Source organism: Crinia signifera, chromosome 6 (assembly GCF_055691185.1).
Source record: "Crinia signifera chromosome 6, ASM5569118v1, whole genome shotgun sequence".
NCBI classification, from domain to species: Eukaryota; Metazoa; Chordata; class Amphibia; order Anura; family Myobatrachidae; genus Crinia; species Crinia signifera.
This window is the reverse complement of record NC_139222.1, coordinates 158,802,785-158,874,873: the sequence shown is the minus strand read 5'-3', so window position 1 is coordinate 158,874,873 and position 72,089 is coordinate 158,802,785. Positions and strand designations below refer to the sequence as shown.

At 44.2% G+C, this 72,089-nt stretch overlaps 1 protein-coding gene across 3 annotated transcripts; it reads right to left on the bottom strand.

Moving 5' to 3' along the window:
• Positions 1 to 18,263: 18,263 nt before the first annotated feature.
• Positions 18,264 to 57,094, bottom strand: SRC (SRC proto-oncogene, non-receptor tyrosine kinase). 3 transcript variants are annotated; one of them, XM_083147790.1, is made up of 13 exons: positions 56,598 to 57,094; positions 36,946 to 37,183; positions 35,785 to 35,884; positions 33,621 to 33,635; positions 33,389 to 33,487; positions 33,050 to 33,153; positions 31,066 to 31,215; positions 24,916 to 25,071; positions 24,589 to 24,768; positions 24,372 to 24,448; positions 24,144 to 24,297; positions 20,837 to 20,968; positions 18,264 to 20,750 (listed from the first exon to the last, which is right to left on the bottom strand). In XM_083147790.1, exons 2-13 carry the CDS (start codon positions 37,181 to 37,183, stop codon positions 20,542 to 20,544), a joined length of 1,614 nt encoding a protein of 537 aa, XP_083003916.1. In that variant the 5' UTR covers positions 56,598 to 57,094; the 3' UTR covers positions 18,264 to 20,541. The 3 variants fall into 3 exon arrangements, with proteins under 3 accessions (XP_083003916.1, XP_083003918.1, XP_083003919.1); XM_083147792.1 differs by lacking the exon at positions 56,598 to 57,094 and adding an exon at positions 37,325 to 37,456; XM_083147793.1 differs by lacking the exon at positions 33,621 to 33,635 and having other exon boundaries at positions 56,598 to 57,092.
• Positions 57,095 to 72,089: the final 14,995 nt, after the last annotated feature.

The window sequence follows — 72,089 nt, the reverse complement described above, 5'->3', positions numbered from 1 at the left end:
CCGGCTGGTGAGTGTCCCCATAGACAGGGGTGCGGGATAGGGAGGAGCGGGTGACATAGATACACAGTGTCTCTATGTGACGCCCGGAGCTGCTGCTGCTGCTGGTGGGGACACGGCGCCTCCCGGCCTTACACGTGTGCTGCTGTGGGGCTGAGGCTGAGGGGGGACATCATAACTATATATCCCAATACAGCGACCGGGGCCCTGTCCCACCCTCAGCCATAGGCTTGTTACCAGCAGTGTGTGGCCCCTGTGGCACAGTATTATTCCTCTAATATAGCAGTTATTATGGTGTAGATGGGCATCAGCACTGGGCTCTATACTGATAAATATGAGTATATATCAGCCTTGTATATAATTGGTGATGTGTACTACACCAGTGTGAGAATATAAGAGGGATATACCCACAGTACATATTGCTGTATACAGTGTATGTGCTACATAATATACCCGGGGTATAGAAATTAGAAATCCATTATCTAAAATCTGTGGCAGGGCATGCTGGGACGTGTAGATTTTGTTGTATGTAGGGGGGCCCCAAGCTGACCTTTCGCACCAGGGCCCATGAACCCTTAGCTACGCCCCTGCTCTCAAGATATTATGACCCTAGGTTTTAAGATATCAGAATCTGCTACTGCAGCCAAAAGCACTCTTTGGCTCCATTCTTGGCAAGCGGAAATTAAAACGCTTACACAGGGGATGCTCTTTTTGGGGGTTTGGATTGTTTTATCGACCATAGGTCAACAGTCATTAGGTCCACAGGTGGGAAGGTTGACAGGGTTCTAGGTCGACATTGGTCAAGGTTGACATGGGGTTAGGACGAGATATGCGTTATGTTGACAGGTCGTTAGGTCGACAGTTCGTTAAGTCAACATTGGTTTTTTCACTGTTTTTTTACCCGAATGTCGACACAGTCGACATGGACACAGTTGGAATTCAACTGCAGCCCCTCGCTTCGCTCGCAATGCTTCGGGCACGGTGCCACAAACCTATTAGATGGTTGAAGGTTTTGAATATAGGACTGGATGGTATTGATGATGGATGCCAGCGTTTGGGGTTGGAGTGCTGTTGTCTTGGATTGACAATTCCAAGGTTGCTGGTTGAGACAAGAGACCACGCTCTCAATCAACATCCTTGAACTCCGGCGATACATCTGCTTCTGGGGCAGGATGACCATCTCCTGCGAGGGCATGCCATCAAAATTCAGTCATACAATGCCACAACTGTGACATAAACCATCAAGAAGAGACTCACAGTCATGGAGAGATGTGAGAGGTCCATCAGATCTTACACTGGTTGGAGTGCTATGCAACAGGACTGTCCGCATTCTTGATTCATGGCATGGAAAATTGGGAGACAGATTACCTCAGCTGTCAGGATCTCCACACAGGAGAATGGCCTCACCCTTACATCTTTCAACAACTAACTCAGATATGGGGTTTTTCTGAATCACAAACTTCTGAAATACTGTTCTCGTATGAAGGACCTGGCTGCAGAGGATGCCCTGTCAATTCCTTTTAATTACAGTTTAATCTACCTTTTTCCACCCTTTCCACTCATTCCAGGGCTACTCAAAAGGATCAAAAGAGAGTCAGCTTCCATCATTCTAGTGGCTCGGTACTGGCCACGCAGGGCATGGTACTTGGACCAGCATCTCTTTCTGATGGACAACAGGATCCATTCGCTTACCTCGACTTACAGTGTCTTATTTTGATAATGTGGCTGTTGAATCCACATTGCTGATTACACCAGGTGTCCTGACAACCATCATCCCTACCATGCTTAGGGCAAGGAAGGCTGTTACTTCAGCCTATTACCATAGAATCTGGAAACCCTATGTCTCCTATGGCTGTGGTTAGTATGTCTTAATGCTTTCTTCAAGCTGGATTTTCAGCAGGGCTTAGGGTTGATTCTCTTAAGGTCCAGGTTTTGGCCCTGTTATTGTTCTTTCACTGACATCTGGGTATACCTCCTGAAGTCCAAAGGTTTCTGAACTTCAGCCACCGTTTATGGCTCCTACGAAACCATGGGATTTGTCCTTGGTCCTATCCTTCGCTCAGTTAGATACGTTTCAGCCATTTGTCGGTTCATTTGTGCTTGTTAACTTGGTCCTGTACGGTCTTCTCCTGAGGGGTGGCTGCTAGAAGGGAGGTTTAGGGGGAAGGCAAAGGTAAGTATACTTACCTGCCTCCTGTAGGGGATTCCCTCCATCAGAGGGGTATACCCCCTCTCAACAATGCTTTCTGTTCTTCTAATTATAACTATCTACTCTGGCCGAGATGTACTAAGCCTTGAAAAGTGCTAAAATGAACAGTGATAAACCACCAATAAGCTCCTACCTGTAATCCATTTTATCACTTTTCAAGCTTAGTACATCTGGGCCATAGTAACAATTTCAGTTTGCCTTGATTCTCCTAAAGTCCTGTCTGCACTGTTCTTGTTATACCTGCCATCCACATTGTTTTTCATTTTTTTATTCTGTTTTTATTGAGTAAAAATCAAATAAATGTTACAACATATTTATACAGTTAAGAACATAGTAATAGTAGATTTCCAGTCTAGTTCTGAAGAAGCTACCAGTAGTCTCAGAACCCTGGATACTTGCATAGACTTTTACTGTATATTTAAATGAACTTCAATTTATAAAACTAAGACGGAAAGGGGGTAAAGAGAAGGGGTATGAAAGTAAAGGGTAGATGGGGTATAAGAGGGGATGAGTATAGGAGTGGCCGTCGATCGAGAGCAGAATTGCTATGAGTTAAGTGGCTTTCCTTTATGGTGTTACTGCTACAACTCCAGGGTCTGAAAATATAAATTTTTGTAAGCCTTGGAAGATTTATACTCTAACCAAGGGAGCCAGACCATCGCGAAGTCTGCCATTTTGTCTTTTGAGGTGAGGAGTGCATCTTCCATATTTTGGTAGTGATCGATTTTAGAGAACCACAATTTCCTCATGGGTGGGTTAGTGGACTTCCACAATAAAGGAATCACTGCCCGGGCAGCGTTAGCTAGATGACGTATCAACAAGGTCTTGTAAGTCAACAGTGTCATAGCCGAGTGGTTGATCAGCCAAAAGGCTGGGTCAGCGGGTACAGGGGCTTTTAGAATCTCGTGTGGGTGCTATAATGTCTGTCCATTATGATTTAAGTGCAGGACAATCCCACCAAACATGGAGCATTGTGCCAGTAGCACCTCTGCATCTCCAACAAGAGGGGGATATAGAGGGTGAGATGGCATGTAGTACAGAGGGGCACATGTACCACCTCATTAACACTTTATATTGTGTCTCCCTTACTTGTATTCATATAGAGCCGTTATGTGATTTAAGGAAGATGGTCTCCCAATTTTTGGGAGTTAGTGATATACTTAAGTCTCTCTCCCATTTTTGGGTGAAAGGAGGAAGGTTTTTGCTTTCTGGGAGTTGTAGTAATTTGTATAGAAATGATACTGTGTGCTCGGGATCTAAAGGGGCCACACACATCTTTTCAAACGGTGTAAGTTCTCTAGAAGCTAGTTTGGCTCGGTTATTAGTATTTAACCCCTTCCTGACACAGCCAGTTTTTGCCTTCCTGACAGAGCCCTTTTTTTCAAATCTGACATGTATCACTTAAGTGGGGATAACTTTTTTTGCTTTTACTTATCCCAGTGATTTTGAGATTGTTTTCTCGTGACACATTGTACTTCAAATTAGTGGTAAATTTGGGTCGATACAGTCTGTGTTTTTTTGTGAAAAATACCAAAATGTTGTAAAAAAATGGAAAATTTAGCAATTTGCAAAATGTTAAATTTTCTGCTTGTGAGACAAATAATCATACCACTCAAAATAGTTAATAACTAACATAGACCATATGTCTACTTTATGTTTCCATCATTATTTCAACTTCCTTTTAATTTTTTTGGACACTAGGAGGCTTACAATATGAATAGCAAATTCTCAAATTTTCAAGAAAATTTCAAACACTGATTTTTTTAGGGACCAGTTCAGTTCTGATGTGACTTTGAGGGACTTGTATGTGAGACACCCCCATAAATGATGCCATTTCAAAAACTGCACCCCTCACAGTATTCAAAACAGCATTTTGGAAGTTTGTTAACCCTTTAGGTGTTTCACAGGAATTAAAACAAAGTGTAGGTGAAATTTCAAAATTTCATATTTTTTTTGCAGATTTTCAATTTTAATACATTTTTCTAAGGAACACAGTAAATTTTACTAGAGACATGTGACTAAAAATTGATTCCCCCAATTCTTTTGTTTTCATAAATATCCTATATGTGGCCCTAGTGTGCACGTTGACCAAACCACAGGCTTCATAATAGAAGGAGCACCTACTTGATTTTGGAGCCTCCTTTTTATGAGATTATTTTTTAGGCACCATGTAGGTTTCTAGGCACCATAAGATGCTAAAACTTAGGAACCCCCCCACAAGTGACCCCATTTTGCAAACTACACCCCTCAGGGAATTCATCTAGGGGTATAGTGTACATTTCAAACCCCCAGGGGTTTCACCAATTGTGGTACAACTGGGCAGTGAAAATGAAAAATTAATTTTTTTTACACAAAAATGCAGTTCTGGCTCAAAATTTTTCATTTTCACAAGGAATGAAGGAGACAAAGCACCCCAAAATCTGTGCCCCAATTTCTCCCGAGTACGGCAATGCCTCACATGTGACCAAAAAATACCATTTGGGTGCATGGCAGGACTCAGAAGGGAAGGAGTGATTTTTGGATTTTGCAGCTCAGATTCTGGTGGAATGTTGGTGGGTGCTATGTTGCATTAGCAAGACCCCCGAAGCACCAATACAGTGGAACCCCCCCACAAGTGACCCCATTTAGCAAACTACACCCCTCAGGGAATTCATCTAGGGGTATAGTGTACATTTCAAACCCCCAGGGGTTTCACCAATTGTGGTACAACTGGGCAGTGAAAATGAAAAATTATTTTTTTTTACACAAAAATGCAGTTCTGGCTCAAAATTTTTCATTTTCACAAGGAATGAAGGAGACAAAGCCCCCCAAAATCTGTGCCCCAATTTCTCCCGAGTACGGCAATGCCTCACATGTGACCAAAAAATACCATTTGGGTGCATGGCAGGACTCAGAAGGGAAGGAGTGATTTTTGGATTTTGCAGCTCAGATTCTGGTGGAATGTTGGTGGGTGCTATGTTGCATTAGCAAGACCCCCGAAGCACCAATACAGTGGAACACCCCCACAAGTGACCCCATTTTGCAAACTACACCCCTCAGGGAATTCATCTAGGGGTATAGTGTACATTTCAAACCCCCAGGGGTTTCACCAATTGTGGTACAACTGGGCAGTGAAAATGAAAAATTAAATTTTTTACACAAAAATGCAGTTCTGGCTCAAAATTTTTCATTTTCATAAGGTATGAAGGAGAAAAAGCACCCCAAAATCTGTGCCCCAATTTCTCCCGAGTATGGCAATGCCTCACATGTGACCAAAAAATACCAGTTGGGTGCATGGCAGGACTCAGAAGGGAAGGAGTGATTTTTGGATTTTGCAGCTCAGATTCTGGTGGAATTTTGGTGGGTGCTATGTCGCATTAGCAAGACCCCCGAAGCACCAATACAGTAGAAGCCCCCCACAAGTGACCCCATTTTGCAAACTACACCCCTCTGGGAATTCATCTAGGGGTATAATGTACATTTCAAACCCCCAGGGGTTTCACCAATTGTGGTACAACTGGGCAGTGAAAATGAAAAATTAAATTTTTTACACAAAAATGCAGTTCTGGCTCAAAATTTTTCATTTTCACAAGGAATGAAGGAGACAAAGCACCCCAAAATCTGTGCCCCAATTTCTCCCGAGTACGGCAATGCTTCATGTGTGACCAAAAAATGGCAGGACTCAGAAGGGAAGGAGTGATATTTGGATTTTGCAGCACAGATTCTGGTGGAATGTTGGTGGGTGCTATGTCGCATTAGCAAGACCCCCAAAGCACCAATACAGTGGAACCCCCCCACAAGTGACCCCATTTTGCAAACTACACCCCTCAGGGAATTCATCTAGGGGTATAGTGTACATTTCAAACCCCCAGGGGTTTCACCAATTTAGATACAACTGGGCAGTGAAAATGAAAAATTACATTTTTTTACACAAAAATGCAGTTCTGGCTCAAAATATTTCATTTTCAGAAGGTATGAAGGAGAAAAAGCACCCCAAAATCTGTGCCCCAATTTCTCCCGAGTACGGCAATGCCTCACATGTGACCAAAAAATACCATTTGGGTGCATGGCAGGACTCAGAAGGGAAGGAGTGATTTTTGGATTTTGCAGCTCAGATTCTGGTGGAATGTTGGTGGGTGCTATGTTGCATTAGCAAGACCCCCGAAGCACCAATACAGTGGAACACCCCCACAAGTGACCCCATTTTGCAAACTACACCCCTCAGGGAATTCATCTAGGGGTATAGTGTACATTTCAAACCCCCAGGGGTTTCACCAATTGTGGTACAACTGGGCAGTGAAAATGAAAAATTAAATTTTTTACACAAAAATGCAGTTCTGGCTCAAAATTTTTCATTTTCATAAGGTATGAAGGAGAAAAAGCACCCCAAAATCTGTGCCCCAATTTCTCCCGAGTTTGGCAATGCCTCACATGTGACCAAAAAATACCAGTTGGGTGCATGGCAGGACTCAGAAGGGAAGGAGTGATTTTTGGATTTTGCAGCTCAGATTCTGGTGGAATTTTGGTGGGTGCTATGTCGCATTAGCAAGACCCCCGAAGCACCAATACAGTGGAAGCCCCCCACAAGTGACCCCATTTTGCAAACTACACCCCTCTGGGAATTCATCTAGGGGTATAATGTACATTTCAAACCCCCAGGGGTTTCACCAATTGTGGTACAACTGGGCAGTGAAAATGAAAAATTAAATTTTTTACACAAAAATGCAGTTCTGGCTCAAAATTTTTCATTTTCACAAGGAATGAAGGAGACAAAGCACCCCAAAATCTGTGCCCCAATTTCTCCCGAGTACGGCAATGCTTCATGTGTGACCAAAAAATGGCAGGACTCAGAAGGGAAGGAGTGATATTTGGATTTTGCAGCACAGATTCTGGTGGAATGTTGGTGGGTGCTATGTCGCATTAGCAAGACCCCCAAAGCACCAATACAGTGGAACCCCCCCACAAGTGACCCCATTTTGCAAACTACACCCCTCAGGGAATTCATCTAGGGGTATAGTGTACATTTCAAACCCCCAGGGGTTTCACCAATTTAGATACAACTGGGCAGTGAAAATGAAAAATTACATTTTTTTACACAAAAATGCAGTTCTGGCTCAAAATATTTCATTTTCAGAAGGTATGAAGGAGAAAAAGCACCCCAAAATCTGTGCCCCAATTTCTCCCGAGTACGGCAATGCCTCACATGTGACCAAAAAATACCAGTTGGGTGCATGGCAGGACTCAGAAGGGAAGGAGTGATTTTTGGATTTTGCGGCTCAGATTCTGGTGGAATGAATGGTGGGTGCTATGTGGCATTAGCAAGACCCCCGAAGCACGGTGAAATTATGAACCTAATAATCCATAGATGTGTGGTATATTTTAAAACACTCCTTTATACATAGGCCGGGTTTGTCGGGGCAAGTGTCACACTGGAAAATAGTTTGCTTTCTTATTCCCTTTTTATAGCAAACTTTGCGCCTTTTTTGTGTCCTGCCCTTTTTTCCAGTGGAGGGGATTTCATCAGGAAAATGCTGCCCTGGTACAATACGGGGGCCAGTACTAGAAGTACTGGGGCCCTCTGCCTGCTGGTTCCCAAATATTAGGCCCTTTATGACTTCCTCTTGAAAGTGCATAAATGTCCCCCTCTGGCTGGTAGAACGGAATAGCACGTAAGCGTTATACAGTGCCATCTGGATGATATACACGGCCAGCTTCTTGTACCAGATTTTTGTTTTCCGCAGGGCACTGTACGGCTTCAGTACCTGATCTGAAAGATCCACTCCGCCCATGTACCTATTGTAATCCAGGATACAATTAGGTTTTGAGGTGTGGGTACTGGTACCTCGTACAGGGACGGAGGTGGTACTGTCTCCGTGAATTGTTGTCAGTATAAGGACATCCCTCTTGTCCTTATATTTGACCAACAACATATTTTCGGTGCATATTCCCCTGCTTTCACCCCTTTTCATTACTTGGGCAATGTGCGTTTTTGGGAGACCTCTTTGGTTCTTGCGCACAGTACCGCAAGCTGCTGTACCTCTTGAACCAAGGGCCTTAAACAGGGGGATGCTGGTGTAAAAGTTATCCACATAGAGGTGATAACCTTTATCCAGGAAGGGGTGCACTAAATCCCAGACAATTTTCCACTAACACCTACGAGGGAGGGGGGGGCATTCTGGCGGTTCAATTCTTGAATCCTTCCCTTCATATACCCTAAACCTGTGAGTGTACCCTGAGGTGCTTTCACACAGCTTATACATTTTTATGCCATACCTTGCCCTCTTACTGGGAAGGTACTGGCGGAATTTAACCCTTCCTTTAAAATGTATAAGGGACTCGTCTATGCAAATGAATTTATCTGGGATGTACATCTCTTCAAATTTGGCACTGAAGTGATCAATGACCGGCCTGACTTTGAATAGCCGGTCAAAGGTGGGATCATCTCTGGGTGGGCACTGTGCATTATCGTTGTAATGCAAAAATTTAAGGATTAACTCAAAACGAGTCCGGGTCATGGCCATACGGTAAAGTGGGGTGCTGTACAGAACATCTGTACTCCAATATTGCCTAATTTCTGGCTTTTTTACTATGCCCATATGAAACACCAGACCCCAAAATGTCATCATCTCTACTGCATCTACAGGGGTCCACCTAGCAAATGATGATGTGGGGTTTTGAGCAATAAACTGCTGGGCATATAAATTAGTTTGGTCCACCATTAAATTTATAAAATCATCAGAGAAAAATAATTTGAAAAAGTCAATTTCTCTGAGACCTGTGGAATCAAATTGGATTCCTGGGATGGCCAAAAACTCAGGAACCTGGGGCTCAAAATTGTCTGGTGGTGGGGTCCATACGAGATCAATTATTGGGGGGGGGGTCTCAGCTGCTCTACGGGGGCGTCTTTGAGGGGGTCCCTCATCACTAGAGGAGGAAGAGGAGCTTAAGATGAATCCTTCAAATTCCCCGCTTGCCTCACTGGCTGAGGCAAGCATGGCATATGCCTCCTCCGCTGAATACATTCTTCTGGATGACTGGGATGACATTTGAGATGACATTTGGGATGACATTTGGGATGCCATTTTTATTTTTGTGTTTCTGGTAGTGAAATGTTTCAACAAGTGTATAGTGTAGGGGGGGTACAAACTTTATTTCAATGTAGTATGTAGTGTGTAGTGTGTATGTAGTGCAAAAAAAAAAAAAAAAAGGTCCTGCGCCAAAAATTGAGCACAGATGTTGGTCAGTAACGTCCGTCACTGAACAGCGCTCAAAGGCAACAGGAATTTGATCAAAAAAATTTGATCAAAAAAAAAATAAAAATTTAAAAAAAGACCCCACAGCACCCTCAAAAAAAAAAAAAAAAGGTGATCAGTGATGCGACACTGATTACCAGTGAGGGGCAGCAGGTGCACAACCTTTGGTGCAACTGACAGTGCAACTGGCAGGTATATATTAAAAAAAAAACTCTGCACCCCCAAAAAGTTGCTGATCACCTCAGATATAGTGATCAGCACAAAAGGGGGGGGCAGCAGACACAAAATATAGCACTCTCTATCACTCTCTGTCACTATCTCTCTCTATCTCTCTCTATCTCTCTCTATCTATCACTCTATGACACTGCAGCAGCAGCACTGACAGTTATATATATAAAAAATAACCCCTGCACCCCCAAAAAGTTGCTGGGGGTGCACAAAAGGGGGGCAGCAGACACAAAATATAGCACTCTCTATCACTCTCTGTCACTATCTCTCTCTATCTCTCTCTATCTCTCTCTATCTATCACTCTATGACACTGCAGCAGCAGCACTGACAGTTATATATATAAAAAATAACCCCTGCACCCCCAAAAAGTTGCTGGGGGTGCACAAAAGGGGGGCAGCAGACACAAAATATAGCACTTTCTATCACTATCTCTCTCTATCTCTCTATCTCTCACTATATATCACTCTATGACACTGCAGCAGCAGCACTGACAGGTATATATAAAAAAAAAAAACCTGCGCCCCCAAAAAGTTGCTGATCAGTTAATTTATACTGATCAGCACAAAAGGGGGGGGGGGGGGGCAGCAGTCAGTTGCACACGCAGTACAGCTGTATATATATAAAAATTATATAGCACAATCTGTCACTATCTCTCTATCTCTCTCTATCTCTCTCTATCTTTCTATCTATAACTCTATCACACTGCAGCAGCACAAAATATAGCACTCTCTGTCACTAGCCCTCTCTATCTCTCTCTATCTCTCTATCTATAACTCGAACACACTGCAGCAGCACAACACAGCACAGCACAACACAGGAAGTCACAAGAAGTAACAAGATCCAGGAACGCTACAAGCAGTGATCAGGTAAGTGTTTGCAAGGATCAGGTCAGTATATCGCGGCAGATAGGCACGGTGACTGCACTGCACGCAATTCCAGACCGGAATGGCGTCTGCAGTGCAGTCACCGTTAGTTTAAATCACCCTCCATGGCTGTGATTGGTTCGTCGGTCCGACGAACCAATCACGGCCTTTGGGGGTGGGTGAAGTGAGGTGGGGTGACACCAGTGTCACCCTTACACCCCGTGGTGATTGGTGCTGTACTTTACAGCACCAATCACCACCGATCCCTGTGTCATTGGCGAACGTTATTCGCCGGTGACACAGAAAACGCTGTACTTGGCTGTTCACACTGAACAGCCAATCACAGCGATCGCCGACGGGGGGGGCGGCATCGCAGCCCCCCCTGGGCATGCAGGGACATGTCTGCTGTCAGGGACAGCAGACATGTTTAAACTGTCACCGCGTCTATAGACGCGGTGACAGTTAAATGGCATGACGTACATTTATGCCATGTGTCGGGAAGTACATCCCGGCCATGACGTAAATGTACGTCAAATGTCAGGAAGGGGTTAAGAAATGTCGCACATGGAGATATTTCCAGAAGTCACTGGAAGGAATGTTCCACTTTTAGCGGATGTCTGAAAATTGTTTGACACCTGAGGTTTGGACTAATTGACCTACCCTGAAAAGACCGTCCAGTGCCCATTGTCTATAGCAGGGATCGGTAACTGGCGGACCGCGGTCCATCTCCGGACCACAAGGGATATAAAAGCGGACCGTCTAAACTTGACCTGCCTGTGAGTCTCTTCAGCCCGCCCGTGGATGACTGGCATGACTGACACTCTGCCGCGGCACCCCCTTGGAGGGGCAGTGTCATAATGATGTTCCCTCCTCCTGAGCCGCGTGATGGCGTGCCTCATTTTCCCACTAAGGCGCCGGGCGAGGAGAGGTCCCAGCAGCACAGCACTGCACAACCTGCCGAGTGCGCACACCGCACCCAGGAGCAGCTCGACTGAGTGAGTGACACTGGCACAGTCTGAGTCTGTCACTGTCCAGTAAGTGACTGCTCGGGCTCTACCGAATCGTAATTTAAAGTAATAGGTAATGTAGACTAGTAGTAATACAATTATAGTTAGCCAAGGAGAATATGTGGGCAGTGGGCGACATACATTATGTAATTAGGATTCATACGCAGACCAATCCCCTGGTTCGGTTGTCTTATTGCTTTTTTTAATATTTTCACCCACATTATCTCCTTGGCTAACTATAATTGTATTACTAGGTTAATATGTGTAGGGGCAGCACACAAGATGGCTGATGTTAATAAGGGGAAGGAGGATGACTTCTGGGTGAGTGCTCTTTTTTTCAAATATTATATATATATATATAATTAGGTGATTCATCGCGCCCTACGGGCGCTCTTCACACCGTCATGAGGGGCTCCGCCCCCTTAGCCTGTGAATGCCTTTATTGCATGAAATATGGTTTGTATTATATGGAGGATTCCCTGCTGTGGGTGGGTGGTGGAGGGATGGGTGCATGGGTACTGCAGGTGTTGATGGGCGGGTGCAGTGTTGTTTTTGCTGGGTGCAGGGGTACCACGTGCGTTGAGGAGGTGGGGGTGCATGGGTGTATCAGTACCACAGGGGGGGGGGGAGTGGCATTTGCAGGGTTGCCGCAGCAGAGTGTGTATGGAGGTGCTGGAGGTGGGAGGTGGGTGTGGGGGTGGGAGGGCACGTGCGGGTGTGCTGTGGGTAGTGGAGTTGCAGATGCAGGGGTGGCGTATGTAAGGGGTGTGGGTGTTGGAGGGGCAGACAAAGGGTTTGGCATGGGTGAGGGATGGGGTCTGGACATGCTGTGGATGGGGAAGAAGCTGGTGTGGGTGCACTGCTGGTGGTGTTTACGAAAGTGGATGCGGGTTGCTGTCCTCTCTCACCGTGTGGCCTGCGCTCTATCACACTGACACGCTCACTCATCGTGTGGCCTACGCTCTATCACACTGATGCCCTCCCTCACCCTGTGGCTTCCGCTCTATCTCTATGACACTGCTATCACACTGATTCCCTCCCTCATCATGCAGCCTGCGCTCTATCACACTGACACGCTTCCTCATCGTCCATCGTCCTGATGTACTTCCAAAGCCCCCCTGCAGCCTAATCCTAACCCTGGTACTCTGTGGCTGAACCCTTACCCCCTCCCCCTCAAACTAACCCACCTCACATATTATATTTTACACACTTGACTCTTACCTTCAAAATAACAGTGAAGTCAGGCTGGGTGACCCAGGAAATGCAGTTTATCATCTCTCCTCTCGGAATCATATTTAGCCCTGCCCCCGCCAAGTTCATGGAAGCACAGCAGTCATGTAGCCCAGCTGGGCATCTGAAGGGTAAGAGCAGCTATATGAGGTACTGAGCGGTGAGGGGGGCTGCTTTGGGTGGTTCAGATTGATCCCCTTAGCCCCACCGCCCGCCATGTAGTAGTTACTTGTTCACCCTGCTGGGTGTCCGAAGGTGGAGGGCAGCTAGCTGAGGTACTGAGCGGCAAGGAGGCTGTCTTGGGCACCTCAGATTGATACACCCTGCCAGCAGCTGACTCGGCTCCATCACTATGGGGGTTATTCTAGTCCATTCTTTCTGACAAAATCCTTCTTAGATGGACAAAACCATGTGCACTGCGGGTGGGGCAGATGTAACTTGTGCAGAGAGAATTAGATTTGGGTGGGGTTTTTCTTCAAAGTGAGATCTATATTGAAGTGTAAAATCATGCAGTCAGTATTTTCCCTGCACAGAAACAAAATAACTCACCCAAATCTAATTCTCTCTGCACATGTTACATCTGCCCCCCTGCAGTGCACATGGTTTTGTCCATCTAAGAAGGATTTTGTCAGAAAGAATGAACTAGAATAAACCCCTATGTACTGTCTGCTCTGCCCCCTATATGGGTAGAGTTATCTGTCAATCATTGTGTGTATAAAGCTGGGAGGAGGGCGGAGGGTGAAACCCCGCCCAGCATTATACACACAGTGATTGACAGATCTGGCTAAATATATAGGAGATATATAATTTTTTTCTGGACCTCGAGCAAAAAAAAAAATAATATATATATATATATATATACACACAAATTACTTGCCTACTTCTGGTCTATAGTGTGCGAGGACCATTCCTGGGAGGAAGTCAGGGTTGCCGAGGAATAAGGTCATGGGGCTAAAAGTCGAAGAGATGTTTGCATTGCATCTTATCTTCTTCCAGCACGAGAGTGTGGGGGGAGATAGCCGGATGTTTAATAGGAGGTCTATCTAGTATGGGGAGCCAGGGAAAGATCTCAGGGTATTGTTTCATGCATTCCCCTTCTAATTCTACCCACTGTTTACAATCTCTGTTTCTGGTCCTGTCCAGAATCCTATTAAGCAATATTGCATTATAATAGTTTTTTTAGGATAGGTACTTGGAAACCGCCATTACGCACAGAGCGGGCCATGATAAACGAGCCCATATGAACTGCTGTATCAGAGATTGCACGGAGCGGAACACAGTTTTTCTTATTATTTTAACAGCACTACTGAACTGTACTGGAGCTATATCTCCTCCACCCTGTACCATACCAATACACTATCTGCACTTACCCCCCTACCCCATTTCCAAGCGGACACAGTTCCTGCAAAAATGGTCACGCACTGCTGAGTACCGCTGAATGAAATCTTCATTTCCAGTTTATGCTCTCTTCCTACAGGTCTGCCCTGGCCCTTGTCGAGACATCCTTTTTCCAATTACCCATTTCTTCTCAGTCCTCTAGTTTCCGCTGCCTCGTTGATACGTTAACATTCTCTTTCGCACCTCTCTTCCTACATGCTTGTCTGTTAAGGCAATGATCATTGTAAAGCACAGCACATGCATGCACTGTACTGCAGGAAATGTGATGGTGTCTGGATCCCTGATCTTATCAGAGAAAAATCCACAATGACATTCACCTTTGATCCATAATTATATAGACAGATATCTATCAGAAGGCAGGTACTTATAAACAGCTTGAAGAAATTGTACCTGCACTTTTGAAGGATTATTGCACTTTACATATTTACTTTATTCGTAGTGTGTACCCAGCATTAGACAGATGCCTGACATGATAGGATGGTCAGAAAAAGTTTACAAAAGCAAACCTTTTTCTCTCCCTTCTTTTAGCTTGCACCAGATGTGAGGCAAAGTTATCGAAAAATGTCACACAGAACCAGGGGCGCTCTACATATGCTGTTACATGGATAGTGTGGCCCAACCATCAGACGTTGTTATAGACAAGCCGGTGATTAAGGGCCTGATTAAGACATGAACATGATTTTGCAGCCGTACCAATTATCACTACTGCACTCTATGCTGTGCACATCTGTCCGTGCAAAGACAGCCAGCAATGGCTGCTCACAAGGTGATTGACACACTGCGGCCGTATGGGGTGGTAACACTGTGTTTTCTGGGAAAACTCAGGTGTTCTGCTGCCGTTGGGTGGGAGAGCAGATTACCTTAACATCAGCCTTTATCCTCCCCACGGCCATCACTGTGCCAAGTAAGTCCTGACTTACTCATCACAGCAACAGTGGGAAACACCATTAGAAGGTGAGTGATTGCAAATGGTTTCCCCCTCGTGCATGGTTGAGAAGGAATTTGCAGTTGTGCAAATGGGTGTGAATTAACTTGCTCACTGAGCTCAGAAGATTCACAGCTCAGGTCTGAATTGGGCCCTAAGTACATGCCAAAATCTATTGAGGAGCTTACTCAGAGTAGATGGTCAAACTAAGGTCAGTGACTCCACCATTCCGTGTGCCCAATCAGATCCCCTGCCCTCCTCGGATTCTTCTACAGAGCTTTTGTGGGCCTTTAACTTTAAAAAGTGCCTTTTCAAGAGGTCAAGCTTCCATGGATAAAAGCTTGGCAGTCAGATCCTGCATCTACCAAAAAGAGCTAATTCAGGCTCTGCCAGCTTGGGAAGCAGAGACTCTAGGGCCACACAATTCTTTCCAGAGAATGGGAGATCCACCAGGTGTTTTAAAGGATTGTGCAGCAGTGGGGAATACCAGATATTGACCTCATAGCCTCCTGCTTGAACATAAAACTACCCTGGTATGAAACTCACTCAGAAGGCAAGAAGGTCCTTCTGCTTGTGATATTTGTTCCTACTATTATACCTGTCAGGATTCTTTCAAGGATGCCAGAGTTAATATTCCCACCACCAGTGAAGCTGAATGGTCTGATGCGGAAACCCAAGCCCACCAGCAGCACCACTGACCCCCTCTACCCCACCTGCAGCACCTCGCTCCCCCGGCACACCCACTCACCTTCTCATCGGCAGCAGTCTGGTCCTCCAGTCATTCATCAGAGGTAGCGGAGGGAAATAAATATCAAAATGGCATTGGCTTGCCATGTCATCACCCCTCACTCTATAGCTGGCTATATTAGCAAGCTCCAGACGGCACAGGCAGTCCGTCCAACCGCAGAGAAGAACTCCTAAAGAACAAGACCTGGGAGGTGGCAGCCATGCAAGGGCTTATAAAGCTGCACCCCAAATGAAGACGCAGAGTTGTGGAAGGTTCAGACTTCCCTACATTTACACAGCCTGGAAAAATAATCCAATGATTTGTGAATTGCACATGTATGTGCAACAGAATAATGGTATGTACATACAGTCGACGGCCATGCTATTTAATCCCGATGTCATCAGATCACATCGGGATCAAATCACGCGATAAGCCAGAAGACACACTAGCAATTTTGACTATATAGTACAAATCTGTACTATATAGACAGTGCAGCCCTGTCTATCTGGGTTTGATTTGTGCTCTGCGGAAGCGCGCATCGGGCTCGCTTCAGGAAGGTAAAAAGTCCTGTGTGATGCATGCGATTTTGACTATATAGTCAAAATTGTATGCTGAATTGTACAGTGTGTACACACCATAACTATATTTTTCAATTCACTCTCAGATTTGCACAAGGCGGATTTTCTTTTTGTCTGGGCGGCAGCTATCTACTCGCAACATGCAGATGAGAAAACATGCCTGAATCAGGCCCATAGTAATCTATAGAGCCAGCCACATGTAAATATTGTTTCCGCCAACAGACAACAACATTTTGGTATTTTCATTTTTCTGCCTTCCACCAATACCGGCTGCAAAGAATAATCACTCTTAGTTCTTGCGCCATGGAAATGTAAGGTATTTAGAAAATGTAACATTAGATAAGAGAATAGACTAGACCAGTGGTCCTCAAACTATTTTGCTCTGGGACCCCATCAGACAGGACCCCAGCAAGTTACTGCAGAAGGTCATCGCATCACATGTGTAGTCAGCAGACAGCACATACATGGCAGCATTGTGGAGGCACAAAATCATGGGAGGAGTCTGAAAAATCTGTTGAATTGTCTGTTATTTTAGACTTCTTGAATCACTGATTGAGATTAGAAAAGTCATCAGCCTGACGGTCAGCAACATGGATTTGCGACCCCATGTTGAGAAGGTTGGGACCCACTTTGGGGTCGGGACCCACAGTTTGAGAACCGCTGGACTAGACTTTTACCAGATTGACTTCTGAATAGGTGGTGCAAAAGACCACTTATTCTCAACTAGGTGTTTCATCGCGCCCTACGGGCGCTCTTCACACCATCGTAAGGAGCTACGCCCCATTAAAATTATAAATATATTTTAATGTGAATTATGTTTGTTATTTGTGGAAAAATGTGTTTAATTTTGGGTGGGGCGGATGGTGTTGGCGGGAAGGGGTGTGTTGGGTTAGAGATTTTGGTGGTGTGTCTGCGTGTTGACCTGGGAAGTGTGTCAGTGAGTAATGAGTACACCTGTATGTCTGCGCTGTGACCTGGGAAGTGTGTCAGTGAGTAATGAGTACACCTGTGTGTCTACGCTGTGACCTGGGAAGTGTGTCAGCGAGTAATGAGTACACCTGTGTGTCTGCGCGGTGACCTCGGAAGTATGTCAGTGAGTAATGAGTACACCTGTGTGTCTGCACGGTGACCTGGGAAGTATGTTAGTGAGTAATGAGTACACCTATGTGTCTGCCTGGTGACCTGGGAAGTATGTTAGTGAGTAAGGAGTACACCTGTGTGTGTCTGCCCGGTGACCTTGCTGCTGTGTGCAGGCGGGTGTGTGTGTGTGCGTGCCAGGGGTGGGGTGTGCAGGCCGGGGATGGGGGGGGGGGGGGCTTTACTACAGCCAGCGCTTTACTATAAAGGAGGAGGCAGCTCTGCCGAGTCACAGCTGCATCATGCTTCTCTCCTCTCAGGCTGTGACCATGTGACTGTCTGCGACTCGAGGTCAGCCTGAGAGGAGGCAGAGCTGCTCCCCCTGGCTGCCAGACGCTGTCAGCACCACAGATCTGCAGCTGCGCAGACTTAATTTATTCACTGCACTCCCTTCCGCCCCCATCGACGCTGGCTGAGCTACATGTGTCTGTGAGTATTATAGGTGTGTGCTATTGCGGGGGGTGTAGTGCAGGCAGGCAGGCAGGGGCCAATATGTGTGTATTATCTCTTATATATTAGGCTACACGTGTGTGTGTATTTTGTGTGGTGTGTGTGTATAAGGCTGTGTGGGGGGGTGGAGTTTCATGTGTGACCCTGTCCAGCGTTATACACACACTCTCAGGATGTAGCCAAATATATAAGAGATGATTAATGAAGAATATTAACAGGTTCATAAATGGACCATGTGTATGGTATGTAAATAAAAAATAAATAAAAAAGCATCACTGAAATTAAAATCCAAGAGTCATCGATCCACCTCATCTTTATTCACTGTACCATTTTAATTATGTATATTATTGCTATGGAAATACAAGCAAGTAGTGCCAGTGTTTAAAGTGTTAATAAAATAAAACGGACCATACGCCTTTCTCCTTTCATGCAGGACAATTTAAAAGGGGAGTTCAGGCTTCGCAGATTCTTTGACATCCAGCCATGTCAACCTTATAAAAAACAATTCCATGATGCAGTTCCAGAACGGAGCCTCTCCACTACAGTGATGTGATTGTCTGTAAGGTGGGACAGGTAAATGTAATGCAGTAAGAGGAAGACCTGACAGACGCACCTTGGTGTTTGCTTTTAAAGAAGATTTTAGCTGGACAACCACCTTAGTCAAACATACTTCAAGTACAATTAATCCAGCACAATCTTAACACAGCGGGTTCATAGGTAACCTTTATTAAAAGGAGTGGTCTGGTGACCATCTAACATAACCCTTTTCTGTCCCACCTTATCAGATGACCCTTTAAAAGAGAATAACCCACCAAGTACTACAGGCAGATCTGTAGCACACCCCTACATACAGTGTATCTGGGCTAGCAGTCACAATACCAAGCTTTTGCCCTAGCACACAAGTGGTATATAACAATTAAAAAACAACATGTATATATACACATTTATCTATAAGCAGGCAGATAAGTTAGATTGGCACTGCGAGAGTGAGTAATTTACACCATTCTGTACCTACCCAGAGCTAGATGCCATGTCTAGGCAACACCTAATGCCAGAACAGGTACAAGCAATTGTGTCACACACTCCCATCTTTCTACATTGGCAAAATAAATCCCACACCTTCCCCTCCCTGAGAAATTTTAGGATTAACCCATTCCATTCTAGCAGAACCCAGTGGCAAAGGGTCCAATACAGCCACAGCGAAATGCATTTGTACCAGTATCAAAAGCCCACTTAGTACAAAGTGGAGGATTACTGCCATTTATACACAAAGTTGAGCAACGGTTCTGTTTAAATGAAAAATATAAATAAAAACTGAACATTTTTTAAGTTTCCTCTTTTTTTCTTTGTGCACTCTCTCTCTGCTGTGAAGTGATCACTTAACAATGAGAAGAATGCTGGAGACAGACGGGTAGATGTATGAAGCAGTGATAAGGGAGGAGAAGTGATAAAGTGCCTGGTACTTTATCACCAGCCAATCAGCTCCTGACTTAAGTAGCGGGTTAGGTTTAAAAAGGGATATTTAGGAGCGGACTAGCCAGTGATAAAGTACCAGGCACTTTATCACTTCCCCTCTCTTATCGCTGCTTCATACATCTACCCCCTAATACCTTAATTGTGTTCTAAGTAGTTATTTCACTATCACATTGGGCTCTTAGGAGAGCCCAATATGATAGCCTCTCCCCATCCAAAAGGAGTGAGCAGCAAAATTCAGTACCATAAATCAATAAGAGTGTTGTTACATTATGGATTCCGAGCATCCACCCAGAAGAAGTAGAAAAAAAAACACAAAAAATCCCCACAAAACAAAAATACCAGTATAACAGGAAGGGAGTCTGCTGCATTACTAAAATCCACAGCAGAAACTGCAAAGGGTGACGTTATAGAGGTTTAGATTATAAAGGGATATCTAATGTTAGGCCCTACATGGCAGATTACTCAGGATGTAAATAGTAGTTAGGGCACTTGTAGATCTTCTTCATTATATAAAACCACAGCCCACCTGTCTGTCTAGCATTTTAAGGAAGCTTGTTGGGGTTGGAAGACTTTGAAAGACACCATAACCCGCCCAAGAAAGTTTACAAAACATGGTATCTGTAATACTCTAAATGAAGTCTTGGTTTGCCCTTAAAATTTCAAAAGTCCTTTTCTCTGAGACAGACGAGCAGTATAATATTGTTTGGAGGGGTTGATGACCCAGGCTCTGCTTTCTGGGCATATGGAAGGAATGGATCAAGTCTATGAAAAATGATTATATATTTCAGCAGGCGACATGTGTCAGGAGCAGCAGAATTATCTCTTCACTATAATACCAGAACAAAAAAGTGAAGTAATCTGCTGTAAACGGAAGATGTAACAGGCGCATCACAAGAGTGGACAGCAGCTCTTCCCCTGTGCTGCCAGCAGTACCACACTGTACCAGGCTGCCATTAGTAGCTGATGCTCTAGGAAGAGCTGCAACACAGCAGTACATCAGCATCCCATTGCAGCTGTGTCTTGCAGAGCTTCTTTTCCACAAAAGTCGCTAAAGCCCATATTGCAGCTAGGATAATTTTCTCTCTAGAGATTATCCCCAGGTTGGTATTGGGGCTCAGTCGCAGTGAAGTAGTCTTCCAGGAAAGCCTGCAAGTATTCAAATGTTGGTCGCTCCTCTGGGTCTTTTCTCCAGCACTGACCCATCAGCTCATGAAGTGACTCTGGGCAATCAGGAGGGCAAGGCATTCGATAACCCCGCTCTACTTGGTCGAGGACCTCCCGGTTCACCATTCCTTACAAAAGAAGAAGAACACGATTAGCAAAGGGAAGAAAAATACAAAAGAAGGTTGAGTGGCAGACGCAGACACCCCTTACTTACCAGGATACGGGACCCTTCCTTTTGTGGTAAGTTCTGTCAGGAGAATTCCAAAGGACCAGACATCAGATTTAATTGTGAATCGTCCATATAATGCAGCTTCTGGGGCTGTCCATTTAATGGGAAACTTGGCACCTAGTACACAGAATCAACTATGGATGTTTATATTAAGAAGACAAAAAGCATCAGGTACAGTTTGGTGGACTAAGTACAAGCACCATTTCCTGTCAGATCCATAAAGCATGGCATACGTTGTCCCAGTAGGCTGTTCAATGACACCTCAACACTATTATAGGAACCAATGCCACCATTGGGCATGGAGATGACATGTGTTCACTCAACAAATAGTCGTTTTGACCAAATTGATGAGAGGTGGAATGTGAGGCAAAAGGAACCATCACTTACAGACATCGGCCTCGCCATATTCTTTGTCAGTAGAAAAGCAAAGTTCTAATGAAGAGGTTGTAAGAAAGTCTAGCGCAAACTCAAAAACCACACAGTAATAACAATAGTATTAAAAATGTAACAACGTTAAAGCAATGCCGCGGTCCTAAATAAAAAAATAAATAAAACTGTGCATGGGTTAGAGTCATTAGATGATCACTAAATAGAATTTAATAGAAAATTAGAATAAAAAAAAACTGTACTTTTGGCCCTCAGAGGTGCAGGATGTCACAGGACTTTCCATAAATGCTAATAAAACTGAATAAGGACACAATGCAAATGCCATTTCCTGCTTTAATATACTAACAGTGAGCTATGCAATGCAATCAGGTACCAGCTGACTACTAACAAGATTATTGTTAATTATGTATTCATGTGTTGAATATATGTTGATTTTTTCTATTCTACATTCTATTTTTTTAGAATGGTCTCTAAGGACCAAAATTCCAGTCTTCTACTACTCGCTATTAAACACTATTAAGTGATTAACTAATGACTAAAACATTTGCAGTTTTATTTCTTTTCACTTTTCTAAGGGATATACTGAGGCTGGCAAAAGGGCTAAAAGCTCAACTAGAACACAATGCAAATATGTTCTTGTAATAACAGATGTACACTTACAAACAGGACTAGTACTTTAGATTGAGTCTTACATATCCAGAGTGCTTGGAAAAAGTTGTATTTTGGATATTTCTGTATATAAGGTAAATAATCAGCTCTTTCTTTAAAATTAAATTTGAAACATTTAAAAAAAAAAATTATGTCAATTTAGAACCATATTTTACTCTTCGAGCTGAAACCACTAGATGGTGCTCACGCACTGTGCTTAGAAAACGACTTTCAACATTCCAGAACAGTGTTCAGTAAAAACTGTTGATAGAGAAAATGCTCCACCTAGTGTCTCTACAGAATTGTAACAAATTCAGTTGTATTGCATTAGCTCACTTTTAAAAGTAGGTCTAATATGTATAAATAAGACGGTACTCTTTACTTAGAAGGGCGCCCATCTCGGCCATCTCGGGCATTGAATGCACTAAAAAATCAGGTGCGATGCGACAGACGAGATGCCCGAGATTTCCCATAGGGAACAATGTTAAATGTCTCAATTGACCCGATTTTCCTGTTCAATGCCTCAATTGACCCAATTTTTCCATAGGAAACAATGTTAAATGGGCCACAGAGGCCAAATAGGCACCCTGAAGTGAATAATGGCCACCCGAATTGTTAACGCCACCCCACGATCAACGTCAACCCGAAGCGTGGCGAGCGGCGGCGGTACGCGTCCTACGACCTTTTCATACCCCCACTATCCACGTCGGCGTGGAGTTGAGAATAGAAAGTGTTGCGAGCGCAGCGAGCCACCGAGCCCGAAGCGTGGCGAGCGCAGCGAGCCCCGCGAGGGGACGCGGATACCTTCACAGGTATCCGCGTCCCCTCGCGGGCTTCACAGCTGTCCGCGTACCCTCGCGGGGCTCGCTGCGCTCGCCACGCTTCGGGCTCGGTGGCTCGCTGCGCTCGCCACACTTTCTATTCTCAACTCCACGCCGACGTGGATAGTGGGGGTATGAAAAGGTCGTAGGACGCGTACCGCCGCCCCTCGCGGGCTCGCTGCGCTCGCCACGCATCGGGTTGACGTTGATCGTGGGGTGGCGTTAACAATTCGGGTGGCCATTATACACTTCAGGGTGCCTATTTGGCCTCTGTGGCCCATTTAACATTGTTTCCTATGGAAAAATCGGGTCAATTGAGGCATTGAACAGGAAAATTGGGTCAATTGAGACATTTAACATTGTTCCCTATGGGAAATCTCGGGCATCTCGTCGGTTGATCGCACCCGATTTTTTAGTGCATTCAATGCCCGAGATGCCCGAGATTTTTTACTAACGATGCCCACGATCAAAATCGTGGGCGCCCTTCTAAGTAAAGAGTACCAATAAGACAATTCTTCATGAAATATGTGACAAAGCAGCTCATTCAGCCCTAAAAATGTACTAGAATATGGACAATAATATGTAAGGCCTAGGATCATCATCTCTATCCTCCTTGCCCAAGCTATAAAACCAACCAGAAGACATGACAGACTTATACGGCCTACACACATGCCGATATTAAGGCATTTTCTAAGCGATTTTGCTTAGTTTGGCAAAGTCGCTTAGCAAATGCCCTCACATCGGTGTATGTGTGGGGGCTGTATCGGCAGCCGTGCGCGTCCCCGTGTGTCTTTATCGCTGGCCGAGATTGATGGACAGTGTCCATCAATCTCGGCATCGGCAGTGTTCTCCCACCGGAGAACACTGGCGCTGTCTGCTCGCTTAGCACACAGAGCTGACAGCTCGCTCTGTGTGTGGGCTGTCAGCTCTGTGTGCTATGCTATAGCGGCGCAGCACAGCCCGACCTAGCATAGCTAGGTAGCCCTGCACACATCGGCATGTGTGTAGGGCCCATAACCATGAATGATCGTCAACTGAAGAGGCACATCCCTGGCTGATCCTTATATTATATATCTAAGGATATAATAGACTTAATTTTGTTTTAATAAAAAGGTAGCTGATCACCGTTACAGCATCATTCTACATATTGCTATTGTATAGGAGTACACATACAATTAAATTGCTTATATTTAAAGTGATATACCTATAACAAGACAGAACACCCTTATCGCATCACTAAACTCTATACACAGCATTTTCTGCCAGCTGGATATGTTTTTCCCATTATAATACTGGTCTAGAATTCTACAAACAAACAGTCAGTACAGATAATTATACAGAGTAGCTTGCACTGGAGGTAAACAAGTGGTTCTATATAATTAAGTGTCTGCCTAATTAGACCACAATGGATGGTAATTCTGAGAGTGCAGTGATACCTTGGCGGGCTGTATATTCATTATCTTCAATCAGTCGTGCCAGTCCAAAGTCTGCCACCTTACACACCAGGTTGTCACCTACTAAAATATTGGCAGCTCGGAGGTCACGGTGTACATAGTTCATCCGCTCTACGTATGCCATGCCAGATGCAATCTGTGATGAGAGGAAAGTGTGAGGAAGCAGCGATATAAGGAGCGTCACCAGTCAATAAGATAAAACTAGATTACCTGGGCAGACATATCTACAAGCTGTGGAAGCCGGAGGTAGCTGCCCATCTCACTCTTCAGGAAGTCCAAGAGGCTGCCTGTAGGGGTAGAAACCAAATAATTGGGACAAATAGAATATGAATATATATATATATATATATATATATATATATATATATATATATATACACACACACACACACACACACACACACATACACACACACACAAAACACACCTTTGCCCATGTACTCTGTAACAATATAGATGGGTTCTTCTGACACTACTGCATACAGTTGTACTAGCTTCTCATGCCTTAGTTTCTTCATAACCTGTGCCTCCTGTAGGAATGCCTCTGGGGACATGGTGCCTGGTTTCAGGGTCTTAATGGCCACCCGTGTTGTGCCATTCCACGTACCTAGCAGCATAAAAATAAGTATCTAGTGGTTAAAATGGTAATACAAGGGACATTTAATTATTCTTATTTTAGGTACAAAGCATATTCTATTGTCTATTTCCATAAAGGAAGAGTGTACCATATGCCCAGAGACTGCCCAGAACTTACCCATCCACACTTCACCGAAACAGCCCTGTCCAAGCTTTAGCTCCAGACGTAAAGAATCCCTTGGAATTTCCCAGGCATCCTTTGATAATCCTTGTGTTTGGGGCTTGGATGTGGGACACACATTAGTAAGCCGGTGACAGAGGCCATCTGCGTGTTCTGGAAATAAAAACAGTAGAAGAATTTAAAAAAAACACTAACACTATACATGTCTATTCTGAAGGTAGAAACTGGAAATGGCCAAAGAGCGCCCATATTTTACTCCTCATCTACATTAATTTATGGTTTCATACCGCACTCCCCTCCTTCTAGCTCACCGTTCAACATAAGCCAGGGGGATGGCAAAGTTGTACATGCACAAGTAACAAGGTGGTAGATGTATGAAGCAGTGATAAAGGGAGAAGTGAAAAAGTGCCTGGTACATATAGATTGTAAGCTTGCGAGCAGGGCCCTCCTACATTTTGACTGTCAGGGATACAACAAACATGGTATTTACAGTCTCCTTTGTAAAGCGCAACGGAATATGCTGCGCTATATAAGAAACTGTTAATAAGTAAATAAATAAAATACATTATCACCGGCCAATCAGCTCCTTTTTAACCCAGCCTGTAACTTACCAGTCAGGAGCTGATTGGCTAGTGATAAAGTACCAGCCACCTTATCAGTTTTTCTCCCTTATCACGGCTTCATACATCTACCCCAAGATGAGCAGGAGAGGAGTGGAGGATAATGGCAATTATTAGACCACAAGCAGATCTACAGGCATGCAAGGTATTTAATGTAAAAAATAAATACATAAAGTTTCACTAATTGGACTTTGAGGTAAAATAAAATTTTGTTATCGGAGATAAGGACTTTAATGAGGATTTCGACCCGTGGGCAGGACACTTCTTTCTTTTATAAACTCAAAAATGCAGACCAACAATTGTATATTTAAAAAAAAAAAAAAGATTTTCCTCACATCAGTAGAGAGTCACTTAACATGGATATTGGTGAAGGCAAGGAGGAATTTATACTGATTTTTTATAACTTTGTACTAAATTCTGTGGCTTTCCTAGAATAGTGAAGACTAGCCCACGTTTTTCAGCTTGGTGTTTCTTCTATTTATTTCTTGTACTATCTAATATGAACTAGGTTCACCCGTCTAGAACTGGGGCTATTTAGGAAATTTGAAGAAATACTGCTCATTTTGAATCTATATTATGAACAATCCTATAGATTGTATACAGTGGTGTATGTAACTCTTCTTTCATTGGACACATCCTTACCATTGTGTGATCCTATGTTGATTTTGTCATGATTTCTCTTCTGAACATATCCATAAGCAAATACCTTCTTTTTTTCATTTCTACCTCAAGGTGTATTTGTGGGTCCTCTCATACACTGATCACTGTTCGTAAGTGCACAGAACCTCCCTCGTCTGAGTGGTTTAGACAAGGGAGGGGCCGTCTTGAACTATATTAAGAAGGGCCCTTCTGAGTGATCTTACTTTCTCATTGGGGGCCAGATGAACTAAGCTTCAAAAGTGATAAAATGAATATTGATAAACAATCAACCAATCAGCTCCTGCCTGATATTTTTCAAACACAATCTGTGACATGGCAAGTAGGAACTGATTGGCTGGCTGTTTATCACTCTCCAGTTTATCACATTTGAAGCTTAGTGCATCTGGCCCCTAGTGTGTATGGGCTATAGTCAAAGTCTTACATAGTCAATTGGGGTGGTTTGTGGGCTCTGAGAGTTCAAAGGAAATTGCAGTGTGAAATTCGGACATAGCCAAAATCTCACCATGTGTATGCAGCTTTACTCCCACCTCAGAACCAAGGGCCTGATTCTGGTTCATTCGCAAAAGCAAATTCTCTCTCTAGTGGACAGAACCATGTGCACTGCAGGGGGGCAGATGTAACATATGCAGAGAGAGTTAGATTTGGGTGTTATTTTGTTTCTGTGCAGGGCAAATTCTGGCTGATTTATTTTTACACTGCAATATAGATCTCAGTTTAAAGTACAAACCCCACCCAAAACTAACTCTGTGTCACAAGATCTTATGCTGGCTGTGTCATTGGCCATACAACAAAACTATATCATTCCAACCAGCCAACTAGTTGGCTGATTGGAATTCTTAACTGGCAGTATGTGGGATCAAACAATAATCAGCCATTTGCTACCACATAGCAAAAAACAAACAAAAAACGGTTTGTCCAACTTATTGGAAAAATCAAATGTGTGATTTTCCCACCTGACCAGCAGTGTCCGCCTACTTTAGACACATAAGAAGGCATCACCAGGCCATGTATGCCAGTGCCCCACTCTGTGAGAGGAAGTGCCAGAGTCTCTGCCCTCCTTAGCCACCTGCCCACTCCGGAAGCACCCTCTCCCCCAAATAGTCATACCAAAAAATCAGCCACCGAGTAGTGAAACCAGAACTTTGTGGGCCCCGTAGCAACATATTAAAAGGGGACCCGCCCTAATGATCCTGGAGGGAGACCTGTCCACAGTAGTTATTAAATGTATGCCCCATAATAGTGTCCTAGAACATTATATGTCACACATCGTCTCATTGGTACCTGGCATAGCACTATACCAAGGAGACATGAGAAAGGGGTGTTAATGCTGTAGTAAAAGCAGATGTGTGTGAGCGAACAGGAAAACAGCAGCTATATGTATATAGTGGCTTTCTTAGATGGCTATTTTAAAAACTCAAAATGTGAGGTGCTACACTCGATGTGTATTCATCATTAACCAATATCCTTCACAGGCCTAGAATCCATCAAAACGATCATGGATGAGACTATAGAACATATATTAATATTAGCATTAAGTCTCTAAAAGTCTTATTGCAGCAGATCACAGATTTGGAATGTCGTTTGCACGGTTTCTGAAGTTTCAGCAATGGGTCAGATTCGCATGTGGACGGACTTGCTATGCTGCAGCTTACATGCAATACTGTAATGCAGCAGGAGGCTCTGGCTGCCCTCTCTCCACCCACAAATGACATCATACTTTCAATCACTGACATCCTGAAGCCATACTGGCTGCTGTCACAGACCTGTGCTGCACATTCACTGTAAATCTAGAAATGGTTAAGAAGAAATGTTCTGCGTTATTAAAGATTACATGTACTCTTTCTTTTTTGTGGATGTGTGAACAGGGAATTGGGGCCAAAAGCATATTGTTGTACGATATTCCACCGGTTAGCTAGTCTGATGAAAATGTTGGGTAAGTGATGGGGCAGCGTAACCATAAAAACACTTAGCGGATCCCTGAGAATGCAGGCGTGGTGATGCCTACTCGGTGCAGGCGGCTGATGTCACATGGCGTCAGCGCCCGTCCCTAGTTTGTGATCTGCCGGCATCTGAAAAGTATGGACTTACTTTTCAGAGCAAGGGCTGAAGAAATCATTTGATGGTCAGCGACCATCGTATGAGTTCTCCACCTTACGACCGCATTCGTGGAAATGTGTTTGCGTACATTTGCGCGTCATTCAGCCAGGCACCGTTAACCTGTTCGCTAGGCTGTGAACATACGCAGCCTAGCAAACAGGTCTGAATCAGGCCCTCAGGCAACCAAATCAGACCTTTGGTTTTATTGTGTTATCTGCTGCACTAAACAGACCAAATAAAATGTCTGACCTGTTTCTATGGTTTCAATGTAAATTCAGTTAGTACTTATCCCCTACAGACAGTGTGCCACTCTGCCACTCTGCAAATGGCTGCTACATGTTTGCAGCATACTGTATAGGGGCTTTCAGGATCTGACCCATGGATCAAAAGGTCCAATTCAGAGAAAAAGTAAAATACTTTACATTTACTTTTATTTTTGCTAATTCTGGGAAGACAAGAAGACTTGTGACAGACAGGAACTCCAAAAACCAAGCAATCAGATGAAGTTAGCATTGTACAACTCTGATGTACCTACTATAATGTGTTCACTGTAATTTGTTCACTTTGTTAAAGTTAAATATAGAAGCCACTGTCCCACTTTTGTTGCATGTAGTACTAGCTTTGAAAGCTATTCTGCTACCTTGTGATTGCCTGTGTTTCTGTATGTGTGATTGCCTGTGTTTCTGTATGTGTGAGTGCCACTAGGTTTCTGTATGTGTGAAAGATGTAGTTTCACTCGCTGCCAGAAGATGACAGTGTTTCGGTTCAACACGGACACTAGAATATTATATGTAATACAGGGACTATTCAGTTCAAAGCAATGGCTGCCACCTACCATACCACAGCCTTCAGCATCACAAGGTTTGCTTTGCACCATAAAGGCGTTTAGGTAAACTTACAAATATCCAGCCTACCATAAATGGCCCTTATGTGAACAGTGGCTTGGTGGCAGTTTGATCTGAATTGCCCCCTAAGAGTCTAATGTATTACATTTTTAACAGTTTTCTGATATTTTATTAGCAATTTTAGTTTATATTAGGTGATTCATCGCGCCCTATGGGCGCTCGTCACACCATCGTAAGGGGCTCCGCCCCCTCTGAAATATGGTTTCTATTATAGGGAGGATTCCTGGGAGTGTTGTGGGATTGGAGGGTGAGGTGTTGCTGTGGCTGGGTGCAGGGGTACTGTGGGTTGAGGAGGTCCGGGTGCCGTGGGTGGGTGCGTTAGTACCATGGGTGCGGGAAGTGGCAGGAGCAGGGTTGCCACAGGTGGGTGAGGGTGTCCAGTGGTGCTGTGGGTGTGGGAGGAGCAGGTGCGGGTGTGCTGCGGGTGATGGAGTTGGAGATGGGGAGGTTGCCGCATGTGGGTGGGGCGGGGGTGCCACCGGTGTTGGAGGGGTGGGTGTTGGAGAGGGACGGGGTTTGGGCGTGCTATGGATGCGGGAGAGGCCGGAGTGCCGTGGGTGGAGCGGGTGTGGTGTTTCCGCAAGTGAATGTGGGGTAGCTGTGGGTGGTGGAGGGGCGGGTGCCGAGGTGTTGCTGGTGGGGGTGGGTCATGTGCGAGGGTGCCGTGGGTGGGGCAGTGGCAGGTACAGGGATACTGCGGGTGGTGGAGTTACACATGTGGGGCGCCCCATGTGGCGGGGTGCGGGGGTTCACTGGTAAGGTGATGGACAGTTGCGGGGGTGCTGTGGGGGCAGTGTTGATGTGGGAGGGATGGGTGCGTGGGTACTGCAGATGGGGAATGGGTGAGTGCAGTGTTGGGATGGCTGGGTGCTAGGGTATGGAGGGTTTAGGAGGTCCGGGTGTGGGAGTGCCGTGGGTGTGTGCATTAGTAGCATGGGTGGGGGAGTGGCGGATGCGGGAGGGTGTCCACTGGTGCGGTAGGGGCAGGTGTGGGTGTGCTGCAGGTGGTACTTTCTTACTTACACTGCTTTATCACTTACAAGTCTCTGAGTAATGCTGTTTTCCTGATGAGAGATTGGGGAGGGGCAATCTCTGCAAGTGCTGTGTTGATAGGCTTTAAATCCCTGTACACTCGGTGCGATTTAACCATTATCGCTGGCTAAATGGTTGCTGAGCGACCACATTGCCAGTGTGTTTTTTGTGTTGTGGGAGATGAATCTCTAGGAGAGGGCTCCTGCAGCCAGCCCTTAAGGTTCGCTGGGCGCAGGAACATGCTCCTGAAATTATGGCTAAAAATTGCTGGTCGCTGGTGCACAATGCACTGTGAACCAGCGACCAATAATTTCTAGCCAAAATAAGGTGGAGACAGAATCGCTGGTCGCTGATGAAAATGCTACACTGAGCAATATATTGCTGAGAGATATCAAGCCAAAATTGCTCAGTGACCATATGACGCCACCCAGTGTTATACACACAGTGACAGATCTTGGCTATTATATAGGAGATATTATATTATATATACACTCTAGACAGGCCATATCAGTCTAGCATTTAAAAAAATGCAGTGAATGTATTTGTGCCATTTAAAATTTCAATGGGAGGATGTCTCTACAACCAAGCGAAAGTGTCAACTCAGGGTGGTTTTAAAACACATCTAGAAGCTCAAACTTCCAGAAAGTATTCCTTCTTGGTTTCTAACAACTGTTAGGTTTGTTTTACCATTGCAATTAACTTCCACCTTGCATTTCCACAAATAACACATTTAAGTCTAGCACAAACCTTCCCTCTAACTATAATAAATAACCCTTTCACACTCCCTCCACAACAGTTCTCTCAATTCATATAAGTCCCTGTTCCAATCTTACTGCTGTAGTAAGCCACCAGCTGCTGAAGGTTGCTGAATTGAGTTCGAGATGTAATATAGAATCCACCACTGTCCAATTTCCGAATCTTGTAATGTTTCACGTTCAAACCACGGTTCGGGTCATAATCCGATACAGATAGACAATAAGCACCTGGAAGACCGAGGAAAGGACTTCAGATATTAGCAAAAGCTTACTAATAATACTGGAAAACATTTGTTTTAAATCTGAAAACTGTATTTTATACATGTGTAAAATGAGGCCAAGTTTGAAAAGTTTAATTTCTTCATTTTGTGATCATGAATAGTGGTTATTAATTAACGTGTTGTATAGTTTAGAAATGGGAGAATTTTATAGTAGTCAATATCATGAGATTCTGCTGGTGTAAGCCTTTCCCCCAGAAATAGGTTACAAAATATAAAAAATATAAACACACAGCTAAAAAGGTATGAGTCTTTGGTGGGTATTCATTCCTGGACGATGTTTCTCCCAGGTGGAAATATCGTCCATTTCCAACAAGAATAGGTCGCATTTACATTCGACCCATTCAATGCGCTTTTCAGACTGTTGGAATAGATTCTGACAGTTGTAAAGTCTGCACATCGGGGAAAACGACCAACGATAGTTGAAAATGGCCACAGAGTCGACAATGCAAATTCCACTTTTAACCAAATCTGCATAGGCGAGTCCAGGCCATTTTCGCCTGGCATAAATAAATAGTAGGCCAGGATTGATTAGCCCCCTTTAAAGCCATTTAAAAAGGACATAAAACCTCAACAATATAAAAATAAAGGGAGACTGACAATTTGAAACTTTCAGAAATATTTATTCTCATGCGAGTCCTTCACAATTAGTATTCATGGCAAAAAAACGGAAGTGAATGCGCTGCTCCCTTAATGGAAACACACATCTGATTTCTGATTGAGCAGCATTAGGAGGAGGGGAATTGCTACAGTGCTGTCTTACATAAAGCTGAAGCTCCCCGAATGCTGCCGGGGGAAGGGGGGGGGGGGGGGGGTTAGTGGGGACAACCCTGACTGGTAATCAAAGACTTTACCAAAAATTCTACATATTTTTCTTCCCCTACACAACCAATTCTTATGATTGTGATCAATGGGGACACATTCAACATCATTATAATGTAACTTTGTTGTTCAGTCAGTATTTAGATATTATGGTTATTTATGGTTTTGCAGTGTATGACTATCACCATACACTGAAAGATTCAAGAGTAATTGAGCACCAGAAAGATTTAGTGTTTGTATAAAATAAAAATGTATGACTGAAAATACAGCATCTACAGAGATCGTGTAAAGATGGAATAAGAGAGAATTAAGAGAAGTGAGGTTATTTTCTCGCCTTTAAAGAAACCATCGGTGGAAACATTGAGACTGCATAGAGTATTGAAAACAAAATAATGATAAAAAGTTCAGTGCAAATAGGACAGCAGATTGAGAAGGTAATAGCCAGTGTGTGTAAATCAGCCTGTGGTTCCCATTACTGCAGCATGAAAAGAAATATTAGGAATGAGAAATTACACACCATCTCCCCTCAGTTCCCTAGTAGAGGGATAAGGGAAAGAGGAGCCCCGAGGCTGCAAGCAAACACATCGCTTCTAGTTGCTAGGGGTAACACAGATAGTCATCTCACTGACCCACTTGCTGCTGCTCCCCCCCCCATCTGCAACTTCCTCCCTCCCCACACTACCAAAGGAAGGCCAGACAGAAGGGGTGGGGAATTTGTGAGAGACAAAGAATGAGAAGAGTGAAAGAGACTACACAGCTCTCTAGTTTTCCCTATTCCTTACGTATCCCACATGGTTCCCCTTATATTAGCTGTCTTTGCATGCCTCTTATTTTGTACCCTTTCAATAGTACAGAATTTTGTTGCCGTTCTTTCCCATAAACCCTGTGTCTATGCTTTGCTATCATCACAGCTTCCTTCTGCATCTGCAGCAATGCTCTGTACTGCTACTGATGCGGCTCACCTTTGGTGGTCTCACTCTCTCGCACTAGGAATGTCCCCCGTGGATTTTCCTGGTTGAGTAATAGACGCTCTGATTCTCTGCGTGTAATCTTCCCCAAGTACCACCTGCATAGGGTTAGTCACTGTGAATCAGCGCAATATGACACATCAAAGTAAATGGACGAATCTATGATAGATTGTAGATTTAACTGAAGGAGACAGGTGCCTTTGGGTAAAGGTAGTAATTGCCAACATGGTTCAAGAAAGAGAGAATTACTAAGAGTAGTCAAAATATATATAGAGACAGTCTGATTGGGCATTGAAATAAATAAAAGCCATGTGTGTCCACAGTGATACCCACTCTTCGGCCTGGATAGAGTCAGAAGGAGCCACATAATTGCTGGGAATATACCCGGTCTGTCCGGAGCTGAGCGAACGAGCCAGCCACCAATCACCTTCCCTGCAAATTGAAAGAAAGGAGGACAAAAACAAAAAACACTTCACTGAGATCAGATGCGATGTTCCAAGAAACAACCGATGAGCAACTTACATACATGCAGCACCAAATTTATAACATCCATGTAGCCACGTACCTGATGTCTGGCCTCCTGTGGTGCAGCATGTGAGAGAAAGAGACTCAGGATCAGGCATGATGACAGAGAAAGAAGCAGTGATAGAGAGCTGGTGCAGAGAGAAAGAGCCCAGTGCAGGAACAAAAGAGCAAGATAAAATCGCAACTGCAGATTGAAACTAAGAACAGCATGGCCTGTAGGCAGAGCACACAATGAGCACAACTGATTTCAAATATTTTTTTAACTCTTTAAACAAAAGCTTACTACAACGGAACACTAAATGAGCATGCAAATTTCTTATTCTAATCAAAGATACATATAGTATGCAAGTAGGTCAGGAAATGGCATTGAACTGTGTATGACGGGCACAGCAGTATAGTTAGTGATAAGAGCCACTGGATAACAAGAATCTATAGTGATCTCTATAGTGATCAGTGGGGAGCAAAGTCATCTATGTATACATTTCTGCATCGGACATCTTAGGCCTGGAGTCTATATGTGGACCCTCTTGCAGATTTAACTGCCCATTTGATGGTGTAATTGTTAGCATTACTGCCTCACAGAACTGAGGTCATTGTTCGATTCCCAACATGGCCCTAACTGTGTGGAGTTTGTATATCATCCCCGTACTTGCATGGGTTTCCTCTGGGTACTCCGGTTTCCTCCCACAATCAAAAAATATACTGGTAGGCTAATTGGCTCCCAACAAAAATTAACCATAGAATGTCTGTGTGCGTGTACATGTGGTAGGAAATATAGATTGTAAGCTCCACGGGGCAGGGATTGAGGTGTATGTTCAAATATATTATCTGTAAAGCCCTGCGGAATATGTGTGCGTTATATAAAATACCTGGTAGTAGTAGTAGTAATAATAATAATTTGAGCCTGGACATAAGGCTGTAAGGGGTAAAGCCTTTGTTTTTATGCGCATCAGTGAATAAAACTACAGGAAGTATTCAAGAGGCTGAACAGAGCACAATAGCTTGCTTTCAGCTACATACACAATGTCTAACCATGTAATGTGGTTCACCAACAAACTCTCAGTATAATATGGATCTCCTATACAAAATTAGATATTTAGGAGGTTCCCAATCTGCTTTCCACCCCCCCCCCCTTTTTTTATGCAGTAGGTGCACGATACTGACAATTAATGGCCATACATCTCAATCTTCGCTACAACCCCCACTCTTTCCCATTTGGCACAGTGGTCTTGGATATCTCAAATCAGGATGGAAATAAGGCCAGACAAGATAACTTTCAGGCTCCTGCACAGTTGGAGTGGGGGCCGAATTCACAGCATGAAAGCTTGTGAAATACGAATACAAAAAACTGTGTGAACAGGAGTTCAAGAAGTTACTGTTTAACATGGTTTGTGGAATTTACTGAAAACTAGAGGTTCACTCCAAGATCTAAAATGGCATGGTATGAGAACTTTTATGGTGTGTACACACAGTCGGTCAATGGCGGTACTATTCGATCCCGATGCAATCGGATCGGGATGGAATCGCACAGCAAGCCATGAATGCAATTTTGACTAGTACAGATCTGTACTGTATAGTCAATGCAGCCATGTGTATCTGGCTTCCATTTGTGCTGTGCGGGACCTCGCATTGGGATCGCAAGGTAAAAAGACCTGTGCGATCTGCATACAATCCCGATACAAGTTTGACTATATAGACTAAATCTGGGGTAGCCAACCCTAGTCCTCGAGAGCTACCAACAGTGCATGTTTTGCAGGTCTCCTCACAGAATCACAAGTGAGTTAATTAGCTCCATCTGTGTATCTTTTAAAATGTGTCAGTGATTAATGAGTGCAGCAGCTAGGTTGTCTGGAAAATGTGAACTGTTGGTAGCTCTCGAGGGCTAGGGTTGGCTACCACTGGTCTAAATTATATGCTGAATTGTACCATGTGTACACACCACTACACTAGTACCGGTGACTTTTACAATACAACTTGTATTTAGTTTAAGTGACTAAAAAAATATACAATATTAAACAGATGTTTGAAATGACATTTAATAACATACAATTGCTGCACTGTAAATTCCAACTGACAATGTCCTAGCAACAGCTGATTTGTAGAAAAAGCTACTAAAAAGAAATGTTGTTAATGCCACATATAGTTTAAATAGGAATAATATTACTGAAACCTTAAAGAAAAAGGAAGTGATATCTCCGACTCACGTGTTGTTGACGATCTGCAGTCTGTCTCCCTTTTTAAAGGACAAGTCTGTTTCTGTGCGAGACTCATAATCATAGAGGGCTACAAAGGTGGTGACTCCCCCTACATTAGAGAGGGACAAAGATAGTGAGGAAAGAGGAGAACACAAGTATGGGTTTAATCCACGGTAAAATTTATTTATTTAAACAGCAAAGTGATGCAAATAATATATAAACTACTAGTCACGCAAACAGAAAGGCAGGTGCATATAAAAATGTTGTGTGAGGAACATCTCTATGCACACACAGACCCCTATCTCACCATAGCACAGATATTCCCAACCACAGTCCTACAAGCACCATAACAGGTTAATTTACAGCCATACTAGACCACAGATGACTTCTACCTCTTTTACACCAAAATACCAGATCCGACCCGGTATTTGGAACACTGTTCCAAGCCAGGTCGGATCCGGGATTTGCTTTGTTTACACTGCCGTGCCAACCCGCAGTGTAAACGGGGGTGGCGCTTGGAGATGACAATCTCCAAGTTCCAGGACCGCGATCACCTCAGCCCAGGACCGCCGTGCTGGCGGCAAGCCCAGCATCAAAGGTAAGCTGCTGGGCTGCCCACAGCCTCCGTGCACCCAGTAGCCCCTGTCCACGAGGTGATGCCAAACACAGGCATCTATTCATCACCTCCGTGCCTCCGCTGCTTTCTGCAGCGGTGACAGTGTGCACCCCCACCACACAACCTCCAATACAGACCACCGTACGCTGCAGTCCGGAGGTTGGGCTCCCCCGTTGCTGTAAATGGGAGCAGAGGCGGATGACCTGACATACCCATTTACTGTCCATGTCGACTGTGTCGGTATTAGAGATAAAAAAGTGAAAAACCCCATGTCGACCTATTGACTGTCAACCTAGCCCATGTTGACCTAATGCTTTTTCAAAATAATGACATGTCGACCTTCAGTGGTGGACGCCATGGCCCATACCCACCATAATGACTAGGGAAATAGTAGCAGGGAAATTGTCAATGCTAAAAACTAGAGATATTGTGGAGCAAATATTTTATATCTATGGTACAAAAAAGCAAAAGCTGGAGGTGGCCCAGGAACCAGTTCATGCATATCATTAGGGTATTGTGCTACTCATCCTGTATCCCCAAACCCAGATACTAACCTGCCAATGGATCAGTCCTCTGAGGGGAAGTGATGGAGTCCAAAAAGTTTACCCCTCCAAATGGTGTAATATCACAGTTGCCCCCAAATGGTTGGGCAGTAGGACGATGCGACTCCAGGCTCTTGCTGGGGGTCTGAGAAGCAGAGAGTGAAGTGAAATGTGGATGGGACCCCTCAGCAATATCTAGGCTGCGGCTCCGTGGCCCGCCTTCCCGTGGCTTGCTTTTCACACTGCCCATCTGTTTTTGAAAGAGACGTCAGTCAATAATGTAACAACTTAAAATAATTCCTTCCTAGAAAAAGGAATGTATTATCTGACATAACTGTGAATGAAAGACACCAGCCAGTCCAGCACATAGGAGGTTAAGTCTCTTTAGTACCTTTAATTGATATTCTTTAAAGGAGGTAGAAGTCTCTGGGACCCCTAAATGAGGTCACGACCTGCCTGTTGAAACAAGCTACATTTTGCCCTCCCACCATCAAAAGGAGAAATGCAGAGGTGGGGGCGATTAACTGAACATCTTGGAATGTGCTGTGATGGCAAAAACAGGGGAGGGGAGAAAAAAAAAAAAGAGGTTGGCATAGAAAGGAGACTGGTGAAAGGAGGAATGAAGTGACTACAGGTGGTAAAATAGGACATTATTAACAGAGATGAACAGAGTTATTGAGCAATGGTGACTGCAAAGAAAATGGGAAGATTACAGTTGAAAAGAGGCTTGAAGATTTACAGAATAGGGAGGAAAACTAAAAGAATCTAGTGTGCCTCATGCTAGCTGCGCCTCGTAAAAGTGCATTGTGCTTTTTTGCACATGCCAATCCTCTATGTCCGGTTATTAACAATAATCATTACAACACTATCCTCAACCACAGCCTCCAACAACCGCAATCATTTGTCTTCTCCATTTCTAACAAGTCTAATATTCACAAAAGTGAGGAAGTGGACCATAAAACAGCTAATTAGGGATATTCTGGTAGAGGTGGATAAATAAGCTCTTGGGTTCTCACAACCAGCAGAACTGTAAGAACAGATCAGCAGAGCATGTGAAGCCTTCAGCCCCTGCACATCCTGTGAGCAGCACTCAGGATTTAAAGACAGACCAACATTCCAGACAGACAGGTACAGTCTCGCTGCTCCAGCTATTTCTCTAGGACATGCTGTGGGGTGCGTTTCGCTCATACACATATGGTTATAAATAATGCATACATAATGTAAGTCTATGGGTGATTGCGAAATGTGCATTTCAACAGTTATGCTGCAAACATAAATATAATTATTATAAGCCAGGGATTTAATGAGCTGTGAACATGATCGTAACAATTCAATGGCCACTGCTAAATTTGGGAGCAGACGGAAAGCTGGCAACAGTGATAACTGCAATGAGGAAACAAACAGATCTACAATTAGTATACTACAGCTTTATTGCTCAGACAAATGGTGCTAGAAACCCCACTAACCCACTCTCTCTGCTAATGCAATGTTGGCAGATACACCATGGCACAATTTAGCTATAGTTATGTGCATATTCTGTATTGTTTAGCGATGGGGAGAGCACAAGATGGTTTTGACACCCTCTTTTATATGAAAAAAGGTACTTCAGCCCATTGCCCCATGGGGCTAATTCAGACATGATCGCACGGCCAGGATTTTGCAGCAGCCAGCTTTCAGTTAAGTCATCGCCCCGCTAGAGTGAAATCCTGCCTTGTAGATGAATGTTATCGCTGTGCAAATGGATGTGTACGGCTACAAAAGCGACACACAGCCGTCCAAATATGTCCAAACCCCATCATATCAGGCTCACTACCGACAGATTTTTACAATGGGCACAAGGCTCAGAGTAGCCGGAGACTTACTCGGCGGGGCGAAAGGAAAAGGCATATGCGGCCTGAAGCTGATGTCACGCACCCTCCCCTAAAACGGTTTCCATCCGAGGCGCCTACTTCCTGTAATTTACCTTGCAAATAGAAAAAGTAAAAATCCATGGTATCCCCAAGCTCACTGAATTAGTGTTCCCGCTAGGCTGTTTTAGCGGGGCGCTGCGCCCTGCCCGATTTCTAAAGGGCAAAATGCACCCTGCCCCTCCAGCAGCACCCCGCTAAAAGAGCCTGCTGCCATGTTGTGCCTGAGGAAGCTCCAGGCACCGCAATCTCGGCGGCGCTAGGCTTCCCCGGCAGCTCACGAACTTCGGCGGGGCCAGACGGAGGAAACCCGGGCACGCCCGCTTTGGTGACGTGGCGGCCCGGGCACGCCTCATCTGGTGACGCGGCGGCCTGGGACCGCCTACAACGATGACGTCGGCGGGCCCGGTACACCCCTATCCCGTACAGCGGCGCCCTGCCCCCAAAAATTCCTAGGAGGAACACTATGAATGGTATGAGTAACCAGTCTGGAACACAACATGATAATAGAATTCAGAGATATTCGCACAATTTTATGTGTAAGCCCCCGAGCCGTTGTCAAGGCTTCTCTGTATATTGGGGGTGCCTAGCGCTATATCTAGGTGCAGGGTGCGGCACCCTCCCAAATAAAAAAACATATAAGCTAGAAGCTCAGAGCAGCACACCAGTGAAAATACTATATAGTGTTAATAGTAGGAAGCTGAAGCTATATATAGAAAAATGAAAGAAAGAGAAAAAATAATGAAATTTAATTAAAAGAAAAGAAAGTGTTAGTGAGGAAAAAAAATTGCGTCTCCCCACGCTGACGTGGGTTTCCTCATTCAAAAAGGTTGACATGTTCAAAAGTCAACATGGAAATTTTTGGGGGCTTTTGGTGTCTATGTCCACATGGACACCTTATAAGTCTACTGCTCTGCTCGCCATGCTGCGGGCATTGTGCCTCGCTGTGCTGTTATTTTCTCTTTCATTATGTAGACCTAATGCCTGTCGATTTTTTTCATGTTTCGACCAATAGTGGTGGACCTTGTGACTGACAACCTAATGACCGCATACCATTTCTAGATATAACACCGTACATTTGTAATCAGTTTGCAAATCAGTATAAAATAAAGCACTGCTATTCATCATTACCCAGTGACAACTCGGTCATGCTGAGGTGTGAGTATGAATCATGGAACTATTCTCCTTGTTCCTATATTCGGTTACAGCAGACAATGCCAAGCACACTGAAACTGGACAGTGGAGCAGTGAAAAAGTGTTCTGTAGAGGTACGAATCATGCTTCTCTGGCAGTCCAATGGGCAACTCTTTGTTTGGCGGATGCCAGAAACAAGTTACCTGCCTGACAGCATTATGCCAACTATAAAGCTTGGTGGAGGCGGGATACTCCTATGGAGCTGTTTTTCGGGGTTTGGCCTAGGCCCCTTATATCCAGTGAAGTTCAAGAACTACAAAGACTGGTTTTAATGAGTTTGGTGTGAAAACTTGATTCACTCTTAAGAGCTCTGACCTAAACCCAATTGAGCACCTTTGGAATGAACCTGAACAGAGATTGAGAGCCAGGTCTTCTCGTCACACATCATTCCTGGACCTCAAATAACTCTACAGAATGACTGGGCACAAATTCCCACAGAAACACTCCAAATTTTGTGAAATGCCTTCCAGGACAAGTGGAAGCTGCTATAGCTGCTAAAGGGGGGACCAACAGCTACTACTTATGTAACACGCTCTGGGACTGATACAAAGTTGAATGAAAATTATACAGAGGTGAACACAGTGCCAGCCCAATGTTAAGACAGCTTTAGGAAACTGTCCAAGGCCCCTAGCACTAAGGGGCACCACTTAGTGTTCTTATCACTAAAGACCGAGGTCTATTAAGAAGAGATCCTTTATTCAAATGATCCCTTATTCATAGTTTTTAGTTTCCAGAATGCAAATGTATCTACTTGGGCCATGATATGTAACTGCCACTAAATATGTGCAAGAAAATGATTGCTTGGTATTCAAACCTTGTTTCATGCACAAATAAAATACATTTGTGTGTATTTCATGTTTTTGATGTTTATATACACAACATAAATGCAAGATACCTCAAAATACCACATTGAAATATAAAAATATTCAGAAATACGGAATAATCCGTTATCCAAAATTATTTTGGTCCCGAGCATTTTGGGATACTCAACCTGTACTTAATGTAAGTGGCAGCTGTGGAATGTCCAAGATGCCACCACTAAACTTGAGTGTCTGGAAAGCGGGTATTGGTGGCAGTGTGGGTTTGAGGGGTGATCAGAAGGTTTATGTTTTGCCTAGGGTGCTGAGAAGCCTTACAATGGCAATGGTTGAACGCAGCTTGGCAGTGCACCTCTCCTCACCAATATTGGTTAACGTGATACGCATTATCATTACAGTGTGCAGTTGCACCAGCCAAAACTTACTGCAACGAATATGCCTGAAACATTCATCTACCTGGGAACCAGTTAGATGGTTGACAGTAACCATGTTGACAGTGCAATGTTAAATTAAGCTGGTAGTCATGGGGGTGGGAGAGGTTATGGTTAGGCACTCAGATTAGAAAAAATACAAACTGCAATGCTGCTGCTGACACATTGGGCGGTATTCAATGAGGCTGATTCGCCAGGTTTTTATGGCGATTTTGTGCTGTAAGGCGAATTTCTGACTAAAACGGTGAATCACCCTATTCAATGACCAGATGGCGAATACATTTCAAGGTTTTTTTCGCCATGATTTACCGAGTAGCAATCGCTATCTTTTTATGGTGAAGTGGAAGGTGAACTTTTAAAATAAAGTGTTTTGTTTTTTACAATTGGTGTAAAAAAATCTGGAATTTTATTCTGAGGAGGGGCATGCTATTTTTATTCATGTGCTTTAAGCACATGAATATATATTTAATTTAAAAAAATATATATATATTTTTTTTTTTACACAGACCAGCCAGCAGGGGGCCGGAGCCGAGCCGCTCATTAGATATTCATATATTCACTATACCCGATCATTACATATGCATGATCGGGTGTAGTGAATATACCCGGTACCCTGCTGGCACCCCCGGGCGGCAGCCTGTGCTGCCTGGCTCCCGGGGAGCCCACCTCCCCCCCACAAACGTTCTGGGGCAGGCAGGGAGACTTCCATCTCCCTGCCTGCCACCGTCCTCAGGCTCTCTGCGGCGTCCACCGCAGGAGCTCAAATTCGCCAGACAGGGGCAGCGAGCCCCTGACTCGTTGAATACCGGAGCCGGCGTGGCTCCGGAACGCAGCGAGCAGTGGCGAATGTGCAGCGAATCCTAAACAGGATTCGCTGCACGTCGCCAGTATTCACATTGAATACTGCCCATTGCAGTTGGACCTGCACTTCACATGATCATATCCTCACTGTGAACTCAACAGTTCTGCCTCTTCAGTTCTGTCCCTCTTCAGTCCCAAGTGGAGAGGCATTGGAAACTGATCTACTCTGCATCACTTATAAATGTACATGTTCCCAGGTCTTAAGCACACACGTCTGCCGGTTACTGAAAGACAGTGTTTGACGGGACGGTCTGTGGGACGGACATAATAGGTCAGTGTCCAAATTTTCAGTGGATTTGTAGGTCAAAGTATCGGGGAGGGAATCCTTAATGCATTTTGTAACACACACCGTGACTTTTTCAAAAGAAGTGACTCCTGTCTGCCAAAGCAGTGATTTATACTGATGTGATGGGTTGAGTTCAACAGGTGTTATGGTTTCCGAATTTAGAGGGGAAAGGAACTCTACATTGCAGGTATAATCATTTCAATATCTAATGAAACAATTGTACCACATATCCCACGTTTGTAACAGATTTTTTCCCACATAGTTCACAGTTTCAGAGAATCTAAGTATGTGTAATAAAACAAACGATTACTTACTATAATAAAATGGGAGATTATATATATGGCAAACAGCACCCACTTCCCACACACTCTAGTAAATACAAACTCAGGGGGCGCAGCACTCACGACAACAAACTAATTCACCTTAACATTCAAATAATCAAATAAATATTGAGGTTTTAGTTCATGAATTGATCAATGCATTTAAGCTTGCAGCCCATCGCCAAGGGACCCCATTTCTATATATTTGGGTTGATTTTTAATTAACCTCTGTTCCTGTGATCATAGCTTTCTCATGCACCCTAGATAAGCTAATTTATCTGAAACCGGTGACAGCTGCCCCTTTAATACTAATTCAGGTGCTGTGTTTGGGATGGTCTCACCTTTAAAAGCCATAAAGTACTTGGCAGTTGAGCTTTAACCCAAGAAAAAAAAAAACACATTCATTTTAGCTATGATGTGCAAGCAGTTGTCAGGTTCCCATGAAAACCAGTTGTTAGTGTAGGACTTGCAGTGAAATGGGGTCCCTTGGCGATGGGCTGCAAGCTTAGATGCATTGATCAATTCAAGAACTAAAACCTCATTATTTATTTAATTGATAATTTGAATGTTAAGGTGAGTTAGTTTGTTGTAGTGAATGCTGGGCCCCCTGAGTGTGTGTGTTCCCGATTTCTAAAGGGCAAAATGTGCCCTACCCCTCCAGCAGTGCCCTGCTAAAAAAGCCTGCTGCCTGACAAGCTGGTGTGCCCGGGGAAGCTCCAAGCACCGCAATCTCGGCGGCGCTAGGCTTCCTCGGCGGCTCAGTGACTTCGGCGGGGCCAGGTCCGCATGAGTTACTTAGCAGCCTGGATTACAGTGAAAGCAGGGTAAGCGGAGCTGGTTGCCCACATATACATAAACCATATCCATATATCTATATCTCGCTATGAGGCTGGTTTATTAATGATAAAATAACAATACTGTTATCAAAAATGAATATTCATAATACTATTAACATTAATATAGATTAGATTATAGATATTCAAGTACAGCAGAATATGTGTATATAATCAAATAATAAGTAGAAACTGATTAAGTGGTAGAGAATAAATAATTGATAAATGATAACTCAGTCAATCTTTATTGCAGAGCAAGTAGCCTTAGGGGGCGTACACACTAGATCACAAGTTCACAAAGTCGGTCCTTATAGCCAGTGCATGTATTGCCAGTCTCCTCACAGAAGTGAAATATTTAGCTCCACCTATGGATCTTTTAAAATGTGTCCATCAGTAATGAGTGCACCTGTCGGGTGACCTGGAAAACTTAACTGTGTGGGGTCCCGAGGACAGAGTTTGAGAACCACTGCACTAGATGATATTGTTAAGGTGCGTACACACAGGGGCGATTTTGTGCAAAATCGCAGGAAATATGGTCGCTGAGCGACCATATTGCCCGCAATGGGAGTGTGCACCGGCGAAATATCGACGGGTGCGCGCTCCCGTTTTTGCCCCTGTGGTGATCACTGGTCGCAGGAACATGCTCCTGCGACCAGCTGATTACCACTGCCGGGCTCCCCCCGGCAGTTTCTTTTTCATCAGCGACCATCTCTGGTCGCTGATGTAAAGTAGAAACTGAGCAATATATTGCTCAGCCATATATCTCCCCCGTGTGTACACAGCATTAATGTTATATTCATGCATACCATCTAGTGTGTACACGCTATGAAGTGCACTCCTGTGGGTCATAAGCGATATCCTCAGTCATCTGTACATGCAAGACGATGAGGATATTGCTAGCAAGAGCCATGTAGAAAGAGCATTCAAAACAAAAATAACCTGTAACAGGTCAAAAGTATTTATAAGAAAAGGACAGTGGGCGGGCCAACCCACCTGGAGTGTGCACTACTATGACTGCTACATTAGTTACTGCTGGCATATTACTGGGCACTACTATTGCTGATATTGTACTTCTACAATATATTACTGGGCAATGCCATCTTTACTGAGTATTACTAGGACTGGAGACTTATTAACGGGCATTAATCATTAAGCACAATTACTAACTGGTGACATTTTATCTTTCAAATTTACTGCTAGATGACAAATAACAATTAGTGTTACTCCTGCAAGGATGTGTGTGACCAATCAAATAGAAAACATCTGCATGAATTCTGGATAGTACAGGGTGTTAAATAGGATAGCCTAATGGAAGACATTTGATGCCACCTAGTCAATTGCAGGTGATAGATTAAAAAACGTATTAAGAGGGCTGGATGTTTTGCAGGATGAGTCCGGCGGCTGTGCAGAGTGCTGGCCAAACTCAGGTTTTCTTTAAAGTTGCAGCTATTTACAAGGCAAATCCATGCCTTGTAAGTGGCAGCCTCTTTAAAAAAAAAAAACGCCACATGAGTTTGGCCGGCATCTTGCCCGGCCATCGGACACGCACCTCAATACATTGGCCCATAATGTTCACTCATACTGCACTTTGTAATTACTGGTTACAACTTTGGAGTAGGATTGTTAAATAATAAAATTGCAGTACACTCTCTAAAATATTTATAGGAGAAGAGTTAAGTGAAAACTCCTAAAAAAGGTCTTCCTTTCTGATTCTCACAGCCCATTACATTTGGCCCGATATATTTTGCCTGGGAGTGCACAGACTGAACGATGTCGGTAAACAATATCGTTCAGCAATGTCACCGGGCCCCGCTGATCATGCAAGTACTTGATTGTATAGCCACATTGTCTACCTTCCAGATTCACTTTCTGCTTGAAAGCACAAGCTACAGTTGGTGCACTACTATCAATGTCATTTAAAAAATCTTCAAAGACACAAATCACTCATGATTAGGTACTTGTTTCCTAGCATGGCGCCCATCACATACCATACTTAGTGGTGTGCGATGCGATATTCATGTTAAATTAACAGGAGTGCTTGTACAATGAAATATCGCATAGCATTGCATGCCAGCAAATGGCATGCGATGCAATGCGATTTTTAATTGTACAAGTGCTTACAATGTTAAATGCACCCCCATTGTCAACGCCAACCTGAAGTGTTGCGAGCGCAGAGAGCCCGCGAGGGGCGGCGGTACTCGTCATCCGACCTTTTCATACCCCCACTATCCACGTCGGCGTGGAGTTGACTTTAGATAGTGTGGTGAGCGCAGCGAGCCCTGCGAGGGGACGCGGAATATGAGCCCGAAGCGTGGCGAGCGGACGCGGAATACATGTAAAGCAATCCGTGTCCACTCGCCACACTATCTAAAGTCAACTCCACACTAACGTGGATGGTGGGGGTATGAAAAGGTCGGAGGACACGCCCCGCTGCGCTCGCCACGCTTCGGGTTGGCGTTGATAGTGGGGGTGGCGTTGCATTTAACATTGAAAGCACCCATCAGGGTGCTTGTACAATAAAAAATCGAATCGCATGCAATGCGATTGTATAAGATGTACTAGGATCAAAAGATTGGGCACCGTTAAAGGCTTATTGCCACTGGGGTGTACATGCTTGCTGCCATAGGAGTTAAATGACCATTGCCAATGGGGGAATACATGCTTGCTGCGGGCGGGGGTGGTGGTGGTGTACTGGAGAATGGTCATTAATGAAGAGGAGTCTACTAGTCTACTTCTGGACACCTCTGAGCAATATCTTTTTAAATTTCATCTATTGTGTATTGGACATCAGTATGAGAAAGAAGTTATACCATTTTTGTGTCTTTGTTGAGGATGGAAGCAGTTTGCACCTGTGTAAAAGTTAGAGGCAAATATACGAGGACCCACAAAGTCGCAGCGGCCCAACTTTGGCATACAAATCATTAGTGTACATTTGATCCAACATTTTAGACAGATCATACCATTATTAAATATAGTGTGCAATTTAAATAACTTATGACTACAAAAAAATAAATATTTTCTGCTTTCTTATATATAATTGACAGTTCTGTCAAAATGTGCTTGCCCATGAATAATCTACCGTAGGAGAATATAGAATACATACTCTAGTGGTGGGGAATACATTGCAGATAATTCCAGTGAATAAATTGAAGCCTACATCATCATAGCTCATGTTGTATAATTAATAATTACCAATTCTCATAGGCATATCATTTATTTATGCACACACACATTCAGCAGTGCTTTACAGAGAATATTTACATCAGTCACTGCCCTAGAGGCGATTTCAGTATATATGCCCTGCCACATGTATACCTACACCAGTGTTCATATTTTGTCATAAGCCAATTAATGTTGCAGTATGTTTCTAAGATTGCAGGAAGAAACAGGAGTACCTGTGAGAAACCCACAGAAATGTTGAGCGGACATACAAACTCCACACATCGGGATTGGAAGGAATCAAGCCCTGGACTGCAGTGTTGTGAGGCAGCCAGCTAAGTAGTCCAGCACTGTGCTGCCCATACATTGCTTACACAAAGCGCTTCTTCTATGCCTTCAGATAAAGAACTGCTGCTCACTATGCCCAGGAGGAACAAACTGGTGGGCCAGCAAAAGTGAACCAGATTTCCAGCACAAAAATAATCACAATCGCTTTCTAGAAATGTGGCCAGAATAAGACAACAGAGCACAGTGCTGGGGACTTCAAAGTCCCCAACATTAACCTTAATTTCAAAAAGGAAACAAAATGCATGAAAATCAAAACCCTACACATGCCAAAAAGACCCCTTACTTGTCACACTATTCCACTAATGCACTCAAACAACCTCCCCAAATATGTGCTTCAATCTTCCTCAACAGCCACCCACACTACTCCACGTGCCCCTCAGACCAACATACATCCCCAAGAGACCTCTCCACATATCCCTTACATTATCTCACCTACTTTATTTTTGTACTGAAGTCTACCAAAAAGGAGCATAGATTATATACTCCTCCTACGGTATGTTGCTCAGCCTCCGCGCAGTATGCATGGGAGTTTGAATGCTATGGAACCTAGCTAGTCTACTCCAGGTAGGTCTTATTCATTGTTGTATAACAAAGCAAGGAGTACACCAGATTGGACGTAGACTGCTGGGGGCCACATATGAGGGCTTGCTGGGCATCTTTTTTCCCAATCACTGCCTTAAGAGGCCTGGATGACAAGTCCTTAGCCTATAAAGCAAGTTATGCAAACATACCACTTAAGGGAAACAAATGTGAATATTAACTGCACACAAGGCTTATGCATAACGATGTATAATTTCCTACAGAACCTTTCAATATATGGTTCTTGTTATATTGAAATAACAACCTTAGGGCCCCATTCAACAATGTTTCTTACTGTGCAGCTTACACCGTCGATAGATGGCAATAGCAATATAATCTCCTCTGCCAATAAGGGACCAAGCATCAGCAAAGACTGGCCATCTTGCATGTGCATGACATGAGTGCCGCGATATGTTCCCAGCAACAGCGTGTAATCCGCCAAATATCACTGCAATACTAAACAATGGGGGAAATTTAATCGGATGAGAGATTCTGAAAGTGGGAGATTTGGTAAGAAATCTCCAGTATTTTAAAGCACAATCATTTGCACTACAAAACCAATGTGATTTTGCAGTTTAAATTATTGCCAAGTTAAAGAAACTGGAGATTTCTTACCAAATCTCTCACTTTCAGAATCTCTCATCCGATTATATTTCACCCAAAATATGCTGCATGTATTAAAGGTTACTGTTAAGCGAGACATTCAAAAATATAAAGTTAGTTTTAAAGGTGTATTCTTTTGTTTAAAAAAATATAAATGCTTATTTGATTATTTTTTTTTATTTAAATAATTGTCATACAAAACATTTCCACAAGATCTATAGATTGCAAGCAGGGCCCTCCTACCTTTTGACTGCCTGTAACTACCCTGTTTGTTGTATCGCTGTCTCCTGCTGTAAATCGAAACGGAATATGCTGAGCTATATAAGAAATGGGTAATAAATATCTACATTTTTATTGCTGATGCAGATCGCAATTATAGTCATGTATGAAACCATAAAAGCAAATGTTCTTATGTGAAGTCACAACAAGGAAGCAAATTAATTTGCAGGCAAATATGATGCTCATGGAAGATTATTATGCTGCGTACACACTATATGGTCGAAATCGCATCAGGATCGCATGCAGATCGCACAGGTCTTTTACCTTGCGATCCCAATGTGCGCTCCCGTGGCAGCACAATCGAAACCCAGATAGACAGGGCTGCAATGACTATATAGTGCAAATCTAATGCAGACTGTATGAATTTTATGTAAAAAGTACAGAGTTAGCAAAGATTGCATATCACTCGAATCTTAAGTTGAATAGCAAGGGAATCTCACCGTGTGTACACACCATTCATTTTAAACTTTTACCAACATGGACAAAACAAAGTGATAGGGATGTTAATGTTACATTCAAAAAGGAGCACCGCAAGTTTCTCCCACCAATGAAATTCCAGAGTTTGGGTTTCGCAACATACTTTTATTGGGCCACATTGTCTACCTTCCAGATTCACTTTCTGCTTGAAAGCACAAGCTACAGTTGGTGAACTACTATCAATGTCATTTAAAAAATCTTCAAAGACACAAATCACTCTAATTGTCTTGTAGTAATCATGACTAGCCTAGGACAGCAAATATATTTTAATTTGTGGTGGGTAACGATTACAATTTTGGTACTTGTTTCCTAGCACGGCACCCACAATATTTAGTGGTATGGCAACGCATGCCATGCGATTTTAAAAGTGTATAAGCCCCTATACGATTTTTAATTGTATAAGCACCTTAATGGGTGCTTACAATGTTAAATGCACCCCCATGATCATCGCCAACCCAAAGCGAGCCGGCGAGGGGCGGTGGTATGCGTCCACCGACCTTTTCATACCCCCACTATCCACGTCGGCGTGGAGTTGATTTTATATATAGTGTGGCGAGCGCAGTGAGCCACCGAGCCCAAAGCTTGGCAAGCCCCGCGAGGAGACGCGTATATTACTTTACATGCATTCTGCATCCCCTCGCCGCGCTTTGGGCTTGGTGTCTCACTGCGCTCACCACACTATCTAAAATCAACTCCATGCCGACGTGGATAGTGGGGGTATGAAAAGGTCGGAGATGCGTACCGCCACGCTTCCGGTTGGCGTTCATAGTGGGGGTGGCTTGGTGGTGCTTTTAACATTGTAAGCACCCATTACGGTGCTTATACAATTAATTATCTTATAGGGGGCACATTTAACATTGAAAACACCCATTAGGGTGGTTATACAATTTTAAATCATATACCATTGTATATGGCATACAATGCGATGGTATACAATTTAAAATTGTATAACATCGGCTGCCATCACGTAACATCGCATCGCATACCATCTTATGCCTTATGGTATGCAATGCGATGGGCGCCGTGCTAGGAAACAAGTACCACAATTTTTATTAATTGCATGTTAGGCACATAAGTGCCGCTTACCTACAATCTCATTGACAGTGGTTCCAGGTTCCATGCTTGTTGCCAAGGAAGATTGCATGCTCGTTGCCATAAGGGGTTCCATGGTCATGGGGGGGAGGTTAATACATCTGTGCTGCCACAGGGGTTCAATGCTCGTTGCCAGGGGGAATGCATGCTTGCTGCCATAGGGGTTAAATGCTCATTGCCGATGGGGAATACATGCTTGCTGTCATAGAGGTTAAATGCTTGTTACAGGGGGGGGGGGGAATATATTCTTGCTGCCATAGGGCGATAAATGCTCATTGCAAGGGGGAGGGGGGAGATACTGTACATGCTGGCTGCCAGGGGGGTTAAATGCTTGTTGCCACTGGGGAATACATGCTTGCTGCCATAGGGGTTAACTGCTTGTTGCACAGGGGGAGATCAACTGGGGGAAGGGGGGGGGGGCAATTGGCGCCGAAGAGTCTCTGATAGTAATATTAGAGACCCAGCACCCCTCCAAAGATGGCCGATTCAGCTGCTAGAGGTGCAGGAGTAGTTCTAGCGTGTCTTCTCAATGGCGGCGGACATTTTTGGAGGGGTGCAGGGTCCCTGTAATAAGGTCAGAGACTTTGTGCCTCCACTCCCCCTGCCACCACGCGCCCTGCTTGTTAACGCCAATAATTATTTTAATCACCGTTAATATGCCCAGCTCTAATTTTAATACATTATTATACATCAATAGTGCAGTGTTTTTAATAGAAAAGGAAAGACCAGTGAGGTTTTTTTTGTTTGTTTTTTAAGAGGGACACTGTAATTGAAAATAATTTTTTTAAAAGAAATAGTTTTAAAAACTAAAATATTACACTTATTTTCTCTGTCCATCAGATTGTGAAAATGACTTGGACAGGATCTTGATCTCCCATTTTGAAGACTCTTGATCCATTTACCCTTCTAGCAGACTCTGGCTACATATTCTAGGCAGGGCACACACACATACATACAGGTCAACTGCTCTGTAAATATATCTACAGACTGATCAGGCAGCATGTTCTCCAAACACACTGCCGACACCACAACTGGGCATCTGCGTACTGGTAAAGTTTTAGCGCTGCATAGTTTTTGTACTTTAGGTGCACCTGCATACACCCACCCATTGAGACGTCCATCACCTGGTGTGGGTGTGTGGGTGTGTGGGTGGTGGACCACCCGTACACACAGCAGGATGCGCCGATGTATCTTTAGATAGAGATATTATCCATCGGCTATGTTGCACAGCCGACATGGTTCACAGACATGCTGGTGCACACTGCAATATATAGGGTGTCCAATTGAATTGTGTGTACAACAGTGGAAAAATATTGGTTGCAGAATATTGAAAAGTGACGGGACAGGAACCACGGCCATACACACGGCACTTTGCTGGATAATTAATTTTACATGAACGAAACCTCAAATGTTCAGGTATAGGAGCCAATAACTACAAAAAAAATAAATAAATAGAACATTATTAAAAGAATATGTGGACATTAGAGCAGCCAGCTAAAAAGTTCAAGCCTTGATGCAACATAAAATTTGACGTCAGATAAGAACCACTTGGCCCATCTAGACTGCCCTGTTTTTATTTATAATCTAGTTAATCTGAACCCTCAAAAACCAGTAGCATTTGCACTAGGTAGATGTATATATTTATATCCCACATTATCCTAAAGATAGTGTAGAGAAATGGCTTTGTGTTAGTAGCAAATGAAAAGGTCACTTTACCCTAGTTGAACAGTGTTGGGCACATATCCATAACCTACCAACTACAAATAAAGCCATGCATTGTAAGAAAGTAAACCGGACCCATCTGTGCACAGTCACACACAAGGCTGGTACTTTAAAACCACACCACTTTGAGCACCTGACTTCCACCATTGGTCTGGTCAAAGGTCAAATGAATTAACGGACAACCAGGCAAACCTGACAAAGTGCTAAACCCAGAGTGGATTAACCTAGCCACATTCTCTAACCCCATGTGTGGCCAAATGGCTACTAATAAACTTCAGACAGATCTTAAGAGAACCAAAAAAAAAAAAAAAAGCAACTTCAATTATATATAAAATGTTATATATTTACGCAGCCAGGTATTGGCTAAAACACCATTGAGTAAGAAATATTAACTTTTAATTTTTTAAGACAAAATTACTTTATTAACATGATACTTTTTGTTTAATGCCTTTTCAATAAGCATAATGATTGGGGAATATAATATAAATATAATATTAGTCAATATTAAGATGAATAAATAAGTAATTAGTATCAAATAATCAGCTTGCATAAAGAATATGAAAGCAAACCTATTTTATGCCGCTTTCTGACATGGGTCTTGGCAATTGCCGACAGATTCCTGGGTCTCTGCTCTGTGCCCCTGGTTGGAAGCAGGGTCGAGGACCCAGTTTTTGTGCGCGCATGTGCAATAACCGAGATTTTACATCAAGAGTATAAAGCCCTGTACACTCGCTTAGATTTGATGTTAGATTCGATTTTCTATTAGATCTGGCATTAGATCATCCCATTCGATTCGATTTCAAAATGTAGGCACAATGTACTCATTCGATTTACTGGATCGAATTTGAGATTTCCTTGGCTGCACAGTAGATTTTTCTATCCGATTTTGAGAAAACGGGAGCGTGCATCGAAATCGAACGCAGATCGAAAGTGTCCTAAAAACCATTCGATGTGGATTCGATTTTGCTTCTATAAGCAAAATCGAATCGAAAACAGGAAAAATCTAAGCATGTGTACACAGCTTAAGAGGTATTTCTTTTAATGACCCATAACTTAAACTCAGTGAAGATCTTTGTGCATTTAAATGACACACTGTAATCTAATTCAGAAGACAGTCAGACAGACAGGCAATCCACATTCAGTAATTTCCACACATGTATCATTTGAGAAGGTGGTTAGTACTCCTTTGGAAGCTACCTGCAATTTAGGTTAAACAGTCCATCAAGGAGTATCCTTCATCTACACACAGTGACAAAATCCATTTTGTTGTGTGATTGCAACATACTGATTTAAATATAGATGTAGCCTACACATTGCCTGCCTTCCCTGTGAGGTGCCTGCCTTCCCTGTGAGGGTGCCAGATGGGGTTCCGACAGTCATTTACCAGACGTCCGGATCCAGACTGTTAAAACACCGACAGACTGGTTCCCAACGGCTATTCTCACTCGTGGGGCTCCATGACCCCCATAGAGGGAGTATAGAATAGGTGGCGAGCATAGCGAGCCACCGAGCCCGCAAGGGGCTTTGTTGCGCTCAAAATGCTGTCTGAGTCCGGCCAGTCGGGATCCCGATGTCGGGCTGACTGTCGGAAACCTATACCACACACCCCTGTGATGACAGGTATACTGAAAATTATTTCACATCGGGGGTTTTCAGCATTAAAACAGGAAGTCACCATTCGGTGCTCCTGATTGGAGAAGTGCAAGGGGAAAATCCTACCACAGACACACTTCACAATCAATGGAAACATTTACAAAACAATTCACATGTAGATCAAAGGAACATTAGGTTGTTTTATTCATGCATTAAAAATATATAAACAGGAAGGCTATTTTACATACCAGATGTGCAGGAAGCATAAATACATACTGTAGACATCTCTGTGTGCATACAAGGCTTAAAAGGTGTAAGTGGATGACAACCCACTCCATTATCATGTTTGTTTGCCTTGCTGCGCCGAATGGGAGCAGGTAATGTGAGCTCAATGTCATAACATTTAATGATGCAAAAACTACAGTAAAAGGGCCCCTTACACTTGTGAGATTGTCAGATTTGACCCAATTCAGGTGGATTGGGTCAATTTATCTGACAAAATCTGATGTACCTGATGTGTAGGACCCAATACACAATCCCGTGCCATTGGGTAAAACCAAGAGATTGATCCTCCTGCACATAGGGCTATTTCACACGCTACGGCTCCTGACGGATGGCGAAATCCCGCATGGCCAGGAAGCCATGCCGCACACAGTAGTTTACAATGGAGGGGATGGCCACAGCCCGGCAGCCGTCCCTTCCCGTGGTGGGATCCGGCTGCAACCAGGCCGTGGCCGTCCTGTGTGAACGGACAGAATTGTGTCCATTATTTACTACAGTGTGCAGCACGGCTTTCCGCCGTGTGGGATTTCGCCATCTGGCAGGAGCCGGAGCGTGTGAAATAGCCCATAGGATAAATCTCGAGTCAGTCAATTAGGTCCAACTTGTTGGACAATAAGTTGGACAAGTGGGGGGCCTTTAGAAATACAGTATAGATATTGTTGTACTTTGCCAAATAAAAAGACCATTTGTTTATGTATTAAGAGCAAAACATATTTAAAACTTTGCTGATTAGAACCATTTAAAATATACTCTTTACATAACAATTAACTTGTAAATAGAAACATATAAAAATAAGCATGTTTGTCATGTGTGACATGTTTACAGATACATCCAAACCATAACAAATAATACGGATAGTTATTCTGAATATAATTTACAGCAAACAAAAAAAAAAAAAAAAAAAAAATAAGCTAGCTATATACCAGCATTTTTTTTTTTTTAAATCAAACCGATAATCAGAATAAATTTCCTGCCAGTTGAAGGGGCCAATATCAGCTGCACACAGGAATTGATTTTTCTTATTATAATAGACAGATATTTTATGACAGGGCTGACTGAGTAATCCAAACAAGGGCCCTTATTCTGGTTGGTGCGGTAATATCCGGGTGCGTTCGTGCCGCCGATGTTTTGTGTCTGCGCATGTGCAGAGGCGTCTGCGCATGTGCGAGCGGGGCGTACGGCCAAATCCCGCATGAAATGTGAACACTCCGAACAGGGGCATGAAGGGCTATTTGGGCTCATTACCATATGCATACGCCCCGCGTTTCATGGGCGTTCCCATGCAAACGCTGGGCGTACGTATGGTAATGCCGGATGTCAGCTGCCCGCCCAGATCCCTGCTTTTGCACGGAAAAATGTCCATGTGGTCTGAGGTGGCGGGAGCTGGTGGACCACTCGGTCCTGCATTCGATGGTCTGCGACCATCGAATGATGGGGGAGGTTCCCTGAGATGGAGAAGGCGTATTCCGTGAAAAATACACGTGCGGTCCGTTCGGCCAGCTTCTTACCGCGTACGGACGGAGTTGGCGATCCGTATGGAAGGCGGGGTTTCGCACGCACGGTCCTGGCCGCACCGATCAGAATAAGGCCCAAAGTGTTTCTACCCACTTTTGGGCGCGTTATTTTTTTTTCCTTTTTGCCACTTGGCCATAGCACTCATTCCTACACAAAATAGGTCCACCAGATTGCAAGCAAATTGGACAAACTGTATAGCATGCAGATACCTTTAGTGATAAGTCACACTCTGTATTTCCATGTAACTGCGAGTACAGGAGAAGTGTATGCAATACTTCTAGAGACAACATGCTATAACATGCCTGGAACAAGGAGTTAAGAGGTGAAAAGGAGGTGGTATATGGAATATTTTGGCCTAGATACTATCTTCAGACCCAAATGCCAAATGCAAAAAAAAAAAAAAAAAAAAAAAAAAAAAAAAAAAGGAGGCTGTAAAATATATAACCCAGAAACCATAGCGATCAGAATAAATCTACCACAAGATGTATAGATGTATAGGTACTTGTGTATTTTCACATTGCCCGATATATCACAAGTACCTAAAAATGTATAACTACAAGTTGTAGGACACTGCAAAATAGCACATTTGGATAATGTTAAATAATTGCAATGATTTTGTAGCATATTAGTTTTAACAAATTAGTTTACTTATACTCAGTGACACACAAGTGCGCCTATTAAAAATTATATATATCAAACAGAAAAAGTTACCACATTACAGTGTCAGTGTACAACTAGAAAGCAGATATTAGAAAACAACCACAAATATACTACTATTAATAATAATACAGTAGAGAACCTTATCATCCAATGCCTGGATATATTCCACTTTAATCTGTATATACAGAGCTCTGGTGGTGTTTATAGCACACAGACAACACTGTTTCCTAATGCCTCCTGTCTGTGTATCCTCTCCTGGTACAGCACACAGGGACACCCTGCACCAGGTGTGCACCCTCTCTCACACATAGCAAATGCCCCACAAATGTAACATATTTATAACCATCTCCCTGCACCAGTCATACTGGTGTGTACCTCACACGAACATGCACCAACCATATGGTACCTCACGTGAATAGGGCTCTAGGCATACCTATACATCACACTGACTGACCCCTGAGATTCACCCCCTCAGTACAGATGACTCCACCTAGGCTCACGCTGGCACACATGCATGCATACATACTGAGAAATGAATCCAACCCTCCACTCATTATTGGAGGCTATGGTATTATTTACAGACACAGGATCCCGGGATACATGTATGTAGAGAACATGCTGAGCACACAGTGACTGATACATGTACACAGAGATCATCCATTCGCTTTATACGGAGCCGCCCCCTACGGATACCCCAGTGCTCACCTCGTACTGACCCACAAGGGGGTATCGTTGGCTCTTCTATTATCCAGGGACCCCCCCTCAGTTAGAGGGGGGTAAGAGCCGTGATTGCCCAATAGCTGCCTCCCGGCTCCCGTGATTACTTTTCCATGTAGCCGCTGATGCCCCGGCCCGAGAAGTTTGTGCCTCTCCTTGGTGAGGTTCACGCCCGGCCGGCTGTGCTGCTCCCTCCTCCCCACCGACTGCGTTCTGCCCGCCCCCCCGGAGGTGGAGATGGGACTGGACCTCCCCTAATGTGTGTCACTCCTACCCCGGGCCCGCCCTAGGGTGTGTGTCACTCCTATCCCGCGTCCGCCCCAGTGTGCCACTCAGCCCTTGGGGGTAGGGGGTCTTCCTTCGGGACAGCTACTGCCTGTCGGGCCTCCCTCATAGGGTTCAAGTGGTCCCAGTATACCTCATATAAGAGCTCACAGGACGCTTCATTATGCCCTCCCTTGCCTGTCCTTCCCCCTCTGCCTGTTGCTCCTCCCCTGGATATTCCTCCACTAGTATCAATCCCCATCCTAGTATTTGTTTCCTTTTCCATCTTCTCTTTATGTCATCCTGCCCCTCCTTCAGTTGCATCTCTCCGGCTCTCCCCCTCAGAATCCCCCCCCCCCCCCCCCCCCCCTTCACCCCCTCCACCTCCTCCTCCCCCGTCCTCTATGCCAGTGTGCCTGCACTTGCTTCCCCTCCCCTTATCTCTCCTCCTTTCCAGTCTGAGCCTCATTTTCCTGCTTCCCTCATTCTTTCCTGGTGAATAGAGGTGTTGATTCATTGACAGTGACACATCCAGCTAGTATGTACACACACATACATTTACAGTATGTGCTGAGCCTGCTGACACATATAAAAGGAAGTAAGGTATGCATGCCCACAGCTTGTGCACCTTTACATTATATGTATAAACTGGTTTATATTGTCAGAGGGCTCCAACTATTTACGTTTTATTTAGTGACCTATTGATCTACTAAACGTAACTAAACTGCTGTCAAATACATGTAAAGCGCCTGTCAAAATCACACATATATGGAAACTAATACAACCCACAATATGACACTCAGATATATAGGCATATATTTTTATATATATGTATATATATATATATATATATATATATATATACACATCATACCTGCCTACTGTACATCTGTAAAACAATTATTTCATTTAATTACAGATTTATTTTTTCTTTCCCTACAATAGGGATAAAAGACTATTCTCTTCCAGAATTCAAAATATTTTTCTTCCAGCAACCAAAATGTAAGTCTAGTTGGATGCTAAGATGGGAGTTCTTTTGGGATGTTCCCCATAGCAACCTATCAGATTCTTCTTTTTAACACCTTCTAGAAGATATTAGATAGAATCTGATTGGTTGCTATGGGCAACATACCATCTTCAATAGAACTCCCATCAAATTACCAGGTGAAGCAGTCTTAAATCCCAGCTCACCGTCTCTGGTCAAGAGCAGGGTCGGTGACCCGGAATTTAAGACACGGGTTGAACCTTTCACACTACAGAAAAAGCCGGGTTTTTCCATCAAATTCCCAGGTTGAAAAGCTGTAACCTGGTAATTTGCTTCTTGGGGTTAAAAAGGTATCAGTGTGAAAGGGGTTCCGACTGCACCCGGCAAAATTACCCAGCTCTAAAAATGTTGGGTAATTGCTGGGTCGCATGTCTGAAAGGGGTATAGTAAATACCCCTTCATACCACTTTCAGAAAAGCTCCAAAATCCTGGGTTTTTGCACAAGAATGTGCATCAACCGGGGATTTTGTTATGTCTGAAAGACACCTACCTTTATGTCTGAAAGGTCCCCGACACAAGTGACCTGGGTGCTTTACAGGGTCTTTTTTCTTGGGCAGACTTTTTCTTGGGTTTCTTGGGTTATGTGTTAATGTCACAAATAGGAATTTGCACTCTGGCTGCTTGAAAGCAGTTTTAATTGTTCAGAATACCAAAGTCCATGACCACAATCAAAATTGAATGGGAAGATGATCTGTGAGGTACCGATTTTTGGCAATACAGCACCATATATAAACCTTGTATTTATTTTTGTGTTACTAATGTTGGAATGTTTACAATTGTAAACCACACCCTGTACATTTATGGGCTGTCCCCACCTTTGTAAAACCAGCTTATGTCTGAAAGGGGCCAATTTCCTGTGTCTGTAGAGTCATTTGAAAGGGGGTCTCGAACAAAAACCCATCAGAAAAGAAAATCCTGGGTCTGAGCAGGGAAATTCCTCGGTTGTATGTCTGAACAAGGTATCAGTGTAGACAAAGATTTCCATAAACAAATCAGCCACTGGCACTGAAAAGCAAGGCACACCTCCCAACTTTTACAATACTTAGTATGGTGGGGAGGAGCTAAGGGGTGGGGCTGGCCTCATTAGAGGGATGTGGCCTAGTACCACAACTGTTTTTATCATTTTCGGGGAGGTGCTCCCCTAGCAGCTGGGCAGCCCCCGGCTACCTCCCTGCCTTCCCTCCCTCCTTACACTGCACTCTAGCTTCCCCCAACTGTTCCTACCCCAGAGCCGAACTTCCCATTAGGCATTTGAGGCACGTGCCTAGGGACAGCACATGTTTGGGGGCGGCACTTGGATGCTTGTGCTGGTACTGTCAGCCTGAATTGTACCAGTAGCTGCAAAATATTTCCACTGTACTGTACCATATTCCATCTTGAATAGAATGTAAATGGATAGGACATGCAGATACTGCCCCTGTAATCTATCCTATATAAACGCTAGTAAGTAAATGCTTCAAAAGCTAGTAGATTAGTAGCTAGTTTCACTTGCTGCCAACAGATGAACATTAGACATTCTGTGTATATAAATGATAATAAAAAATGTCACAGTTAATGGCTTTTTTTATTATTCTATTAAATTGGCCATCATCACATGATGGCTTATAATGAAGCAATAAAAATAATACAATTAGGTAGGGGGACTGCCAGGGGCGTAACTATAGCACCGCAGCCCCCGCCACCATGGGGGGGCGCTGTGCATGTGGGGGCGCCGGGGGCTGCGGTGCTATAGTTACCTACCCCCCATCCCCCGCAGACTTACGTATCTTGCGGTCCCGGCGGCTCTGTTCTTCTGATGAGGACCACAACAAAATGGCCGCCCCCATATAGCAAACAGTTCTCTGAAACTGTCTGCTGTACGGGGGCGGCCATTTTGTGGTGGTCCTCAGCAGATGAACGGACGGAGCCGCCGGGACCAGCGCGATAGGTAAGACTGCGGGGGAGGGGGTTAGCATAGGCGACAGGGGGGGGGGGGGGGGGGTGCTCGACGGGGCGGCGGCATGGGGTGGGTATGGGCGCCCCCCCTAACGGCGGGGGGGCGCCCAAAACGTAGCTACGCCACTGGGGACTGCCATTATTGTTGTGCATGGGGCCCCCTCACCCCTAAATCCACCCATGCCCCACCCATGGGACATTGCCACCCATGGGAGGGACAGCGGGACAGTCTCCAATTAGGGGGAATGTCCTGCTTTAATCGGGACAGTTGGGAGGAACGATCATGGGAAACTGCATACATAAGACAAGTGGGTGAAACTCGCAAACCGTCACACATGCTGCATTTCTCCTATACCCCTTGATTAGGCTTTTCATTTATGAGTACCCCTCCTCTCAATTTAAAATTTCCACAGTACGTACAAGTGGAGTGGAAGCAGTGGAGAAGAAAGGGGGTACGGAGTGGTATGGCAAGAAATATGTCAGTGGTATGCTGCACCACCCCGCACCACCTGCTGCGCGATGTCATATACTTCTTCAACCCCTCCTTCACCGCTGAGAGGTGAAGGAGAGTGCAGAGCAGCACCACAGGCTTCCCTCACGCCTACGGCGCCTCTGCTGCTGCCACTGAGAGGTGAGAAGAGTGGAGCGCAGCAGACTTCCCTCACCCTTCTGGTGGCTCCCGACCATTTCAAATATGGTGCGGCTCCTGAGCCAATCAGAGCTTGCGTACAAGCAGCCACGGGGATTGGCTGCCTGGCCACAAGCTCCAATTGGCTCACGAATTGGTGCCATATTTGAAATGGCCGAGAGCTGCCGGAGGGGTGAGGAAAGCCTATGGCACTGCCAGTGGTGTAACTAGGGCTCTGCAGCCCTAGCAGTGGCAGGGGAATCCAGCTCCACGGGGGCACAGACGTGCGTGGCAGTACACAGCTGGGCTGTCTGCACTGGCAGCTGTCAGAAGTAGACAAGTGAAAGCGTGTAGCTGTGCAGGCTGTTGGTGGAATATAACAGCCTGCCCAGCCATAGACAGACAGCCCAGCTCTGTACTGCCACATACTTGGCTGTGAGTGTGCACCTGTGCAGGGGAGTGCACAGTAAAAGCAGCCGGGGAGTAGCTGCAGCCCGCAGTATTCATCCTGTCACTGTCTCTGGTCCAGGCAGGTCTCTGTGCTGTGACCCTGTGCCCCCGTGGAGCTGGGTCCCTGACCAGGGAGTACCCAGTATACCCAGTATTCATCCTGGCTCTGGTCTCCACGGCTGTATGTAATGCGCCCGGGGGGGGGTGGGGGGTGGCGGACATGGACACAGTCTAAAGTGCACCGCATCCCCTCACTGCGCTCGCAATGCATCGGGCACACTATTTTATTCTTCCTCCACGCCCGAGTGATTTACATCCAACCACCGTCTTACTGCCATCAACCTGTTATGACTATCTCTTTAAAACTTTTTAACCATTTGTAAAATAGGTGGTCCAAAAACTACCTTCAATTATACTGCAGTTTATTACAGCACCAATAACAACAATACCAGTATATTACTACATTATACTAAAGGACACACTAAAGGACACACCATCTTCACTTAGAGAATCTATTGCTTCTAGATTTATTCATTGCATCTGATAAAGTCCTGAAGGATGAAACGCGTTGGGCTGCGGATTGATCTTTTACGTGGCATATTTTGAAAATTATGATGAACTCACATATATTGGAAAACTTCTAATAAAATGTTAATTTGTTTTTATTCATTATTGATTTATTGAATTTTAATAGCCACCTGTTGATATTGGTGATATTGCACACCTCTATTCTGTTTTTCTATTTTCTTCTGTGCCTTTGTTAACAGCAAGGTTCTATAGAGGTGCTGCTTTCCTACAAGCGCATTATTAGGGCCACAACACTTCTCCATATATATATATATATATATATATATATATATATATATATATAATATATACACTAAACATCGGCACTCACCTTTCCTAGTTTTGGGGTGCCCTATGGCTTGTGACCACATTGTTTAAACAGACATTGTAGGGGCACTGCACACACTAAATTAACTGATAATAAATAGTAGAAATTTGGTTCATGAATTGATCAATGCATTTAAGCCTGCATCCCCCTTCACGGGACCCCACTTTTCTGCAGGTCCTAACACTAATATATATATGGGAATATATATGGGAAAAAAGGATGATCAGAGTGCGCTCCAACTGTACCACCTAACGTTAATCAATATACAACATGATCCCACAATCATTGATTTTCCGTAGTCAGTTTAAGATGTTCGGCAATAAGTCGTAGACTTCGTTCAAATGGTATTCTCTTTATTAAAAGAAATACCAACGCGTTTCGTCAACACGACTTCATCAGGGGCCAAGCTAAAAAGTGGTACGAGTAAATAGAGGCCTAGAGGTCATAGGTCTCTAGGCCTCTATTTACTCGTCCGGAGTGAAGTTAAACTTACCTCAGTGAGTTTGTCCTCACCACTATTTAGTGGTAGGTGCAAAATTGTGGAATCGCTTGCTCTTCTTCTCTTGAATTGTTTCTTGTTAGAAAATCTTGTTGAATGGATCTAACTTTTACTGTATGTATATATATTTTTTTCAGAACTCGAATATATTCTTTTACTCGGCATAAGGAATGCCTCATTGTTGTAAACCTTGATATCTAAATTTATATTTTGGTATGTATTTTATTATGTATTATTTCACATTCTGGTGAACATTTTTTATCTGAATATTTCTAGTCCCCCTCCCTCATTTTTATTTCTGTACCACTTTTTAGCTTGGCCCCTGATTAAGTCGCGTTGACGAAACGCATTGGGCTTCTTTTAATAAAGAGAATACCATTTGAATGAAGTCTACGTCATATTGCCGAACATCTTAAACTGACTAAGGAAAATCAATGATTGTGGGATCATGTTGTATATTGATTAACGTTAAGTGGTACAGTTGGAGCGCACTCTGATCATCCTTTTTTCCCCATAAACTTTAGTTTGTGTCTTTCACTAGCAGGAGAGACATTTCAGAGTTGCAGCTTGGCATTTTTTCATTAGTGCAACACCTGAACCATTCCTTTTGTTCAATCTATATATATATATATATATATATATATATATATATATATATATATATATATATATATATATTTATATATACATATACATGTATATATTTAACACGTTTAAAAAAATTGAGCTCAGTATATTAGCTGAGGGCCTAAAACTATATTCTGCTCTGTGACAGAAGCTGTAAAAAGTAGTTGCTGGGTGAAAGTTCCTATTGGACTATGGCTGCTGTGGGAGCTAAGCAACCAGTTTGCATAGTGCCCAAACAAAAATATGTGAGACTGCTGCAGCCCCGCCTAACAAAAAAACACTTTTGTGCAGAAAAAATCCCTCTAAAATAGGTGGAAGGTTAATATGAATTAGCTCCCCATAAAATACTATGTTCATTGTGTGAATGTTATTTCAGAGTCAGTCTAATCATGTTTACATGTTACAGATTAACAGCTTCCCAAAGCCCAGTAGCAAAAATGTGTATCCAGTTGCTCAGGCAGCTGCTGACACAAATACTGTACTGTATGTGCACTAACTGTAGTGTGACACATGGCAAGGACCAGTAGGCTAAAACTTTTATTATCCACTCCTGCAGTGAATGATTTACCTAACAAAGAAACATGTTGGGCGAAATGTAATAGGGTGCGATTTTTTTCGTAAGAAAAAAATCGCACCAAATCGCTTCTTTAAAAATCGCATTTTTTGCCGTGAATTCACATATGTAATGAGATGCGAATTTGCGGCAAAAAAGTGCGATATGGTGCGATTTCGGGCGATTTTTAAGTCCTGAAAATGTGCGATTTTCAGTCATGAAAATCGGTACATTTTCAGTACTGTGCGGTGTGTTGAAAACAAAAAAAAAAAGAAAAAAAACGGCGTGCGGTCCCCACTCCTAAGCATAACCAGCCCCGGGCTCAAAAAGCCGGTGCTGGTATCATAAAATCAGAGGGACAAACAAATAGAGGTTCCCTTGATTTAATGAAATCAGCACCAGGCTCAAGGTCCAGCGCTGGTTCCCAAAATACGGGGGACAAAATGACTAGGGGTCCCCCGTATTTTAAGAATCAGCACCAGACCCAACCAGCCAGCAGGGTAATGCCACAGCTGGGGACACTTATTATATAAGGTCCCGTGGCCAAAGCATTATCCCCGTTTCTGGTCAGCATGGGCAGGGTTCCCCCCCTCCAGGACTTACCAGCCCATGCTGAAAGTCCGGGGCTGTCCCCGATGCCCCTGGGCGGTGGGCATCGGGCTGATGAAAAGTGTAAAAAAAAGAATAAAAACTATTGTCTTATACTGTAGAACTATGAGTCCCAGCAAGCCTACCCCGCATGCTGGGACTTGGAGAACCACAAGTCCCAGCATGCGGGGCATTAAAGGGCCCGCTGGCACTTGTAGTTCCACAGTACAAAAAATAGTTAAATAAAACACACTGACACCCTGAAAAATAAAAGTTGAATACATCCACAGCCCACACATACTGATACTTACCTACCTTGAACCCGTAGGTCGGTCCCTGGATCCGGGGTCCGGGGCTCCAGAGCTGAAGAGTCCGGTTCCGGAGCCTTGGTCCTGGTTCCGGGGCCTTGGTCCTGGTTCCGGGGCTGGTCCGGGGTCCGGGGCCTTGGTCCTGGTTCCGGGGCTGGTCCGGGGTCCGGGGCTCCAGGGCTGATGTCTCCGGGGTCCAGGATCCGAAGTAATCCAAAAGGGGTACTTAAGGAAGGAAATCCTACTCACCTGGTCCCCGGCGACGACCCCGGCATCTTCTCCGGCAGACTCGCTACTCCCGGCTGGTACCCGCTCACGGACTGGAGAGGCGCAGAGATGTTTCATCTTCCGCGCCTTTCCTCCGGATGATTCTATTGGCCGCCTAGCGGCCAATCAGGAGCCGAGAAAGTCGGGAGCAGCGCGTCTGCCGGAGAAGATGCCGGGGTCGTCGCCGGGGACCAGGTGAGTAGGATTTCCTTCCTTAGGTACCCCCTTTGGATTACTTCGGATCCTGGACCCCGGAGACATCAGCCCTGGAGCCCCGGACCCCGGACCAGCCCCGGAACCAGGACCATGGCCCCGGAACCGGACTCTTCAGCCCTGGAGCCCCGGACCAGCCCCGGAACCAGGACCAAGGCCCCGGAACCGGACTCTTCAGCCCTGGAGCCCCGGACCCAGGATCCAGGGACCGACCTACGGGCTCAAGGTAGGTAAGTATCAGTATGTGTGGGCTGTGGATGTATTAAACTTTTATTTTTCAGGGTGTCAGTGTGTTTTATTTAACTATTTTTTGTACTGTGGAACTACAAGTGCCAGCGGGCCCTTTAATGCCCCGCATGCTGGGACTTGTGGTTCTCCAAGTCCCAGCATGCGGGGTAGGCTTGCTGGGACTCATAGTTCTACAGTATAAGACAATAGTTTTTATTCTTTTTTTTACACTTTTCATCAGCCCGATGCCCACCGCCCAGGGGCATCGGGGACAGCCCCGGACTTTCAGCATGGGCTGGTAAGTCCTGGAGGGGGGGGACCCCTTCATTGGGGGGGTCCCCACTTCCCCAGGACCCCTGCCCATGCTGACCAGCCACGGGGATAATGCTTTGGCCGCGGGACCTTATATAATAAGTGTCCCCCGGCTGTGGCATTACCCTGCTGGCTGGTTGGGTCTGGTGCTGGTTCTTAAAATACGGGGGACCCCTAGTCATTTTGTCCCCCGTATTTTGGGAACCAGCGCTGGACCTTGAGCCTGGTGCTGGTTTCATTAAATCAAGGGAACCCCTATTTGTTTGTCCCTCTGATTTTATGATACCAGCACCGGCTTTTTGAGCCCGGGGCTGGTTATGCTTAGGAGGGGGGACCGCACGCCGTTTTTTTTCTTTTTTTTTGTTTTAACTATTTTTTTTACAACAGAACCATGCACAGATCTCAATGATCTGTGCATGTTTCTGATAAAATCGCCAGCCAGAACCTGGTCTATTTTTTTTGCGATTTTTAGTAACCTTTACTAAAAATCGCAACCCATTAAATATGCGAGTTCTATACTTTTTAATGGGAAAACATCTATATATACATGTATATATTTAACACGTTTAAAAAAATTGAGCTCAGTATATTAGCTGAGGGCCTAAAACTATATTCTGCTCTGTGACAGAAGCTGTAAAAAGTAGTTGCTGGGTGAAAGTTCCTATTGGACTATGGCTGCTGTGGGAGCTAAGCAACCAGTTTGCATAGTGCCCAAACAAAAATATGTGAGACTGCTGCAGCCCCGCCTAACAAAAAAACACTTTTGTGCAGAAAAAATCCCTCTAAAATAGGTGGAAGGTTAATATGAATTAGCTCCCCATAAAATACTATGTTCATTGTGTGAATGTTATTTCAGAGTCAGTCTAATCATGTTTACATGTTACAGATTAACAGCTTCCCAAAGCCCAGTAGCAAAAATGTGTATCCAGTTGCTCAGGCAGCTGCTGACACAAATACTGTACTGTATGTGCACTAACTGTAGTGTGACACATGGCAAGGACCAGTAGGCTAAAACTTTTATTATCCACTCCTGCAGTGAATGATTTACCTAACAAAGAAACATGTTGGGCGAAATGTAATAGGGTGCGATTTTTTTCGTAAGAAAAAAATCGCACCAAATCGCTTCTTTAAAAATCGCATTTTTTGCCGTGAATTCACATATGTAATGAGATGCGAATTTGCGGCAAAAAAGTGCGATATGGTGCGATTTCGGGCGATTTTTAAGTCCTGAAAATGTGCGATTTTCAGTCATGAAAATCGGTACATTTTCAGTACTGTGCGGTGTGTTGAAAACAAAAAAAAAAAGAAAAAAAACGGCGTGCGGTCCCCACTCCTAAGCATAACCAGCCCCGGGCTCAAAAAGCCGGTGCTGGTATCATAAAATCAGAGGGACAAACAAATAGAGGTTCCCTTGATTTAATGAAATCAGCACCAGGCTCAAGGTCCAGCGCTGGTTCCCAAAATACGGGGGACAAAATGACTAGGGGTCCCCCGTATTTTAAGAATCAGCACCAGACCCAACCAGCCAGCAGGGTAATGCCACAGCTGGGGACACTTATTATATAAGGTCCCGTGGCCAAAGCATTATCCCCGTTTCTGGTCAGCATGGGCAGGGTTCCCCCCCTCCAGGACTTACCAGCCCATGCTGAAAGTCCGGGGCTGTCCCCGATGCCCCTGGGCGGTGGGCATCGGGCTGATGAAAAGTGTAAAAAAAAGAATAAAAACTATTGTCTTATACTGTAGAACTATGAGTCCCAGCAAGCCTGGAACCGGACTCTTCAGCTCTGGAGCCCCGGACCCCGGATCCAGGGACCGACCTACGGGTTCAGCCCTGGAGCCCCGGACCAGCCCCGGAACCAGGACCAAGGCCCCGGAACCGGACTCTTCAGCCCTGGAGCCCCGGACCCAGGATCCAGGGACCGACCTACGGGCTCAAGGTAGGTAAGTATCAGTATGTGTGGGCTGTGGATGTATTAAACTTTTATTTTTCAGGGTGTCAGTGTGTTTTATTTAACTATTTTTTGTACTGTGGAACTACAAGTGCCAGCGGGCCCTTTAATGCCCCGCATGCTGGGACTTGTGGTTCTCCAAGTCCCAGCATGCGGGGTAGGCTTGCTGGGACTCATAGTTCTACAGTATAAGACAATAGTTTTTATTCTTTTTTTTACACTTTTCATCAGCCCGATGCCCACCGCCCAGGGGCATCGGGGACAGCCCCGGACTTTCAGCATGGGCTGGTAAGTCCTGGAGGGGGGGGACCCCTTCATTGGGGGGGTCCCCACTTCCCCAGGACCCCTGCCCATGCTGACCAGCCACGGGGATAATGCTTTGGCCGCGGGACCTTATATAATAAGTGTCCCCCGGCTGTGGCATTACCCTGCTGGCTGGTTGGGTCTGGTGCTGGTTCTTAAAATACGGGGGACCCCTAGTCATTTTGTCCCCCGTATTTTGGGAACCAGCGCTGGACCTTGAGCCTGGTGCTGGTTTCATTAAATCAAGGGAACCCCTATTTGTTTGTCCCTCTGATTTTATGATACCAGCACCGGCTTTTTGAGCCCGGGGCTGGTTATGCTTAGGAGGGGGGACCGCACGCCGTTTTTTTTCTTTTTTTTTGTTTTAACTATTTTTTTTACAACAGAACCATGCACAGATCTCAATGATCTGTGCATGTTTCTGATAAAATCGCCAGCCAGAACCTGGTCTATTTTTTTTGCGATTTTTAGTAACCTTTACTAAAAATCGCAACCCATTAAATATGCGAGTTCTATACTTTTTAATGGGAAAACATCTGGATTCGATTTTTAGTCTAACTAAAAATCGCACCTTTAAAAAAATTCGATTTTTGCCGCAAATCGCACCCTATAAAATATGCGATTTTCGGGAAATGCCCGAAAACGGCATATTTTGCGGAAAAAAACGCAAAAAAAAAAAATCGCCTCCCATTACATTTCGCCCGTTGTGTTTGACATCAGCAAAAGTGAGAAAATCTTCACCAATCTTAAAGTAATGCAGCGATTTAACACTTTCCTAACACAAAGGGGCTTATTCTGGTTCATTCGCTCGAATGTGCGTGCACACACCCTTGTGAGTGAACCAAACCCCGCCTTGCAAATGGTTAGCCCGCACCACCCATTTGCATGCCAAATGCGTTCACAAGGCTTGCAAATGGATGTTTTACATGAACATCCATTCGCATGCCAGTGGGAACCTCCCCCATCTTTCGATGGTCGCTGACCATCGAATGATGGTGAAGGTGCCCGCATATATAAGGCCCAAACCACTCATACATATGAGCGAAGAAATGCAGGGAATTGGGCGGGCAGCTGACACCCAGTCTGCCCCCTGCACGTGTGTCACAACCGTATTAGCATATGTACGCCCAGCACTTTAATGGGTAAGCCCATGAAATGCAGGGCATACACATATGCTAATAGCCCAGCCCAGCACCCCATGCCCCTATCCACCACCCCCCTCTCACAAGGCTGGGAGCATGCACTTTGCGACCAGATTTCTCGCCGAGTTCGCATGCGTATACACATGCACAGAAATGCTGCTGAGGAGGTGCATATGCAAAACATCGTTCCCTGTGCGAATTTGCGTCCGAGCCAATGAACCAGAATAAGGTCCAAAGATCTGAATTGAATAATCTGTATGTTAGCAGGAAAGGATTCATAATTGTGAGACTGTGGTTAATTAATCATTTCCGGGATGTAGTTATTTCTAATGCCAGAGGTGACTAATACCAGCATCTCTATATGTTCCATTATACAGTATATCCTATACTCTCTGTATGTGGAGTGTAGGACTGTTCTGTTATATTGAGCAAGTACCTGGAATTACAGGGCAATGCTAGTGACTGCATTATACATTGGCAGTAGTCTTTTCATGGGGATACATATGGATTAACGGTGGTCAGGATCTTGGCAGACAGAATACAAATTACAGCAACCCAAAGGAGAGAATCACGACACGGGTCAGGTAAGTACACTTACTGTACCTGCCCCCCATAACCCTCACTTCTAGCAGCCTAACCCTAATCATCCCCCTTACAGCGTGACCTAACACTCCCTGCTAGTGCCTAACCCTAACCCCCACATCCCACTTCCTAAGCCACCCTCCCCCCCACCTCCTATGTGGTCCCAGGATTGGGATGCCAATCACCCTGCCACCATTTGGGGGTGGTAACCCAGCATTTTCTGGGGGAGTGCCCCAGAAAATATTGGCGTTCTCCTTCCCCCCACGCCCATCGCAGTGCCCAGTAAGTCCTGTCCCCAACGAATTCACAGTCCTGCACATGGGCTGAATTTGCATTTGTGGGCGGCGTGGGGTGGCGAAGATTCGCAACCCAGCAATCAGGTCTGAATTGGGCCCTATGTACAGTCCTACTGGCAAGCACTGTGTCATTCCCACACAATTTGCAGCAAAACTACAGGGGCAAACAAGTGATGGCTCAAATTGCTAAAATTCCCACTGCATATTTGTAATGATTGTTATGTTATATAATGCTTCAATAAAGAAAATGTTATGGATTCCCTTCATCATGCTCTGCCCACTTCATTATGGAATAAGACTAAAGGAGCCCATAGACGCTCCGTTTTTGCCGGCTCCGTAATGTACTATGCGATGCGCGCTCCCGCGCATCACATAGTACGGTACAAAAAAGTATGTGCTGCACATACTTTTTGTACTAGGTACACATCGTATCGGATCGCAGTGCATGCACAATGCATGCACAAGGGATGCGATTTGATACGATGTGTACTTTAAAAGTACAGAACGGACCGCAAAAACGGACTGTGAATGGGGGGCATAACTTAGAATATGGATACCGGGGGTGGCTACAGCATACAGCCAGAATGACACATATAATATGCATTATTACTAATAATATAAAAATAATAATAGTAATAATTACAATTAACAAAAGTTAGAAGTCTGCCTGTGTCCTCTTCTACTAGTACTCTTCTTAGTTGTTTACCTTAGTTGTCTACTACTAATCTACTTACTGTAGTGGTCTACTGAACAAAGTAGAAAAAGTATAAATGTAAAAAAAAACATATATTTATATTTTCGTGATAACCGTTAATTTATAACATCAAACGTTATAAATCAAATGCAGTGAGCTGGGGGATGACACTAAGGGACTAATTCAGGCCTGATCGCATTTGGACAGCAATCAGGACAGGTGATTGTTGATGGACTGTCCATAGTACGCATGGGCAAGGCCGTCCTACAGTAAAATCCTGTTACTGTTTTGATCGCAGACCGTAAACAAGGTGATTGACAGAAAGCTGGCATTTGTGGGTGGTAACCAGCCATTTTCTGGGAGTGTCAGGGAAAATGTGGACTTGCCCAGGTATTTGAGGGGAAGTCTTGTGACATCAGCTCCATCTCCAATCAGCCTGTTTCTATTGTAACCACTAAGTCCTGGGCTATGCACAGACTGACACAGTGGAAAAATAATTTGATGGTGAGGGGCTTGCGAGTGGATTTACAGCTAATTGCAGGGCTGCAATATTTTCACCAGCCATTCTATTCAATTCGCAGGCTTGCACAGGGCAGGATTAGCTTGCCGCCACCCAGACGTGGCTGTCCGTCCCTCACCGGATGTCTCTAACGGCACTTGCCAGTCTCACAGCTGTCATCCATCAACACAGTCAGGAATCATGTGTACTGACAGCCTCCTGAGTTACGGCAACCTGGTGCTGCCAGACAGTGTTCAATAGCTGCCAGCTAGAACGTGTGCCGATTCATTCGTGATCCAATTTTTTGCAATCGTTGCAGTCCATTATCTACAACTATAAGTCTGGGAACCCACCTTCTGCACCTATTAGGTGCCAAACAAGTTGCACTTGATTACTATACCCAGGGGTTTTACTCCAGCTTATTATTCAAGTACTGAGCAAGAGAACCGGGGACCCTCTTCTGTTTTACCGTGATTTGCAACTTTTTATATTGCAGGTCATATATATTTATAGGAGTTTAAATACATTGTATCCTGTAGAGCAGTGGTTCCCAAACTTTTTAGAATCGAGGCACCCCATGGCCAAAATTTTTTTATGGACTAATTTAGAAAAAATATAAACATCCCACATCATATGTGTACCTTTAGCATGTATAACCTTATTCATTTCTAACTTATCTAAATAAACCTGAAATAAAGACTCGGAGGCATAGGTTTGGCAGAAATTGTTAACTGATTTATTTATAGCAACTTTTTTAAACTAGATTGATTATTTTATTTTTGTATTAATCTTAATTAATGGTGGCCAAGAAAGAACGGCTAACTACAAAACTCCACCCCAAAATCTGACGTAATCGTCCTAACTCAAAACAAGCGGTATCCAACTACACCACACCCATTGACTACCCACCAAGCCAGGTAGGTTGCTGTCCCCGACACGGGTAATACAGCGAAGGCCTAAGCCAATGAGAGGTGAGAGCACCGCAAAAATAGGCCAATAAAATGGCAACCTTAAAACTTAGTATGAACTAATTGATTAACTCTGCCGTTCTTTCCCGCCTATCAGCTAACGCGATTAACCCCCACCCCCCCACCACCATAAATCAAAAAGGGAAGGGAGGGCGGGAAATTCATCAGGCAGAAGAGGTAGATCCCTCCTCTTCCTGCCCTATTAAGCATCAGCCCTTTAGCCTAGCCTATGCCC

Bases quoted from the DNA above. Each gene is read 5' to 3' on its own strand.
- SRC (XM_083147790.1), bottom strand. From the start codon at position 37,183: ATGGGCAGTGTGAAAAGCAAGCCACGGGAAGGCGGGCCACGGAGCCGC. The intron at 35,885-36,945 runs GTTAGTATCTGG...TCTCTAATGTAG, and splicing joins GAGGACTGATCCATTGGCAG to GGGGAGTCACCACCTTTGTA. The intron at 24,769-24,915 runs GTAAGTTCTGGG...TTATGCTGCTAG, and splicing joins TTTCGGTGAAGTGTGGATGG to GTACGTGGAATGGCACAACA.